The following is a 72089-nucleotide window of genomic DNA, read 5'->3' as shown; positions in this document are numbered from 1 at the left end:
AAAACCAATCAAGTAAAAAGAAAATTAGGTGAAAACAATATTAAAAAATTCTCTTTTTGCAGTTGACTTAAGTCTACTTGTTGACTTAAATCTCAGAGGCTTTTCTGAGACTCACTCCAATTGCTTTATTAGATTCAAGCAAAATTCACAAAATATTCAAAATCGTGTTAAAATAAAACAATTCTTGTAAAAAAAGATATTTTTTTTTTAACTCGTGTTAAATGAAATCGGCCGAATGAGTTGGTGCGTGGCTACCCTACGGAATTCACAGAGAGAACGTTGGTTCGAATCTCGGTGAAACACCAAAATTAAGAAAAACATTTTTGTAATAGCGGTCGTCCCTCGGCAGGCAATGACAAACCTCCGAGTGTATTTCTGATATGAAAAAGCTCCTCATAAAAATATCTGCCGTTCGGAGTCGGCTTGAAACTGTAGGTCCCTCCATTTGTGGAACACCATCAAGACGCACACCACAAATAGGAGGAGGAGCTCGGCCAAGCACCTAAAAAGGGTGTACGCGCCAATTACATATAGATATAAATCAAATTCGCGTAAAAAGAGAAATAGGTATATTTATATTATACAGTAACTACATTTGCTCATCAGGCTGATGAAGCAGCTGAAGACTTACCCGATTTTCCTGAAATAAAGTACATAGTTCGATTTTGGTAATGATATGCGCCGAAGGGAATATCTCAGTATCAAATACTCAACAATACACGCCGACTTATTATTCAATATTAGTAAAAACGCGTTAGTTCTGAGACAGAAAGAAACTAGTTTTTTTAATACTTTCCTAATTTTACTGCAGGGATGGTATATACATATGTACATATATTTACTTAAGTAAAGGCACATGTAGGTATTTGTACGTAGTGAAAATATGTGTGGTTTAATTGTGGCCTGGTTCTTGGGTACTAATGTCTTTGCAGGCGCTATTGTTTTATCGTAATTTTTTATATCTTATTCTCTCTGCGCTCCTACACACGTACATACTGTATACTGGTATATGTAGTTACACTTTCCTTTAACAAATCTTGCCATTTTAACTTAATGAGACAAAATAGTGAAAACGTAGGAAACAGACAAATGTCAAATGTCGGAATAAAGAAATACCAAAGTGACCAGCACAAGCAAACGTGCAAAATGGCAAATGCATAGAGGAGAGAAAAAATGTGTTAGAAAAGTATAAAAAAAGCTGTCAACCAATTTTATGAGTCCCATGTGGCTTTATATATAAGTATATATACATGTGTGTAGATATAAATATAAACATATACAGTGCTGTGCAGAAACTAATCATCATTTATCTTACAGTTATACTATAGATTGGCTTACATCTACGCGCGCTTCCATGTCAAATGATCTAAGAAGTTTGGACATTGTCGTAATTTTCTTCAAATTTGTTTTATTTGTAGGCTTGATTGTATAAGAAGTAAACTAAAAAAATTTGGATACAAATTTTATAATTTTGAAATTTTTTTTTTAATTTAAGGAATAAAGTATCTTTTAAAAATAATGCTTTTGGAGAAATAGTTGTTTTTAATTTTTGTGAATTTTTTTACCTCTGAAGTTTGATAGTGCAACTCTCATAACTTTCCGAGCTTTTTATTCAAGTACGTACAGTGAACCAAAGAAAAATCGGTGTAAAATACTGCTCTAGCGAAGCGGTAGCGCACTATACGTTCTCATATATACGTATATTATGTTCCTTCACAAATTGATTGATAATTAGTAAGATAATGCACAGTATCTGAAGGCGTAGATGCCTTTTTGTGCTTCTTGCACAACAACATTTAAATGAATTTTGACTATTTTTTATTCTTTTTTTTTGAATGTTCTTTATTTTTGTATTAAAGTACAACTCATTGTCGAACAGCAACCACATATATGAAATTTAAAGATTTTGATACTCAAATTAGGAAAATTCAACAAACTGTCATATCAGTTGCACGGTTTTTAATCCGAATTTCAAGAAAAAATTTTCGCATGCATTTTTATAGCTTATTAAGTTAAGTAATAGACTGCAAAATTTGAAGATGCTGAAAAATTCCATTGATTTTTTACAGTTTTTTCTTCCTCAAAAATTTCTCCATTTAAAAAACAAATCGTGTATTAAAAATTTTGGTTTAATTGCTCAACTGCAATAAAAAAATATGTCTTGTCCCTCATACTCTTTTAGTTGTTAGTGTTTGATATATTTTTTATTTCATTATTATAGGAACAGTTTAAAAAATAAAAGTTGAAACATTTTAGTAATTTAATCAAAAATATTAGGTGTGCAACTAATTTCTAAGTTTTTGATGAAAATACAACTTTATTCTGAAAAAATGGTTACAAGTGAATCATTGAAAGTATTGCCCATCGCTGGCCACTACTTTTCCATCTTTCTGGTAGATCTCGTATTCCGACGCGGTAAAACTGTTCATTTTTTGAGGCTATTCACGGAGCAAGCCATTTTTTGATGTCTTCATATGAATGGAACTGCTGGTCAGCTAGACCATGTGCCATCGATCGGAACAGGTGATAATCGGACGGCGCAATATCTGGAGAATATGGCGGGTGGGGTAGGATTTCCCATTTCAGTGTTTCCAGATAGATTTTAACAGGTTTGGCAACGTTAGGCCGAGCGTTGTCATGCTGTAGAATCAATTTTTTATGCCCCCCCCCAGTGATGGTTTCACTTGGTTTTAACAGTTCATAATAAATAACACCAACTTGGTCCCACCAAATACATAGCATAACCTTCACAGCGTGAATACTCGGCCGAAACGACGACAAAGTAGCATGACCGGGCAGTGCCCATAACTTTCTTTTATTTTGATTGCTGTAATGAATACATTTTTCATCACCCGTCACGATGCGATGAAGAAACCCCTTCCTTTTTTGCAGCTGGAGCAGTTTTTTACAAGCGAAAAACGACGTTCAACATCCCTTGGTTTTAACTCATAAGGAACCCAAGTCCTCTGTTTCTGAATCATTCCCAAAGCGTGCAATTGCTTGGAAATGGATCGGCGGGTAGCTCCTAATACTGAAGCAAGCTCTTCTTGCGTTTGACACGGATCCTCATTGTGCAAGGCCTGCAATTCAGCGTCTTCGAAGGTTTTTGGCCTTCCTTCACGCAGCGGGCGGTCGTCAACATTCAAATCACCGTCTTTGAAGCGACGGAACCAATCTCGGCACGTTGTTTCACTTAAAGCAGCATCTCCATAAACTTTTTGTAGCTCTCGATGCGTTTCAGCCGCCGTTTTTTCCGAATGAAAGAGGAAAATTAACACTTCCCGCAAATGACGATTATTCGGCACAAAATTAGACATTTTCACAAAACCAAAAGTATATGATGCCAAAATACCATATGTCTAAGCTTGGTTCATGACGTTTTGGTTATGTTAGAATCGACTAGCGCACGCTACTGGCGGCATCTGTTGACAAACAGCGGAAACTTAGTTGCGAACCTAGTAGATATTAAATAAAAGAGAATGGGCGAAACCTAATTAACTTATGTTAATTTATATATAAGTAATCATCCATTTTGGTCTTTTTTCTTAATTACAGTTTTTATTATTAAATATGCCTCAAGCCACTTCATTCAGCTACTCAAAGCAAATATTGTTAGTTTAAAATTTTTCTCATAAAGAAGATACGTTCCACATAACCTTTGCTGAGGTTAGGAGTGGACCACTCCGAAATTTGTTTAAGGGCTCTCTGCTTCAGATTTCTGACTGTTTGCGTAAATCAGCCTATTTATGCAATAGCGACGTCATGGGCAGGGGGCGCCATTTATAATTATTAGTTTTGTTTGGAAAAAACTTTAAGTTTTCCAATGAAAGATAACTGCTAAAGATTTTTCATAGTTCTAATCAGAGGTGCCTACTCCCGCTATACTTAGTTCTCCCTATAAAAGGTGTCATTTAATCGAGCTTTACTCAACTGGAAACACCGATAAACCAAATCTTAGGATTAAGGATCAAAAAAGCAAATTTTTATCGAAACTGTTTGAAACCCATTATGCAAGTGAAAAGCCAAATAGGCGACTTTTTTTTTAAATGCTGTAGCCCTTCTGCTGGCAATGACCACTGACTGTCAAGAAATATCTTTTTCTACGATAGGATTTGAACGTGAAACCACCCAGTAATAGTTACACAAGCTCAACTCGGCCACGGAGGTCGCCTAAGTATTACTATTGCCTACAAAAACACTTGAAAATTAGTCTGTCTAAAATAAAACCAAAATTATGAAGGTGCATCTTCTAGTTTAATGTTTTTATTTCAACCCAAAGGAAATACAAGGCGGCCACTGTAACCGAATGGATCGGAGCGTGACTACCATTAGGAAGTGCGCAGGTTCGAATCTCCGTGCATGAAACACGAAGATATGGAACACATTTTTTTAATAGCGGACACCCTCGGCAAACAATGGCAAGCCTCCGAGTACCCTATTTCTACCATGAAAAAACTCCTCATAAAAATATCTGCCGTTCGGAGTCGGTAGCTCCTTTAGTCTCGCCACAAACAGGCCAAATGCATAAAGAAATTGTAATTATGTAATTATGTATTGTAATTGAAAAAGGTGGTGCCAAAGATGGTAAGCCATAGAATAATTTTCTGTTATTTTATGAATAGTACTTAATCTATATATATAAAAATGAAATGATGTTCGTTTGTCCGCATTTTTTTGGGCCGATACGAGGCCAATTTTATTCGTTCTTTTTTCATATTATAGGGATCCACTATGGGAAGGTTTTTAGCAAAAAAAAATTTCTTTTAAATATTTTCTTCATATAAAAAAAAGAAAAAATCAAAATATTGTCCAAAACAAAACTTGCTCGATTGTTAGATTAAAGTAAGTTTCGAATCGACATTCATTTTATGTGTACAACTTTTTTTGAATTTTTTGTATTTGTATTGTGATACAGAAATGTATTGTATACAGAAATTTCAAATGATTCGAATGAAAATTTTTTTTTTTTTTTTTTATTTCTTCCATAAAATATTACACCTGTCGTTAGACAATAAGTAATTTGATTTACAAAAAGATGGAATGAGAGTGATATTGAAGGGCCAATACCCCCAAGCTCATTTAGAAGAAATATATACATATTATTTAAAAACAAGTGGTTAACAAACAATGATATATACGATTAGTTGACAATTGATTACAAGGATTTTGCAAGATCTGTTGGTGTTTGACGGTTAAGCCGACTTTGGGTAGATTTTTCTTTATTTGGTAGTCTTCTCATCATAGGATTTGTATGCGTTAATAGTCTATTTATGTGTCTTCTGCTAGCGCTTTGTATTGTTTCATCAATAGTATCGATGTCAAGGTCGCGATGAATATCTGCGTTAGGTATGTACCAAGGTGCATTAGTTAAGGTCCTAAGTATTTATGAAAATAATGTTTCAATTCAATTGAGCAATACTTTCTTTGACCAATTCTATATGGAAATGAATGCGTTTGCAAACGATGTTTTCGGCTATGAACAAATGTTGGAATCGAATGAAAAAGGAAAGAAACGCGAAATGATAAAAAAAATTCTTGGAAAATTTAAAATGAATGGTGCTTCATTGGAAAAATTCAAAGGTAATAAGAACATACACATTTATTTTGTTTATTTCTCATTTTTTCAGAAGTACACCACACAACAACTCATTCCAACTCTGATTTTGAAATCCTGTTGTTTGTCACTATAATGGTCAATGGAAATTTGCGTGTATCAGACCCTGCATATTATTTACCATATCAACTTTTTATGGAACATATGGACCAAATGAACACAAAAAAATAATTTAGTTTTGTTTTGATTTTTTGCAACATTTTGGTTTTCAGTTAATACAATAAAAACAATACTGTTTCGTGAACACAAAATTCTAAATTTATTACGTTGTTTGTTTAGAATTATTTAGAAAAAAAGTAAATTTTTTGGTTTTGAGGAAATTTGTTTATTGTTGCTATTTGTGAAAGCGTAGATATTTGTAAGTATTTGACTATAATCCTAAAAGTTAATGGAATACCACTATGACACATAGAAAACATTTTTTCAAAGGGGTGTTTTTCGAAAATTATAAAAAAAATTGTTTTAAAAAATTTTGAAGAAATAAAGTAAAATAAAAAAATTTCGAAAGCATGAAATTTTTTCAAAACCAAATTTTCCTCAAAAAGATAAAAGAAATTTCTTCGAAGAGGTGTTTTTCTAAAATTACAAAAAAAAAAATTTCAAAAATTTTAAACAAATAATATAAAATAAAATAAAACTTTTTCAAGGGTATGAAATTTTGTCAAAACAAAATTTTCTGAAAACCAAACAAAATTAAAAAAAAAAATGGTGTTTTCAAAGCATTTCATATTCCACTATTAATAGAGAATACATTTTTTCGAGGGGGTGTTTTTCAAAGCGGACAAAAATCTTTTTTAACAAATCAATTTAAACTTTTACAAAAGTATGAAATTTTTTCAAGAACAAAATTTTCTCAAAAACGTTAAATTAAAAAAAAAATTGTTTTTTCAAAATATTTAATTTTCAGCAATTAACTGAGAAGAAATTTGTTAGAGCGAAGTGTTTTTCAAAACTTCAAAAAACACTTTTTAACCAAAAAAAATAAACCTTTTTTCAAAAACAACAGGAATGATGACATTGCCTAACAATTTCTGCACTTTTGCACAGTCTAAAGAGGCATTGATACAGAGTGTATTTCCAAACATAGTTCAACACTACAAAAACAATGATTGGCTCAGCGAAAGAGCAATTTTAGCTGGAAAAAATAAGGACGTAAATGATATAAATGTAGCTATTTTGGATCAAATACCTGGTGACATAGTTGCATATAAGTAAGTCAATGGCCACTATTTACTGATCAAGATGATGTCGTAAATTATGCAACTGAATTCTTAAACTCACTCGATTTGCCAGGCCTACCACCTCATAATTTACGATTAAAAATTGGAGCACCGATTATTATGCTGCGCAACATTAATGTGCCACGACTTTGCAACGGTACCAGACTTTGAAAGGGAAGTACAAAGAAGGAGAAGACGTTTTGATACCCAGAATTCCACTGATTCCAACGGATTTACCATTCGATTTTAAACGTTTGCAGTTCCCTATTCACCTTGCCTTCGCTATGACAATTAATAGGCGCAAGGGCAGTCTCTACAAATGTGCGGCATTAATTTAGGTAACCCAATTTTTTCTCATGGACAATTGTATGCAGCTTGCTCACGAGTAGGCAAACCATCGTCATTATTCATTTACGCGAAAGATGGAAAAACCAAAAACGTTGTTTACCAAAAAGTGTTACAATAAAGTTCGAATGAAATTGTATCAAAGAATTTGCTTTGTTTCGTATTAATTTTATTCTCTTTCAGCAAATCATTGAATTTATCGCCTAGCGAAGTGGGCGAGGGTACGCTAGTTATTTATATTTTTAACTTGCCCACTTCCGCGAATTTATCACATATCTGTGTATTGGGAATTTATTTTAACAATCTCTGGAATTTCCGGTATGTTTCACAAAAGCTTTGATAACTTTTATCTTAAAAACTAAAAGTTTCCACAAAAAATATATTTTTCCTGTTCTCAGAGAACCTATGTTAATCCATATACTAATTTTGAATATTTCCTGTACCTGTGCCGAACGAATTTACCCAATCTTTTTTTTCAGTTTGCCTTTTGGTACATGAACAAATTTAACGCCCTCTGTTGGCTATGTTTTGTGGCACAACAAAAAGAGTATCGAATGCTAACTTTTTAGCAAAAGTTTTAATTTCTACACTTTTGAGTACTTTTCCTTTAGAATTTGCTCTGAAATAAAAAGTAGCTTTTTCAAGAGAACATCAGGGACTTATTAAGTAGCCCAAAATGGCTAATACAGGGTGAAAATTAGACATCTTACATCACCTTTAATTATTACTTCATCGAAAATACTTCCGCAATTGTCAAGTAGTGAAAGAATATGCAATCTGAAATTATCATCACCTTTTTTCTGCCCTTCTCCATCATCTGAAAGCAAAGTAGTTTAAAATATACATAAAAACTTATCGAACTACTTGGTTGCACGTCTAATGCTTGTCTGTAGCAAATAATTATGCTTATTTTTTACTTACTCGTGGCATTTTAGTTTTAAGGAGGTTATGAGGAATCATCAACTGAATAAATATTTAGTGCATTGCATGGAAATAGTTTATGGAAAATTTAACATGAAGTTTCCAATTTTCACATATGAGAGCAGAAGCAAACACGACAAATAGCACGCCACGCAGTGAATATTAGAAATATGTTTTCGAAAAGTTGTAGCGTTCATAATTCAGGAGAAAAAGTTGCTTCGGTTTTGAGCAATACTGTATGTAAATATGTGTTATGCGGGTAATATACCACGCACATACTTTAATGCGGCTTTGAGTATATACCCTGCAGGAATTTTTGTTTTATATTACCCTTCCACTAAACTTGTGGTCATTATTTGAATGCTTACTTTGTTTAATTTCCAATTAATTAGTAAATTGGGCCAAATAAATATTCGTACAGTACTTTTTCAAAAATTGTTTTGTAGTAAACACTGTCCCATCTACAAGGACCTTTTTATCAATTAAAAAAAAATATTTTTAATGATGCAAACCTTTATTTTGACCTTTAAGCGCTCCATTGCTTGTCTATTTGTATGATGCAAGTGTCAATTAACCCTCGAGGAACGTAAGGCTATAATAGAGATTAATAAAAATGGCTATTCCAATAAAAGAGTTCCTAACATTTTTAAAAAATCGCATACGGTTGTTGGAAAAATCATAAGGGCGTTCAAGAATAAAAAGTGGATAAACCCTGTAGCTACGAGTAGCGGCGAAACGAGTTGTGGAAAGAACTAAAATAATTTGACGTCATTTGCAAAAATTATAAATCTTCCGATACGGTGATTAATCTTGTATTTGTATTGGCCAAGATAACGGATTTTATTTAAAACATCACTTCCAAGTAGATTCACGTTAGCTAACATAAAACACATCGTGGTATGTATGTTGTTGCGAACCGGAAATGTTCGTCTCTTAGTTACGTTATCCCTATATGGTACGCATATCAATACAGCATATCACATAAATAAGTTTCCACAGTGTCAAAGTAAATTTATTAGATTATAATTCTTGAAATATTCCTTAGAGTGCCACGCATTTTTGCTGTAAGAACCACTATTTCGCGTTTGCCTGTCAACGGCTGCTGTGATGGAATTTATTTTCTGGCAAAGTATTTCGTGCGCATTGGTAACAAGTCGAGTTTCAGGCGCTACAGAAGTAAGTTTCCAAAGGGAAAATATACAATAATGTTATTGGTTTTCTTTTTCAATAGATTTGGTACAACTGTGGTACAAAATTTTCGTGTTAGCAGGACTTTGTTAGTAGGAAAAAAGTATTTCGAGGTTTATAAGTGGGTGGTAAGCAATTAACCCTCGAGGAACGTAATAGAGATTAATAAAAATGGCTATTCCAATAAAAGAGTTCCTAACATTTTTAAAAAATCGCATACGGTTGTTGGAAAAATCATAAGGGCGTTCAAGAATAAAAAGTGGATAAACCCTGTAGCTACGAGTAGCGGCGAAACGAGTTGTGGAAAGAACTAAAATAATTTCTGGCCCAAATAAATTAATATCAGCTCCGAAAATGTATACTCAATGGCAAAACGAAGGTACTAAAGCGCTTTTAACTCAACCCTTCACAGAAGATTGCCTGAAGTTGGAAAACATGAACGCGTTTCAAGAAAAATCCCACATTTTAGCAAATTGAATATGAAAAAAAGATGCAATCTTACCAAACTCATGCAATAAAACTACAAATACACCTTGGAATAATACACTTTGGACAAATGAATCTATGATTCGGTTAAAATACTCTCATTGGAGGGTATATGTGTGAAGACAGAATGGAGGATCGCTGTTTTATAAGTGCCCTAAACCAACATTTAAAGCTTCTAAAAAAGGGGTTATGGCTTGGGGTTGTATTTACGCAAACGGGTTAAGGAAAATAGCAATGTTGTAAGCAAAAGTAAATGCCAACATTTACTTAAATATCATTAAAAACGTTGCAATAGCTCAAGAAAGGAGACTGTCCGGTAACGAGTTTTTACTATAACAGTACAAGGATCGGATTCATACCGCCTAAAAAGTCAAAAAATACTTAGAGAAACAAATATAAACATTTTAAAATCGCCACTCTAAAGTCCTGATTATCCCTTATTGAAAACGCTTGGTCAATTTTTAAACTTCACATACCGCAACAAGCGCCTCAAAACTTCAACGAATTGAAGAAGCGCATTAAGAAGCTTGGGAATAAATTGGATGAATGTAAAAAAACTTATCAATACGTTAAATAATCGTATATCCAATATGTCTTTCCTAATTGCGGCTACTAATATACAAAAGTAAATGGTAACTTACTATGAAAAATTTTGCGCGTCTCTTTTTGTTGAAAGAATAATTTAATTTTAATGGGATTCGAGATACTAGTTTGTTTAGTAATTGAAGGAATTGATATGTATTTTCATTAATTGAAAGATCATTGTACTAAACTGCTAAAATGTTAAAAGTATATCGAACCTTTTAGCAGTTTAGTTAACAATGATCTTTCAATTAATGAAAATACGTATCAATTCCTTCAATTACTAAACAAACTATATACATTTTGGCTAAGTGTAAACTTATTTATGTGATATACTGTATGTATGTACATATGTAGACTGCTTCCATTTTGCAGCCTCATTTGTCACTAGTTTACGTGCGAACTACGTGCATGGCACCCCAAGACATTAAATTACTTTTAAAAACTTCATGGCTCAGCAGCTTCCGTTAGAGCAGATTAAGGAGTTTCTAAGAGGAACTCAGTAAACGTTAGCAAACGACCATTTACAGCAATTTAGTTAAGAAACTATACGAGTATATGTATATAGAGTGTAGTGAGTTCCACAATCAATGGTTACATACGTGGAAATGGACTGAATCGTTTACTATTTCCATTTGTATGCGGCACTGTTGTGTCGATATGTTAACAGTCAAATTTAATTATTTTTCTTTTATTTCGTTCAATTAAGTCTATGAGTTAACAACATTACAGGCTATGGCGCGTACCAAGTAAATTTGAGTTATTAAATATAATTTGGAAATATAAATTCAAAAAATGTAAGCAAACTGCTCTCGGCAAAGGGAAGCCAAGTGAAACTATGATTAAAAAATCATTCAATAAAAGGTGTACTTCAGTGTTGCCACAGCAGTAAGAATTTTTTAAGCAAAAGCAAACCAAAAACTATAAACTATAAAAACTAATTAAAACCAGTACATACTTACGCAATTAAATTCCCAGCCGAAAGCCTCCGATTCTAGCGCTGCACTACTTTCAGTTTGTAAGGTGTTTTTCAATAGGTGCGCTTCAACTTTTTTCCGATAGGGAGGGCGAACGACGCAATATTTTTTATTTTTCGCTTGTCATTTGTAAACTTCATTAGTATACATACATATCATCATGGAACGCTACACACTTGAGCAACGATTGCAAATCGTGGAAATTTTTTATGAAAATAATCGTTCTCCAGATCGAAATCGATACCGCGACATGATAAACGATTATTTTTGGCCGCAATTGAATGGTATGGACTTAGACGACATGTGGTTTCAACAGGACGGAGCCACAAGCCACACAGCACACGCTACAATTGATTTGTTGAAGAGTAAGTTCGATGAGCGCATTATTTCCAGAAATGGACCGGTCGAATAGCCGCCGCGCTCGTGTAATTTGACGCCTCTAGACTATTTTCTTTGGGGTTATGTGAAGTCATTGGTCTACAGTAACAAGCCGGCGACGATTTGAGAGCTCAGAGCCAATATTGAACGCGAAATTGCTGGAATTTCGGCCGATTTATGCAAAAGAGTGGTCGAAAATTGGGTTCAACGATTGGACTTCGTAAAACGTGCACGCGGTGGTCATGCAAAAGAAATCGAATTTCATACTTAAATGTATATGTTCAAACTCGATAATAAAAAAAAGTTAGTTAAAAAAGTCAAACCGTTTGTGTTTTATTCAAAAAAAAGTTGAAGCGCTCTTACTGAAAAACGCTTTACAATCTTGTGCCGCCATCGCTTTTTTGTAAAGGAGCAGAGTCTTGCTGAAAGGTGTATGGGCTGGCACTGTCACTGGAAATCTTTGAGTAAAGAAATGTCGTGGCATGGCATGTTCACCTAAACCCATAACAGTGGGTGGAAACTTTGTGTGCATAACAACAGGAACTTCTGTAGGATTAGAACATATCCATCTGTCACTTCTGCGGTTGATCTATTGGTCTTGGCGCATCTCAGGCGCTTTAGGTTGTTTAATTTCGTGTAGGATTTTTGATCGGATAACTCGCTGTCCTTGGGTTTTTCGCGACATAAAATGTTTTTTTCGCATAACGCAGGACTTGTATCGGAGATTTTCAGAGACAGCTCGACGGATAACCCTTTGACTCTTAAAAACACTAAACTCCCTCAGAAGGGCACTTATTGATTTTGAAGGGGCCACCATGTAGTAATCGATTGCCCTCGTTGAATAACTTCTACAAATCGGATCACCGCGTGACGCATCCAATTTACAACTAACCTTTTGAGCAAATAAACGGTCGTACTTAAGAAAATTTGAGATTTCTAAATCGGTGTGATTTGTGCACACAACGACGATAAGACTATAACTCTATGTATTTTCCTTTCCTGAGTTAAGTTGTAGTCCTCCCTGTATATGTATGTATATAAAATGAAGAAAAGTAGGAAAAGCACGTAATGAGTACACTAAGCGAAATAGATAAATAAAGAAAACAAATTTCTCAATTTTTCTTCTAAAATAACTCCATATTTAAAAAAAAATCGGTGTTTCCACAATCGGACCCATTACAACAGCGAAAAGTAATTATGCAGCATCTTTCGGAGATTGTTTATATTGGAAAAATTTAAATTTGAAAAGGTCGAGCGAAGGAGCACCAGGAGATTTGGTGGCTCCTAAAATCCTAAACAACTCAGGCTAAAAAGCCCATTGTATTTAAAACTCTGGAAAGGGGGTAGATAGTCAAGGAGAGAAGGATAAAAGTATCAGAGAAAGAGATAGGAAAGAATAGAGACAGAGATAGAGATAGTTATTCCTGTGAGAATTTTCCAGAGAGTTCAGTGCTATACGCCTTCTCCTAGCATGACAGGCACATTGGGTCCTCATTGATTTTCCAATGGTCGTCATATGCTGACCCCATGGGTTGTATCCTGTAATGATACCGCCCATCAACCGAACGTCTTTCCTTCTAAGTTTTAGTAGAAAGCTTCACAGTTTTCTGTTCGGACTTGTCACAAAACACTTTGCAGTTCTGCAGCGTTCTAGACCGGACCATCGCTCTTTATGTAGATTCCCTACATAATCACGGATCCAATTCATGATTCCTGCGGAACTGATTCCGATTATGGGGTCTGGCCCCTGGGGGGGGGCACCGCTGATCCTCGGTTGACCAATTCGTTGGCGATTTCGTTTCCTTGACCACCGGAGTGTCCCGGAACCCATATAAGTACAAGCCTGTTTTGTGTTGAGACAGAATTGAGCTTCCCCTCACATTCTTGAACAATCTTTGAGGTGTGCTTTGCTTTCGCGATGGCCTTCAGTGCAGCCTGACTGTCACTGAAAACTCCAATCTGTTTCCCGCTCCATCTCCTCTCGTTTATCTATTCGGCTACTTTCAGGATGGCAAAAACTTCAGTCATCGATTTTGTCCAGATTCCTCTGCACTTTCGTGCAAAGCCTCCTTAAGGATTTATCCGATGTTAGCGCACAGACGTCGTCCGCATATGCTTGGACATGAAAAACGAGTTGCTGCATCGCAGCTTGTAGAGAGTCTACGACCAAGCACCCCAGTAGCGGAGAAAGAACATCCCCTTGGGGCATCCTTGCTTGGCCCAGACGGTGATTAGTTCGTCACTGTTCTCACCAGCGGTTAACAGCCTCTCAGAAAGCATGGAATATATCCATTTTACAATGGTTTGAATAACTCCGTGTCGTTCGGCAAAAGAAGATATGGAGCCGAAAGTGGCATTATCGAAAGCCCCCTCAATGTCCACGAACACGCCCATTGTGTATTCTTCAGCTTCCAGTCCGGCTTCAATCTTCCTAACAAGATCGTGTAAGGCTGATTCACATGATTTTCCACTCTGGTAAGCGTGTTGATTTCTACTAAGTGGACTTCTCGGAAATCCTCGAATGAGTTTCTCCACCACTCGTTCTAGACTTTTCAACACGAATGATGTCAGACTGATTGGTCTAAAACTGTTTGCTAAGGAATAGTAGTCTTTTCCTGGTTTCGGAATAAATACTACTCTTACGCGTCGCCATTGGGATGGTCTATAACCAAGTGCAAGACAGACTGTGAAGATCCTTTTCAGGGACGCAATCAACCTGTCTCCTCCTCTTTTAAGCATTGCTGGATATATTCCGTCAGGTCCAAGGAACTTAAAGTTATCAAAGGACGACAAGGAAAACCTTATCGATTCTTTTGTCACTATCGGACTAGCAATATACCACCTGTACCTAGAGGTTCCACCCTTGCTACCGTTATTGTTCTTGCGACTCTCTACTTCAGAGAGTTCTACTACCCGGAAAATGGGTTCCGAGTAGAGCATTAAACGTTTCCGATTTGGAAATGGTGTATGAACCATGAAGTTTTCGAATGGAACTGTTTATATTACTTTATTATAATTACTAAAGCCCAAGATTTTTTCTGTCTCCAAATTAGTTTTAAGCAGAAAATGTTCGTGGATTTTTGTAATACAATATTTTAGTGCTAATTTAGCTTAATATATATCAGTTCAGTCTTACTGAACGATTTCGTAAGTTAAATTCTTAAAGGCCTTTTATCTTGCTTTTCAAATTCAGTTTGGTAATGGTTGTTGGGCTACTAAAATTACACTGCCATGGTGTGCCCACTGCCACTGGAAATCACACCATAGCGACAACAACAACAAATGAGACCGCAACTAAAGATAAGCTAATGACACTCAGCAGAAGCAATGGCCAGCAAAGAACACTTTATGCAAGTGAAATGCACGAAAATCTAAATGCAGCAACAACAACTAGAACAAGTCTGGGGGAGGTGGGCACAGAAGCAACTGCAACAACTGCCACCACATATGAGCAACATTCCTTTGCCACAAATAACAGCATCGACATTGCCGTGTCACCAATGATGAGGTAAATTTAAATGTTTTTCCATGGCAAATCAAAATTTAATGAGTATTTATAAAACCTGAAAGTTGTTGAAAGCCCAAGTGTACGCTTTACTTTCAATCTTTTCTAGTCAATTACCAGCTGATGTAGCTTTAAGTTTAAAAGGGTCCACCCAAACTGACAGCGCAACCCCCACCACCACCGCCGCCACTTCCAGCGGCAATGGGGCACCAGCCAAACGTTTTCATCACCAATTGAACTTCTCTCAGCATCAGCAACAACACCCACTTCCCACCATTACACCTGCAATGCAAGTGGCGCGTATTTACGAATCCTTTCGCGCGCTGCCTGAGATGGATCTACACTCTACTGGAGGTCTGCCACGTTTCAAACGGATGTCAGATTTAACAACGGACGACAGTCCAGCCACAACAACAAACACAAGCATAACCACTGCATGGCCGACAACGACAGCCACCACAGCGACAAGTGTGGACGCCAATGTGACAACAGCAACAAATATGCGTAAGCGCACGGCCTCGGCAGACATGTTGAGTCGCAACATATCCATTATTTTGGAAAATCTACTTAAAAGCTATGAGCAGTCACAACTGCCAACACACGGACAAGGTGAGTGGAGCTGGGCGCTTAAAATCATTTACCAAAACAATTTTTCAAATATATAAGTTAAGTGAAATAATTTTGAAAGGTGTGCCAACGGTGGTGCGGACCAACATTCTTATACGCAGCATGGGGCCAGTGTCGGAATTGGATATGGACTACTCCATGGATTGCTATTTTAGACAGTATTGGCACGATAAGCGGCTGAGCTTTCAGGGTCCCATACAAAGTCTTTCTCTGAGCATTAAGGTAGAGTATAAAATGTTTACTTGTATAATACAGGATAAAACTACTAACAAATCTACATATTTTAAGAGAAAATAAAAGAAAATAAAAAAAAATAATTCAGACATATTTAAGTAAATTACTTTTTAACGTCAGATGCTAGATAAGATTTGGCGGCCGGACACGTATTTTTTCAATGGGAAACACTCACATATACACACCATCACTGTGCCGAATAAATTACTGCGCTTGGATCAAAATGGTGGCATCTTATATTCCATGAGGTAGGTATTAATTCAACGTACCTGTTACATTTATATCCAAAGTCAGATACAAGAAAAAAGTCCAGGTGCCTTAAAGAAAGGGAAATTCCTCTTCTACAGCAAGTGGTAGTGCGAAAAGCTTTACAGCTAACTTGACTACTAAAAAAGGCCAGGCCATCGGGTTATTTCTTGCTAAATCAGGTGTTATTTGGGCATTGCCAGTTTTTTCGTATTGGAGAAAATGGCAGAAACTCCGGATTATTTCTGGATATTAAACTCTTATTTACATAGTGGACGAATGTGTTACCATAGTTATGGGGATTTTAAAACAAAATTTCAGTCGAGGCAATATTCCAAGTACATTTTGTAAAGTGTTTTTCAACTTCGATTTTCCTGTTAGTAGTAAATTGTTTTGGCAGCTAAAACAGTTTCACGCCATCCGTTTTGGCAAACGTTAAATAGAAAATCTGTTTGATGAGATGTGTTCGGCTTCTCTCGAGAACCTTATAAAAAAATAGACATTCACTAAGAACAAGAAAACAAAACCAGAATCCGGCCGGACCGAAATTTATAAGACCCCCGCACATTTTACTAAAATTTTATTTGAGCTGGCTATTGATTTTTGGAAAAAAAAACAATGCAAAAAAATTAGAGTTATGCCTTCTAACATTAAGTGAATGGGCGGAAATTTAGTCCTAACAAAAAAAAAAATGGGCATGACTATATCCGATCTCAATAACAGTTAAGTCATATTAAAATGTGGTGGAGAACAATACGCGTTTGGCCGAGATTTATTCAGGCAGACGTTGAACCGCCCATTTTTCAAAATTAAATTGCTTAAGTTCGTGGGTTCATCATTGCCCTAAATCCGAATAATTTTGCATTATTTATAACAGACGAGATATAAAGGGTGGTTAAGTTTCAAAGGCCGGTGTTGATTTTCAATAAAATAAAAATTTTTAAGAAATTATTATCATTCCTCTTTATTATGATAATACTCGTATGGCTCAATTGCGTATAGAACAAAATATCGGCCAAATGGCCGCCGCGGCCTCGGCGGCACACCTCCATCCGATGGTCCAAATTTTCGATGACGTTGAGGCATAATTGAGGTTCTATGCCGTTAATGTGCCGAATTATCTCATTCTTTAGCTCTTGAATTGTTGCTGGCTTATCGACGTGCACCTTTTTTCAAATAACCTCAAAGAAAGAAGTCCAACGGTGTCAAATCACATGATCTTGGCGGCCAATTGACATCGCCGCGATGTGAGATTATTCGGCCATCAAATTTTTCGCGCAAAAGAGCCATTGTTTCGTTAGCTGTGTGACAAGCGGCACCGTCCTGTTGAAATCACATATCGTTCACATCCATATCTTCCAATTCGGGCCATAAAAAGTTCGTTATCATCTAACGATAGCGGACACTATTCACAGTAACTGCCTGACCGGCCTCATTTTGGAAAAAAATACGGCCCAATGATGCCGCCGGTCCATAAACCGCACCAAACAGTCACTCTTTGTGGGTGCATTGGTTTTTCGGCAATCACTCTTGGATTATCATTCGCCCAAATGCGGCAATTCTCCTTATTTACGAGTCCACTGAAGTCAAAATGTTCCTCATCACTGAAGATGATTTCCTTCGAAAATTGGTCATTCACTGTTGCCATTTCCTGCCACCATTCTGACCATTGACGACGCTTGAAATGGTCAAGAGGCTTTAGTTCTTGAGTCAATTGCACCTTGTAAGCGTGTAAATGCAAGTCTTAATGCATAATACTCGTATTCATCAACCACGAGCGTGAGAGGTGCAATTGTTGGGCACGACGACGAATTGAGGGGGACTTCTCTTCAACCACACTATCGCGAACAGCAGCAATATTTTCTGCAGTACGAGCTGTACGAGCATGCACTGGTGTTTTCACATCTCCTACAGACCCGGTTTGCTCAAACTTTTGCACAATTTTTCCGATTGTACGCACATTTGGACGATTAAATTGACCGTAAAAATCACGAAGTGCGCGATATGTATTTTGATTTGAACGCCCGTTTTCATAATAAGACTCAATAACTTTAACGCGTTGCTCGATTATGTTTCTTTCCATGGTTCAAATTGAGTTAATCTGCAATTGAAAAATGTCAAGTAAAATGAAAAAAAAAAATTTTACGTTTAGGTGTGGTTCACATTCAACATCGGCCCTTGAAATTTAACCACCCCTTATAATAAGTTTTTTGATTTTTAGAAAATTGCCGTTATATGGAACGAAGGCGTAGTTATTGCTAGGTTCCGCCCATTTTCAAAAAGATTTATTGAAATACATTATATTTTGGGCGAGTTATGTACGTATGTGTCTTTACCTATGCGTATGTAAAATGGGAAAACTAGAGTAGAATGGGGTAAGATAGGTCATTTTTTTTTGGACAGCTCTTGCTACGGTGTTTTTGCATTGATTTTGAAAAATAAGCAAGATTTTGAAAGGTTATTTATCTGCTAACATTTTGGTTATACTGACTTATGTTTGGCTAAATATTTTGGAAGCTGCATTCAATAAGACAAAGGTACTTTTTTCGATATTTTCAAAATCGGGGGGCACGATAGGTCACTATATGTGAGGGGAAAAGAACAATGTACATGGCTTGGAAATTAACGTTTTAACTTTTATTTATAGAGTATGAACACTACACATGTTATAAAAGTTAGGAGTTTTTCTTTAATTCATCACGCGAGCACGTAATGTTTCGAATGGAATTTTAAATTGTTTAGAGGCTGATGGAACACTAGCGCCATCTCGGACTGCCGCGATTGCGTTTTTTACGTCCTCTTCACTTCGTTTCGGCGTTTTTCGCACATAATTACGCACCATTTTGCTGCAAAAACAATTCAAATTTATTTTATTCAGTTAAAAGTAGTGACCTATAATGCCCCAGACGGCTGACCTATAGTGCCCCCAAGCACATGTTTTATGTTAGTGTCGATATTTTTTTTAAAAACAAAACTATCAAAAAACTAACAATTATTCGTGTTCAGCATTATTTTCTACGTAAAATAAAACTCACCCGACAAATATTTAGAATAAAAAAAATGCTATCTCGGAGAAAAGCTCACAAAAAACTAAACGGCGCCAGAACTAGGATAACTAATCAATGGTGACGGCCGAAATGACAGTCGCGAACGTTGTTCCCCACCACGTATTCAATTCACATAAGACGAGTGACCTCTGCAAAAACAGTGCGACGAAAACCCCACGTACCTATTGTGCCCCCATACCTATCTTACCCCATTCTACTCTACAATTAGCAAAACCGTAGACAATTTCAGACATTAAAATTGTCCAACAGTACTCAGAATAAAAAAGCAAATCGAAATATTAAGTCCAATAGCAGAGTGAAAGTGCATGAAACACCAAATGATAGAAAAAGTTTCTTCTAAAAGCGGTTGCCCCTCGGTATGTGAGTTTGAACTCGGCTGGCCATTTGCCTACCGTGAAATTTAGTAACAACTCCTTGTATCCTTATATAGTATACCAACTGTCGTTTTCTATCTTTGGCCCGTACATGGCCTGTTACCAAAACAATCAAAACATTGTCGAGTCCCTTGCTGAAACAAAAATCTTCTGAGTTTACAAGTTACGTCCGGCAAAAGAGTATTTTGCGGACCCACATAAGCTGTGCCTTAAGTATATAAAAAATCAAAAATACCCAGAAAGGAGGACACTTTCTGTCAATAAAGACAAGTGTTTCTGAATTGGATTCTTCCATTGCATGACAAGAACATCGCACTCGTTTCATAATGTCCACGTTTTTTTTAAATTACGAGTATAGATACGACAATAAAACTAGTTCGAACCAACTCCAATACTTCTCCAGCCCTTTACAACTTTCTAATACAGTCTCTTACGTATTTTTACCAAAAAACATTTTTAATCTCATAGGGATACATCAGTTTGAATTAAAAATATCAATATATTGAGAGATTTTTTTTTTTCGAATTTTTTTCTTTTCACAGACTCACGATAAAAGCGACCTGCCCAATGGAACTAAAAAATTTCCCGATGGATTTACAGTCGTGTCCACTAATAATCGGCAGTTGTAAGTCAAATGAGAAAAATCCATAAGCGACATTTAAATCTATTTCACTTTTCCTAAAACAGATGGTTATACAAATCGCCAACTCGTCTACGAATGGAAGGGCGAAGCTGACGCGGTGTCATTTGTGCCCGGTATGACATTGAACCAATTCGATTTGATTAGTATGAAACACCGTAATTTCACCTATACAAGGCGCGAGGGAGATTTCTCAGTGCTGCATGTCGCCTTCAATTTGAAACGACACACTGGCTATTTTCTCATTCAGGTGAGTAAATAAATATAATAGGAGTGGAAAACTTTCAGTTAACCTCTCATACATTTTCAGGTTTATGTACCCTGTATATTGATTGTGGTCTTGTCGTGGGTGTCCTTCTGGATTCACCGTGAAGCCACTAGCGATCGTGTGGGTCTTTGCGTGACTGCTGTACTCACTCTATCCACCATTAGTTTGGACTCGCGCACCGATTTGCCGAAAGTAAAATACGCAACAGCCCTGGATTGGTTTCTGTTGATGAGTTTCCTTTATTGCATAGCAACATTGTTGGAGTTTGCGGGTGTGCATTATTTTACAAAGGTGTGTTAGTCAAAAAATTGTTCTGCGACGAATTGATATTATTTATGCCGCTATCTTTTAAGGTTGGCAGTGGTGAAATTCCCATAAGTGAGGACGAATGGGAAGACATTGACGATGGTGTGCCTGATGAAGAGGGAGAAGAGGATATACAAAGTTGCTCGATAAAACGCAGCAATGAATCTGTTTGCGAACTACAACATCCTTTGGCTGGCAACTTTTGCAAACGCAATACGATGATATGTCCCATTTATAATGTGAGTTTTAAATTTATTCGCATCTTAACACTTTTTTATGGCTCAGCAATTTTCTTCTAATGCTGCGTTTTCTTGCCTTATTTTCATCAGGACCCAGCACAAATATATCCGGCGCCATCTTCGCATGCCTCTACCATGGAGCGTACCACGCAAACCGAGCCACCAGTTATCTCCAAGGCACGACAGATGTGGCTTTGTTTTATTGGTGACGAGAAATTTAGAAAACAGCGCGAACGCGATGCAGCAGTGGCAAAAGGTATTGAAAAGTTGCGCGAATATATGGGCAAATAACCTGAATAGTAACAGGTTTACACCTGGGTACTTACCCACAAATACCCAATTTCATATCCGAGTATTTACCTAATTTCGGGTAGATACTCATTTGAATAAGGAGTCTATTTTTGAATATATTATTTGAATAATTCAATTTAAGAATTGTAACATACAACAGAAAGTCAAAACGCCGTACCCTCTGCGTTGTATTGGTGCATTTGTATTTTAGTTCTTCGAGGTTTGCCTTTAATACCATATTTTGCGCCCAATAGTGGAAACACATTAAAATAATAATGAAAATCGTTTTAAGCCAATACACTCGTCCATTAGCTTGAACCAATTTTCAAAGCACTCCTGCTACTCAGCTTCTGCAAGCGTTGAAAAACAGCGACCTCGCATTTAATTTTTGATGTTCGGAAACAAAAAGATCTCATAAGGTAGGGCGGATAAACCAATATACTTGATCTTTTGTGTGCTCAAAAATTCTCTTATGTAATTCGATGCGTGAGAGATCGCATTGTTGTGATGAATAACTTTTCGCCTTCTATGGTTAGTTTTCTTTACTTCTCTGAAAACTTCTGACAAAGAAATGGTACAGTTGCGACATGATCAGATTTTCCGAAAAAAAGCGACCATTTGCATTGAGTTGATTCTCCGCGATCAACTTTTTTTGGACTAAGCTCGTCACTGATGTTTTGTTTCCTGCTCATATGCACAGATTCAGGATTTGTCATCTGTTACGATGTCATATAAGTGCTTTGAACCACCGCGGCTGAATTTCCCCAACTTTTTTTAAGCCAATCAACACAAGTACTTTTTGGGTCATACCAAAAATCGTAATAAATCATCGCGCGAAAATTTTCATGAGTTAATTCCATCTTTTGGAACTCACTAGCAAAAGAAGAAATAAAGTTCCCAAATGGAAACGTTATATGCACGTTTATACAAAAAAAAGTACCAAACCTGTCGATAAATATAGCGATTTTCAGCACATCACGCGTAGTGTTGCAACGGCGTAGAGTTTAAAAGGCAACCGTCGTACTGAACATTTCTTCCAAGTAATTAATAAATTAAGTAAAGTGGGCATATTTTTAATTGGTCATTATATGTGGGGTATTTTTTTTTAAAGCTTGAGAACTTCAAATGATTATACAAATATTGATAAATGATTACAGAAATATTGGTGGAATGCTTTTTTTATTGTAAACTCGTCTTCAATCATACCCAAATGCACTGACCTCTACTCTAATGTCACCATTGCGTGTCTTTTTAAGGTTGGAAAGGAAATCACCGATCCAGAAAATCTAAAACCTGCTTATAAAATTTGAAATTTTTTTACCAGAAAAGATATTTCACAGGAAATATCCCATAAATATTGGATTGGGGAATAACTTCATAGCGTTTTTATATTTTCTTTTATTTTACAACGATTTCTTAAGAATGGAATACCAAGAAGGCAAAAATCATTTTCGACCCTGCTCTTCTTTGCTTTTCATTGAGGTCAAAAAGCTGCCGAAGCAGCCCGGGACATTTGCGACGTTCAAGGAGAAGGTGTCATAGGTATTCTACAGCATGGAAATGGTTCGCTAAGTTCAAAATTGGCGACTTTGACGCCTTCTGAACTCGATGGAGAACGTCTCAAATCCCTTGAGAAGGAGAATGGTCGCCAAACCAGTCGTGGATTAACGGAAAAAGTGAACTGCGATCATAAAACGATTCTCAATCACCTTCATTCAATGCGATTTACTCACAAATTGGGAGGTTGGGTGCCTCTCGAGCTCAACGAAAAATACAAAGAAAGTCACGTTTAAATTGCTTCTCAGCATCTCGCCCGCCATCGAGCAACACGCGGTCATAAACAGTGCTTTTTGTACCGAATCGTCATGGGAGAAGAGAAATGGTGCTTATACATCAATATGAAGCAAAGAAAGGAGTGGGTGGCTCAAGGAAATACGCCAAAGCCGATAGTCAAGCCGGATCTTCATTCAAAGAAGATAATGATATGTATTTTTTGGGACTGGGAGAGCATGGTGCCGAGGGGAATGCTCGAAAAGAATGTCACGATCAACAAGGAGCTGTACATTGCCCAGCTACACCGCGTAAATGAGGTTATTCAATTAAACAGACCTGATCGATATGGTCAAACCATACTCCTTCACGACAACGCCTGTGCCCATGTTGCACAAGTCGTCAAACTCACGCTCCAAGAGCTCGAATGGAAGGTCATTTAGCATCCGCCGTATTCTCCGGACCTTTCGCCGACCTACAACCATCTTTTTGGGTCCCTGTGAAACCATATGAAGGGTGTTACCTTCGATAACAAAGAGGCCCTTGAAAACTGGCTCAACAACTTCTTTGACACCAGACCAGTCGATTTTTGGCATAACGGCATGAAAAAATTGGTCGAGAGATGAGAAGAGATTACAACAACGGCGAATATATAATTTTCGGTAAAAACGCTACAAACTTATTTCCCAACCTAATACTTAAATGGATGTCACTTTTTAAATGAATTCAAATTTTGTAAAAGGTCTTCTACAAATTATAAGTACAGACAGAATTGAAAATGGTAGATAATTTCAGTGCATTTATATTTTGGATATGACATACGTCATAAGTCCGCCACGGCAACTAGCTACATTTTCCATTCGATCAGTCCGGTTTTGACTACTTTTTCCAATAAATCTGAATAATAAATCTAAACGAACCCAAACAGCAAAAATGTGACGCAAACGATGGTCATTTGGTTTGAATTCTTGCACGAGCTGCATTTTGTAGGCAGGTAAGCCAAGATCCTTATGTAAAATTTTCGACGTATTCGAAGGAAGTGGAGAGTTGAAGACGAATCGATATTTTGGCGTCTTCTTCAACACGCGCACAGATAGTTTTTTGTTTTTTTCCAAAATAAATTTCCACAATTTGGAAGCGTTGTTCTGGTGTTAAACGGTGTCAGTTTGTCGTTCTCAGCCGTCAAATCATAGTCATCGATATCGACAGATCCTATGAAGCTAAGCCAACACCCGATACATAAATATATATAATTATATACATAAATGAAAGATACGGTGAAAGTAGGAGTCAGCATAGAAAGTTTGACGGTTTGCAGAAGTTGGCAAAGCCCTTAAACATTTCATCTCAAAACATATATTAGGCATAAGAAAGACTTCCTTCTGCCGCTAAATACTGGTAGCATCTAGAGTAATGGACACAATGTAGGGGACATAATAAGCAACTCCATGCTACCTGAGCAAATTAGATAGTTCCACCTAAGAACAGTAAAGGCGACCTGTGCTGAGTTTTCGTCCACCGGATTTCATCAAATTCAAACTATTTGATATCGAGACACTTATAAGAGAATTCTTTATATCTTTAAGCACATTTCTTCAATGCATTTATTGCGTTTTGCTATACAATGGGGGGTAGCAGATGATGGAAGCTTTGACTGCGTTGAAAAACCTAAACATAAAAGAACATTCCAGATTCCAATTGCGAACACGAGAAAGAAAAAATTCTTGATGATATTTTAAACCTGCCTGAGTAATCTGAAGAAATAGCAAATTTGTTCTTAATTACATAGTTTTTCCAATTTTCCAGTGTTTTTCCACTTAATAAGAGTGAGTGTGGTATATATTGCCCGTCCCAATTCAATATGATCTGGCGACTACTATTTGTTGGCCAAAAGTCGTCAAATAAACAAGTTGATTTTAAATTTGGAGCTTGGAGCCACTGATTTAGAATCTGTTGTCAGATTTTAAGAATTCAAATTTTATATTTTTAACCCTTTTGCCCTAAATTTATATATATATACTAGCAACCCGCCCAGCTTCGCACGTGTATAAAATATATACCCTATGTCACTCACTGAAAAAATGATTAAAATCGATCCAGTAGTTTTGGCTTATTCATTACTGCCCGTTGCTCGCACGCGTTAAATTTGAAGTAAAACAATTCCCCTTTCTTTATAGCATGAAGATTTCCTGCTATCTTTGGGATATCTCAATTCATACCCTACATTTTTGCATATTAACTTTTTGCATTTTTACATATGTATTTATTTTATTTTTACAACAATTACTATATTACAGAATGTCTTTATATACAACGTTCATAGCCTTCTTGTCATTAGACAATACAAACATGTTTTCTCTAGAGGTTACTCTTGAAAGAGCGACATACAGTTGGCCATGTGAAAAACAGTCAACACTCAAATCTAAGCCTGCAACGTTGAAGGTTTGACCCTGAGATTTATTAATGGTCATTGCAAAAGATGTATTTACCGGAAATTGTAAGCGTTTAAATTGGAATGGTAGATCCGATGGTATCAGAGGGATTCGGGGAATCAATACATCTTATCCGGTACCACATCCTGTGAGTATTGTGCACTCTATTATGAAAGTGTTCAGTGATTATACCAGCAAACGCGTGCCATTGCAAAGTTTAGGTGGACTTAGGTTTCTTAATAAAATAACAGGACAACCTATTTTCAGCTCCATTTTGTGAGGAGGGAGTCCAGACGGTTTCAAAGAATTTAGAAATTCTGTAGGAAATTGAACAGCTTCTTCCAAATCGAGAACAGTATCGACCGAGTAGTATATTTTCGTCGGCGCATCAATCTTTGAAATAATCAAGTTATTTACTTTATCTACTTGTTCGTTAGTTGGTGACAGAATAGCTCTTTCTTTAAACCAAGATATTGTCTTATAACTTATGTTATCAATGTCTGGATAGACATTGTTGACTAACTCTTGGATGTTGTCTATCAAAACACAAAGGTTTTCTAGGTTAATCCTTCCCTCACTTTGTGTTAATTCTCCATTGCCAACTTTTAGCAGCATCTCTAGAAATAGCCTGTTCTCACGTGAAGATGACGAAACCCTCATATTAGTTTTAAGATCTAATTTATTGGCATGCGACCTAGCGAAGCATTTATTTCGTCAGCACGTGTTCCTCGAGTCACAACTGGTAGGATTTGACGGCAATCTCCTGAGAACAGAATTGTACATCCACCCATAGGTGCATTTTTGTTGCGCAAATCGCGCATTGTCCTATCCAGTGCTTCCACAGACGTCTTGTTTGACATGGTAGCTTCGTCCCAGACTATTAATGAGCAGTCACGCATCAATTTTCCTGTATTGCGATGTCTAGAAACACTACAGACGCTGTTATCATCATCGGTGGCGATTTTCAGCGGGTGCTTCATTGTAGAGTGTGTGGTTCGGCCTCTTTCCAAAAGACTCTTTCCAAAAGAGTAGCGGCAATGCCGGATGACGCAACAGCTAACGCAATTTTTCCGGTAGATCTCAATTACTAATTACTGTTGTAATATCTTGAAGAATATTGTTTTTAATTATATGCTGTAAAGAGCCATATACATACATAGATCTATATGAAAACAACAATGTATTTAAGGTATTTAATTGGATAAGGATTAATGTTGTACCTATTTGTTGAAATCGTTTCGAAAATAAGCTATTAGTTGTCGTAAAATGTAAATGACAAAAAATGTTATTGTATGGAATCGATAGCAAACTAAACGCGCTCCGAATCAATAAAAACTATTCAAAAACTGTATTTTAATTATGTGCGATTTACTAATATAGAACGTGAAAATAGCGTTTTATTTCGCTGTAAAATTGTATGTACATATAATTACATGGAATTCAGTACATACATAGATACATATGTACATACGTCCGAAATGAAATAATGCGAGCGATTCGTAAATACATACATACATACGTCACCATACGATGTAATTCAACATTAATGAGGTGTGGTGAGATTATCGCTTAACGCCTGTTGCTTCATTCGGTTGACAGCGAACAAACACACAAACAGCTTTTTTTGGAAAAAGAGCTGCGTTTGTTTAAACAATTTTGGTTAAATAACAAATAAATCAATTTTTTTTTTTGATGCAGAACGAAAGTAAATATTTCAAAGTTAAACTTCAAGAAAGTTTCATTTTAATTGGTTGATTCGTTTATGATTTATGGCCGTGAAAACAAAAAATTTATGTATTTTTGCCACATTTTGACCGATTGCCACGCCCCCTTTATATATTTCTTCACATTATATAGATATAAACCTTCCTCTTCAATCAATCTATCTTTAAAAAAAAACCGCATCAAAATCCGTTGCGTAGTTTTAAAGATTTAAGCGTATAAGGGGACATAGGGACAGAAAAAGCGACTTTGTTTTATAATATGTAGTGATGTAGCAGGGCTTGTCAACGTCGCTGATTTTTGAATGTAAGTATGAGGTTGCGACCCATTTTCGATGTTGTAAAGAAAACAAATAGGTTTCCTAATTATTGATATTGATTCTGTATTTAGCATTTAGTCTTAAAAAATATTCGCTCTGTCGTGATATTTCCCTAATTTTCATCTATGTATTTGCTATTTGCTTCATATAGGCGCTATATCTTTATATGTAATATCATCAATAATATTTTGCAAGAAGAAGTTTAAAAAGCGGCTTCTTTTGCATCTTGTTGGCGGCTTCTTGCCAAACATAGAAAACACACTTGGGAGTTTTCTAAAAAAAAACCCATTACTCAAAAAGTTCAAGGAAAAGCTACATGATCCTCAACCCACAAACTTTAAATTGAACATTTTAGTGCCATAAGGCTTGAAGACACAAAATGAAAGCAAATTTGTATAGCTCTAACTCAAATTAGAGTCCATTTCCATTTTTATTTAACATAGCTGATGATATATATATTTTTTTTTTTGTTATTCACAAGGCATTGCCTCCGTTATCAATTTCCATTCTCTATTTGAAGGGCGCAGAATTACTCGAAGAATTATTCAAATTCGAAGTACGATGATGCTGCATGTAAAATTTGTTTTTAGGAATGTTAATTTAAAAGCTTTAAAAAAACAATGAGTATACACTTTTTTACTCAGGAAAATTAATTTAGTGATGGGAGACAAAAAATGTATCGATATTTTAAATAATGACTTTTGGCCTGTAAGCAGTAGTTTTTAGATTTGAGTTCACTATTTTGATTTTTTGTTAATGAACGTATCATTAACAGTTTCCAATTGGAACATGTTTTTATTTAGTTTATTTACGCTCTTTTTGAATAAAACAATCAATTACAAGTTTTTCTACACTGACCTCGAAAAATGTTTGCAGTTTTGTCGCGTAGAGAGTTTGACTATCGCCTCTGGATAACTTATTTCGATAGCCGTTAAAATGAGGCAGCACTCAACACAGACTTTTAGTAACGGGAATATAATCACTCACATATTCCGAAATGTGAATGTAGAATTTTTGTATGGAAAGTTTCGCAACAACGATACTTTCTTTTTGTTATATTGAGTTTTTCGTCTTATCATATTTGTACACTACACTAAAAAAATTTTCCCAGCCACATATTACTAGTTTCATCTGGAATTTTAATAAAAGTGATTTCAAAAATGATAATAAATATTCAATAATTTTTGTTACAATTTTTTGCTTAGCATGGTTTTTACTATTTTTATTATATTCGACTACAAAAACAGTGTAACGAATAAATACTTAACATGTATACTTTCCCTATCATTTTCAGGTACCCGTTATGTCAACAGCGTCTCACTTATAGATCGAGTTGCTCGCGTTGCATTCCCCATGTCTTTTGTGTTCTTCAATCTGCTCTATTGGTTAGTATATGGAATGTACAAAAAGGAGTTCACTTGGTCAACAATAAAGGGCTAAGAATCCAAAGATCATAAAAAAAAACCGTAGGGAAGCATATCAGACATACATATACACGTATGTATGTACTCACAAAGAGTGTTAAATCAATTCGAGGGAAGCCAAATTTATCAAAATCAAATATTTATAGGAAAGCAAATAAAAACAAACGTCAACGCTTAGTTAACATAATCAGAGCAATAAAAACAACAAACACATCAACATCGAGCTTCTTTTATATTTAATTAGCCAACATAGTGAATATTTAATTATAGTTATAATCGCTTATATTATTAGTAAGCAAACATACATACACTTACTTATGTATACAAAGCAAACCAATACAAATTTAAATAAATTATTAATATTATACAAATACTAAACAGTAAGTAGTTATTTAAGCGAAATGTGTGTAAATGTGTTAGTTATTAATAAATTGTTGCATTGGCGTTGTTAGTTGATTTTAGAAGAAAATAAATAAAAAAATAAAAAGTAAAAACAGCAAAAAGATTTATTTAATTATATAAAGCTTTTATTATAGTGACACAAGAAGCTAAGGACTTCAAAGGTCATCCAAACAGGGCGAAGGTTAATATTTGGAAAATTCTATGAAGAAGTACATTTTAAGGGGTCCCGGTGGTCTAGAGCTCGAAAATGTAGGGTATTTTCGGGAATTTTTTTTTTTACAATAAAAAAAAATGAAAAACGATATTTAATTTTTTAGGCTTTTTATTTAACATAAAAAATGTCTTTTTTTTTTAATTCTAATAATTTTAAAAACGGCGCAGCCCTCCCGAAAAATTGGACCTTGACGGTGTTGTTCATTTTGGCTCTTCTATTTATCTGAAACACAAAACGCAAAAAATTACTAATCATTATGACTGTAGCTATATCCCGTTCTAGAATAATAAAAAAATTACAAAATGGCGCGGTTTTGAATTTGACACTGCTAAATCGGGATTTTGTTCTTAAGGTTTCTAATCAAAAAAAATACGAAATAATTAAAATAATAATAATATATGATTCTAGTACGGGCGATAGCCATTGATGTTGTGAACCACATATTAAAATTCCCCACGATTCGGTTTAATAGTTTTTGTTTTTCTGACAACACCAGGCCAAAAAAAGTAACTTCGAGTGCGCGGAGCACGCTCTCCATCTAGTTAATGAGCTATAGAAGCTATAATATTGGGAATTTCCACATGCAAATTTTACAGTATACTTTTAAAATACTATACTTTCGAAATATTGAAAAAACAAAAAAATCGATTTTTTGAAATTTCTAGAGCGCCGGGTCTCCTCAAAAATGTAGGGGAAAATGGGGAGTTGTGAGACACAGGGAGTTGTGAGACATCGTTACCTTTCAGCATTGTTCACTTGTTTACATTCGATTTTAAGTGTCAACAAGTGTTCTCGATGCGATCTCACTTTTCAGCTAGCATTGGTCATATTTACATGCATTCGACGCGTCTCTCCAGTTACTGTGTTTTGGAATTTCTTGGTAAGTTTTTTTCATCATTTGTTTTCCGATACATTCGATCAGTTGTTGAAGCAAATTGCAAATGTTAATATATACAAATTATTAATTGTCCTATTAGCTTTGAATTTACACATTCACTTGGGCATGAACGTTCGATGTGTTTATGACTACGCAGCCATTTATAAAAAAAACGATTTGGTGAGTTGTAAGACAACAAATGTGGGGAGTTGTGAGACACCGTTTTTTTCGACGTTTTAACGCATCTTTCATAAGTACCTCGCAATATTTATGCATTGTTTGTATATATATCATGAAATTTTTCTGCAAATGCCGAAAAAGTTAAGCAGAAACAACTCCATTCATTGCAATGTATGCGATCGAGCTGCGCACCTAAAGTGTGCCAATTTACGAACTGGTTATTATACATGTTCCCACTGCGAATCATCAGATTGATGGCATTGCATTTTTTATACACTTTTTTATAACAATTGTCTTATCTTTTTTATTTTTCATCTTAATAAAGAACTAACAACTAAAATAAGTCATTTCTATTGATTTAAACCATGGTGTCTCACAACTCCCCACATTTTTGTATTTTGTATTATATTTTATTTTATTTTATACAATTTTCATTTTAAGGAAAATTGTAATTTTGTTAAATAGGCCATACCAATAGCTTCCCGTATTCATTGACTAAAGATTCCATCGTTGACATATGCAGAATATTAAGATTTTGAGTAATACGGGTCCAAAAACAAAACCCGTCTCACAACTCCCCCTTCTCCCCTACTAACTTATTATATTAAAATTTTCATGAAAGCAAAATTATGGCGCTGTAGGCAATGAACTTAAGTAACTCATTTAAAAATATTCTTTAAGGCTTTGTTAATCACTTTGAAATGTATAGCCAAAAAATTATATTGCTCGGGGGTGTTTCGCAAATTTCATATTTCATTTCCTATTACACTCGAGAACAACTTCAAGAAAAATAATATTACTGTCATTATTTTTTGAACAACTACGTAAAAATGGATTTCTTGACACATAACAAGTGAAATACTTGAAAAATGCAGTAGAAAGGGTTCGAGGAAAAAAAAACACGAAGGAACAGTGGAATCAAAATTACTTAAGCAGATTGGACCTTTCATACATTTTTTGTCATAAATATGAAATCATCTTTACTAAAAGTGGACAACGCTATTTTAACCAGATACAAAGAGCCCCTCTATCCGCTTTAAATTAAATTCACTCATTACTATTTATTTATTTTTGAAACACAATTTCAACAGCGCAGCCGAAGTAATCACCTTATAGACTAGCGTCAAATTGGAAGCGCATAATCATTATGGCCCGTAACGGGCTTTATGTTTCCGGTGGCTGTTGATAAACTCGAGGAAATAACTCATACCTAATGGCGTCCGATGGTGCTTAAAGAATAAAACTAAATTTCCTGTCAAATATAGCTAAGCATTGTGAGAATGCTTCGAAGCTTGAAAGATGGTTCTGCGGGTTGTTCTATACAAATGTCGCAAGTCTTATACTTGTTGTGTGCAATTGACTTGGGGAAGCACAAAACTTTAGCATGAAAAAAGTGGATAAAATGTGGATCGCCATTCCCCATTTGACAGAGATGTGACAACTCAGTCTTAACATTCAAAGACGTTTTTCATACCAAAAATGTTGAACTTACTTCCGAGCATGGAGGAAATAGTTAGTCAGAAAAGAATCTACCTCACCTTGGCCACCAGATCAAAAGTATTTCGAGGAAAAAGGTATAACCAGCTGATTTTTTTTTAAAGGAATGCATTGACATGCCCCATGCCACATGAATATTTACTGCTCAAAGAAAATATACCATATAAAGTCAAGCTATGGACGCCTGACGAGCAGAGGCAAAATGGAAGAGGAAGCGATCGCCAAACGCCGCTGAGAAAAGAACGTACGAGGGGTGGATGCTAATTTTCCGAGATTGATACTTAGCGCTGGCACATAACAGTAAGGGAAACAAGCAACCAAACCAAGTCAACAGTAACTGGAAATAATGGAAATTTAAAGCACCATGTTTTGATTAAAGTCCTTAAATTAGTTATCAGACGTTCCTTATATGACGATATTACTTGAAGTTCGATTATTGTGACTAGTCTGCAAATAACAAGCTACTCGTTGTTTTATTGATCAATCGCTAAGCTTAAGTATATCTTATCACTAATAGGTGATCCCGATTCACCAACTAACTAGGGAGTAAGCAATAAAAAAAATGCCCCTTGGTTTTGAACTTTGCATATAATTTGGCAGCTCTGTATGTTTTTCTTTTTGATAAACTGTTATTCAACGGCATTGCTTTTCAAAACGTATCACCTGAAAGTATGCATAATGGTTTCATCCCGCCGTAGGACGGTCAAAAGTCGTGTCAAACTGTTATTTATTTTCATTGCTTTTCGAAGTATTGAACCTGGAAGTATGCAAAGTAAAGGGTGGTTAAGTTTCAAGAGCCGGTGTTGATTTTGAATAAAATAAATTTTTTTAGGAAATTATTGTCATTTCTCTTAATTATGATAATATTGGTATGGCTCAATTACGTATGGAACAAAATATCGGCCAAATGGCTGCCGCGGCCTCGGCGGCCTCGGCGGCACACCTCCATCCGATGGTCCAAATTTTCGATGACGCTGAGGCATAATTGAGGTTCTATGCCTTTAATGTGCCGAATTATCTCATTCTTTAGCTCTTGAATTGTTGCTGGCTTATCGACGTACACTTTTTCTTTCAAATAATCCCAAAGAAAGAAGTCCAACGTTGTCGAATCTCATGATCTTGGCGGCCAATTGACATCGCCGCGACGTGAGATTATTCGGCCATCAAATTCTTCGTGCAAAAGGGCCATTGTTTCGTTAGCTGTGGGACAAGTGGCGCCGTCCTGTTGAAACCACATATCGTCCACATCCATATCTTCCAATTCGGGCCATAAAAAGTTCGTTATCATCTCACGATAGCGAACACTATTTACAGTAACTGCCTGACCGGCCTCATTTTGGCAAAAATACGGCCCAATGATGCCGCCGGCCCATAAACCGCACCAAACAGTCACTCTTTGTGGGTGCATTGGCTTTTCGGCAATCACTCTTGGATTATAATTCGCCCAAATGCGGCAATTTTGCTTATTGACGAATCCGCTGAGGTGAAAATGTGCCTCATCAGTGCAATCACGAAGTGCGCGATATGCGTTTTGATTTGAACGCCCGTTTTCATAATAAGCCCGAATAACTTTAACGCGTTGCTCGATTGTGTATCTTTCCATGGTTCAAATTTAATTTGTCAGAAATTGAAAAATGTCAAATGACGTTTTGGTGTGATTCACATTCAACATCGGCCCTTGAAATTTAACCACCCTTTATAATAAAAAAGTTATTCTTATTTATATGTACTTGGAATCACTGGCATATCACTTGTGGGCTACAAACAAAGTTGCTTGATTACCACTCAATTTTTATTGCTTTCACATAAAATTTTTTCTTTCGCTTGAAGAGCAGCAAGATTTTCTAGTGAGCAGAGAAGTGGTGAATCAAAAGAGGCAAATATTTCACGCATCCTGAAATTGATAAATTTAGCCTACAGCCATTTTTGAAGAGTGAAAAGAAATGGCAAGTTGATTACGAACAAATACAATGGCATTTGAAAATTGATATTTAAATATTTTCTTATTAAGATATATTTAAATTATTCTTATTTTCTTATATAGGTATAAATATATGCATACCTTCATACCTGCTTATGTAAACAAATGTGTAAACAAGTAAAACTGAGTTCGTGCAATCAAAGAAAAAAATATGTTTGATTGTTTCACTGAGTCAATGTTTACATTTAAGGGGCATAATTTTTAGATATCCTGATTTCCTCTAAAACTGCTCTTTATTTGCATGCATCGCTTTCTTTTAAGCGTTTGCTGATTAGTAAATAAATATTAGCCTACATTTCAATAAATAAATACAAGGGAAAAATATCCACATATGAATGTATGTGTGCACTTACAAAATATAAAGTTTGCATCGACCAATATACTTACCTAGAAAGAATTACATAAATACATACATACGTATGCACGAGCCACACAAATGTAGACAATAGTAAATGTGTGCCTTTTCACACCCCAAAAATGACATAGCAGTGGTTTAAGTCAACTTTGCATTAACATGCATTCACATCTATAAAATCTAGGCAAATATTGAGCAAATTGTAAGTAAGTAAATACGAATGCTCATATGGACTACACAACTTACACCTTTTCTCACCTGCGCCTCGTTTACAACAGCGCTATTAAGAACCCAGACAGGGGGTAGTTATTTCCTCGAGTTTATCAACAGCCACCGGAAACATTAAAGCCCGTTATGGGCCATAATGATTATGCGCTTCCAATTTGATGCTACTCTATAAGGTGATTACTTCGGCTGCGCTGTTGAAATTGAGTTTCAAAAATAAATAAATAGTAATGAGTGAATTTATTTTAAAGCGGGTAAAGGGTCTCTTTGTATCTGGTTAAAATAGCGTTGGCCACTTTTAGTAAAGATGATGTCATATTTATGACAAAAAATTTATGAAAGATCCAATCTGCTTAAGTAATTTTGATTCCACTGTTCCTTCGAGTTATTTTTTTCCTCGAACCCTTTCTACTGCATTTTTCAAGTATTTCACCTGTTATGTGTCTATAAATCCATTATTACGTAGTTGTTCAAAAAATAATGACAGTTATATTATTTTTCTTGAAGTTATTCTCGAGTATAATAGGGAATGAAATATGAAATTTGCCAAACACCCCCGAGCAATATAGTTTTTGTCTATACATTTCAAAGTGATTAACAAAGCCTTAAACAATATTTTTAAATGAGTTACTTAAGTTCATTGCCTACAGCGCCATAATTTTGCTTTCATGAAAATTTTAATATAATAAGTTAGTGCATTTTTGAGGAGACCCGAAATTTCAAAAAATCGATTTTTTTTGTTTTTTCAATATTTCGAAAGTATAGTATTTTAAGAATATACTGTAAAAGTTTCGTACGGAAATTCCCAATATTATAGCTTCTACAGCTCGTTAACTAGGTAGAGAGCGGTACGCGCGCTTCTGCACCTCAAACTTTATCTCTTTTTCCGGCCTGGTTGGTAAAAAAACACAACTATTCAACCGAATATAGCTAGAATCATATTATTTCAACTATTTCGTACTTTTTTATTAAAAAACTAAAAAAAGCCGATTTTTAGAATGTCAAATTCAAACCCGTGCCATTTTGTCAAATTCTTTTTTTTCTGGTACGGGACATAGCTACAGTCATACTGATTCATCTTTTTTTTGGTTTTTGCATAAAATAGAAGAGCGAAAATGGGCAACACCGTCCAGGTCCAGGGAGGGTCGGTCAACTTCAGCTCCGTTCTTAAAATTATAAAAATTTGAAAAAAAAAATTTCTTTCATTTTTGTATGTAAAAGAAGTCAAATAAAAAGTCTAAAAAATTTAAGTATCATTGCTCATTTTTCTTATTGTAAAAAAAATCTTAAAAAAACCCTACATTTTCCAGCTCTAGACCATCGGGACTCCTTGAGCGATTTTAAAAAGCAAATATTTATTTTGCTCGAACAAAAATATATTTGGAAATGCACACAGATGCGCGAAGTTTCCTTAATTCAAATATTTGTATATCCTTGGAAAGCTTAAAATTTCCGCTTTAAATTCGGTAACAACGGATGAACGGTATGTCCAACGGATGAAAACATCGACAAAGTCAAGGGAATGGTGCTGAAAAACCATCATTTAAGTTTGAGGGAGGTAGCTCGTGACCTTAGCGTGTCTTACGAATCAATTCTCAACGTTTTACACCATCAATTGGGCATGAGGCGCGTGGCTGCTCGTTCCAAGATAGTTGAATTTCTTTCAAAAAATCCATCGGAAGAAGGTAGCTGAAGACATGCTTGAGCAAGTGAATTCGGACCCATCGTTTATCCAGCGCATCATAACAGGTGATGAGACATGGGTATATGAGTTTGATGTGCAAACCAGTCAACAGGCGGTTGAATGGCGCTATCCACATGAGCCGAAACCAAAAAAAAACCACGTCAAAGTCGGTGAAAATTGAAAGTTATGCTACTCGTTTTCTCTGATTATCCTGGTGTTGAGCATGCGGAATGGTTTTACGGCAAATAAAGAATATTAATATAATATAATATATTTGGAAGTTATGCGACGCTTGAGAGAGAATATGCGTAGGAAATGGCCCAATTTGTGGAAAGAAAACTCATGGATCTTGCACCATGATAACACACCGTCTCACAGGGCTCATATTGTGAACATTTTTTTTACCAAAAACTCGACAAATATCATCGAACAACCACCGTATTCACCGGATTTAGCCCCCTGTGACCTTTTTCCAAAACTTAAATTGCCACTCCGCGGACGCCGCTTTGAGCCGATAAACACCCCTAAAGAGAAATCACTGAAGGAGCTGAAGAAGCTGAAGAAGATCTCTTCAAACGTGTTTAAAAGGTGCTTTGGTGACTAGACTAATCGTTGGCATATGTGTATTGCTTCGAATGGAGCCTATTTTGAAGGCGACAAAATAATTTTTTGATGATTTAACAATTATTTTGCGTTTTATTGAACGATTCCCGGTACTTCTTTGACAGAATGTGTATATACATTAGGTTACGAGTCATTAAGGTCGGGTTAAAGTCATCCTAGATAATTAGGGGCGTTATTATTTATAAAATTTTTTATTAGTTTGGTTACATCAGATGATTTTCAAAACTTAGCCATTTTCGATATATTCTATTTTAAAGATTATTTATATTAAAAAAATATTTTTTGTTTGCTTGCATAGAGTGGTTTTTATGAGCTTGAGAACTTCAAATGATAATAGAAAACAGAATCATTATTGGAATGAGTTTTTTATTATAATCTGGTAGATAATTCCATGGCATCTATTTTTTTTAATATGATATTTGGCATATGTGCCCCGGCACAAGTCTATTCGATCAGTCCAATTTTTAACTACTTTTTTTAATAAATCAGAAAAATCATGCAACGCAAACGATGGTCATTTGACTTCAATTCTTCTATAGGCACGTAAGCCAAGATCCTTACGTAAAATTTTCCACAAAGGCGAGGGACAAAGGCTAACAAGTCGAAGCCGACAAGGAATCGTCATTTCAGCGTCTTCTTCAACACTTCGCTCTATGAACTTCGCAAATTTATTTTTTTCAAAGCAAATTTCCACAATTTGAAAGCGTTGTTCTGGTATTTAACGATTCATGAAGAGTTGCCAAACTTTGCTGAACAGAAATGTCAACCAAGATTGCCATTCTCAGCTATCAAGCCATAGTTATCGATATCGGTAGTATTCATGCAGCTAAAAAAACACCCCATACATCTACTTTTTTAAATGTTAGTTTAGTGGCCCGATTTATTTTTATTCCTTGTTAAAGGGTATGTCAATTAATAAAAATCATCACGAAAATTGCAACCAAACCAAGTTTGAGAGTTAAAACTGACTGGTTGAAAAGGCGGATGTGTTTTAAATGTCACAGGAAAGTTCCAAAATTTGTTAGTTAGCTCCTTAGCTCAACAACAACATTTTATCATTGATAATGGAAAAAAAAAATGAAAGGATATTTTGAGTAAAGGATAATTGGATAAATTTAAAATGTAACCAAAATGACCAGTCTTAAGGTTACAAAAAACCCCGTTGTCTGCATCTCGTATAACAGGAGCCACGTCTATGTAAAGGTGGGTTAAGTTTCAAAGGCTGGTGTTGATTTTGAATAAAATAAAGTCTATTTAAGAAATTATTGTCCTTTTTCTTTATTGTGATAATATTGGTATAGCTCAATTGTGTGTGGAACAAAATATCTTCCAAATGGCTGCCGCGACCTCGGCGGCACACCTCCATCCGATGGTCCAAATTTTCGATGATGCTGAGGCATAATTGCCGTTAATGTGCCGAATTATCTCATTCTTTAGCTCTTGAATTGTTGCTGGCTTATCGACGCACACCTTTGCTTTCAAATAACCTCAAAGAAAGAAATCCAACGGTGTCAAATCACATGATTTTGGCGGCTAATTGACATCGCCGCGACGTGAGATTATTCGGCCATCAAATTTTTCACGCAAAAGAGCCATTGTTTCGTTAGCTGTGTGACAAATGGCCACAGTCATAACGTCCACATCCATATCTTCCAATTCGAGGAAGTAAGTAAGGAGGACTACCCTAAAAGCAACCAAAGCTACCATTGTTTCAATCATTCAACAAAAACGCAATTTTGATATTCTTGCTGAACTAACCGCTGAGATCTTATAGGGATATGATGCTACCGTATCAAAATATCCTTTCATGGCACTTAGGAATAACGAAGAACTAAATGGCGGATAAATTAGCCAGGAAAGAGTTGAGCTCCTCATTTAGAAGCCCAGAGCTATTTTATGTTCTGAGAAAGGGTAACTGCTCTCTTATTTAGAAAGTAGAGGAAAGACAAAGATCATACTGGGGCAATCTACTAGGTTCAGCGCAATAAAAAATCAAGGATAAGAAGCTTTAACCTAAGCTGATTGAAAGATTGTATAGAATTAAATAATAATAATATTCGAAGCATTATTTATATAATAAGAAGGCATTATACAATGAATCATCATCTTACTAACCTGAGAAGGCACTAGGAGGTCCTGTACAGGGGAAGATGAAACCGCCAAACACAGGTAAGCAGGTGAGCAGAGCAAACTCTTTGGGATACATTTTTTACCAGAGCAGGAAATAAAATGTAATACCACAAAGACTAAAATTTATTGCAGAAGTTGAGCTCAGAGCAATGCTATGAATCCATGAAGGAGGCATAATAGATCTTTTAGTTCGCAGTGCTAAATGTCCTAATAATAATAATAATAAAACTATGAAATAAAAAAGTAATAAAATGAAGCTCTAGGGGAAACCTTAGGGGTTTGAGGTGGCGTTTAAGAACAACTTTCATGCATGGGGTCCGTTAATTGGCTTCGATAACTAAATTATTTCGTTTACATTGATTTGAGTTCTGTCAACGACCCAATGTCTAGATCATGGCTTCACATTAGACCTCACTATCACTCGCCCTAGCTCAGTTAGAGAGGATACATTTTTTCAGTTCTTAAAACTAAGCTTACACGTCTCACGGTTTCCTGACTTTTTTCCTGTTGACTTAATTCAACTAAATAATGATTACTGGTATAAAGTCTTTATTCCTTTCAAATTAGTTTCGCAGATAGGTGTCGCTTCTGCCTCATACACACATTTATTAACTGCGTTTCCTACCACACTCGTCATTGCGCAGCATCCAACAAATGAACCAACTCTCAGCGAGCACAGCATCCGCTCAATCAGTCAGCGGTATTACGCTCCTTGTTTACCTCCTTACATTCTTGTGGCTTTTAGCTGCATTTTGTAATATGCTATTCTTGCTGCCTCTCTCATTAAATGCTCTAATCAGATTTACGAGGATTCCAGGCAAACAGCCCAAAGCCTTATGCTAAGCGCTCTTCTGAGTTCATCGGCATTCGTTTGTTGGCTGTGTACGAGAGCTCGTGTGCTTGAACGGATTAACGCGTAGTCTGTGAATTGGTCCAAGGTGCCAATACATACGCGCGCACACTTACACACAAAGGCGCAAGAAGAAGAAGGAGCAGCAGGCGGACCGTGAAAGTGAATGGGGCTCTTGGGAATACAAGGGGTGATGCAAACGAATGCGAAAAGTGAAATTAAATTTCATCTGCAACTTTGAAGTTGAAATTCGTAATCGGATCGTAGCGGTTAGTAGAGGTGGTGCTAATGGTGTCGAATGGTCGGTCGTTAAAGATAGTCAAAAACAAAAACAAAAACAACAAATGGAATAGCATGAAGCGTACAAGTCTGTTAATGAGGTGATTGAGTGTGACAAAAAAAATTAAGAAAAATCATGACTTAACAAATATTTCCTAAGTCATTTTAACGTGAAAATGGAACTCAATGCAGGTGAATTTTGAAGTACTCACGAATAGATTTTTAAATTAACAAAAACAAAATTAATGTAATTAATTATTCAACTGCACTGTAAAATTAGTTCAACGGAAATCAGCAAACGTTACCAAACAAAAAACTGCAGCATCGTTTGTGGCGAGTCCTTAATTATATGCGCGAGGGGGGTTGCAAAAAGCAACAAAAATGTACACACGCGAGCACATACTGTGAAAATTACTTGCTGGTGTGTAAGTTTATGTGCTGATGTTTGAGTCTGTGTGTGTGTGTGTGTGTGCGAGGATGCCACACATTAACTATTCATTATGCACAACTATACTTTATGCATGTCATATGCATATGCAAGTGCTTACATTCATACAAACCGATGTATGTGCATGTGTGCATATGTACAACTTATGTGTGTGGCTGTGTGAGATACACATGCTGTAGTATAGGAGCACATGCAGTGATGACTTGAATAATATTGAACATCGTTTCGTCCTTCAAGCACTATTCGAGGAGCAAAAGTGCATAATGTGCGGTCATAAAAAACACAGAAAACAAAAATCAACCAAAAAATATGTTAATCAAAAGCGAGTAAGAAAAGAATTCCAATCCCGAAATAGGTCAAATTTGCAAACGCTTCGCTTAGCGTCGCATCGCATCGTCGACTTCAGCAACAGCGACAGCGACGTCAACATCAACGGAGATGATGCCAATGAGGGCAGCGCAGCTTGACTTTCGCATTGCCATCGGCAGTGCTGCCATTTACAGTTGTTTCTGCTTTTATTTTATTTTTTAGTCTCTTTCACTCTTTGAGTATCCTCTTGTTGCTTGTCATTTACAAAATGAATTTCGCTGTCTCGGCTGATAGGTGCAGTTTTTTCAGCTGCTGCTGCTCTTGTTGCTGCCTTCGCTGTCTTGTTGGAGACTGCAGTTTCATTGTATTATCGTAAGCCTCTCTTCCCTTCATTTGACACTATCCTTCACGTTTGTTCGTTACGCGTGCTTGCTTTCTCATTTATGTGCGGTGCATATTTTTAGGCGTAATCACTTTAAAGTAACTAAATTTTATAATGATGCGCTGACAACGCCACAAAGTAACGTGACGCGACGCAGCTCAAGTAGCAGCAGAGTAAAGGATGCATGTAAACGAGAAGGGGTGAATACAAGTTAAAAAAAAAAAATGCAAATACCTGACGCTTAAAGGTGCTATAGCAGAGTGTTGGCATTTTTTGAATATGAATGTTGTTGCCATAAATAGAATGGTGCTGAAAGCGATTCGATTCATTTTCGAAACTGAATTTACACTAACGAAGACTGTTAGTATAACTGATTGCCTAAATGATTAACATCAAATAATTACTTTGCAGAGATGGTAGAAAATGAAAAGGAATTGAAAATCATAAATAACATAAAATATTTATCTTATGAGACTGAAAAATTTGACAAATCACAATTTATGACGGAAGTGTAAAAACAAGGTAAAAATAAATGGTGGCCTACATTTAACCTTTAATTAGTTCTTATATCGAAAACAAAACATATGGGACATAGGTTAGTTTAGGTTAACCCAGCTGGCTGATTTCTATGAAGATGTAAAGTAGGCATGTCAATGCTTTTAACAAATCTAAGCCGCACTGGAAGATCCAGTTTTGAAATATTCTCCAGACCCTCAAACTGTGGGACTCTCATGCCGGAATATTAAAGAAAATCGTCTCAAGAAGCACCGGACAGTGAACAGAACCGCGGATCAAATCAAAACTGAAGGACAAAGATAAGACTATTCTCCTGTTCTGCATCGAATTTCAGTTAATCAATAAGCATCGCGAAATGTAAGAACACTTTCTGGATTCGTTCAATTCTAGCACCATGGCACGTATAACACGAAGGCAAGTTTGGAACGTACAAAAGCCATATACCAGAAGTTTCAGCATTTAAGAGTGGGACAAATTGAAGCTATGACGCCTAACAAAAGCAAGCATGGCGTAAGATTTGGTAATATAAAAATTTATAGAACGAGCTAAAGTGATCTAAGGATTAAATATGACACCCAAGCCTTAAATTTCACTTACCCGTGACAGAGGTGTGCTAGGTACATGATAAGAGATGGCACTGACAGTGGCACGCTTAGAAAAGGTAATTTGGAAACCCTTATTCATGTTCAGCGACAGACGATTATTAATGCACCAGTTACTGAAATAAACTAAATCAATTTGCGTCAATTCAGAAACGAGTGATCGTCTGAATCGCAGAAATCTTGCTGACGAAAAGCTTGAACAAATATCATTGATAAACAGAACAAAAAAGTTGCTACCCCGAGGAGCCCCAGAGTAAGCAACGAAAGGAAGATACCCAACGCTGTTGACGGTAACCAAGCAATGGTGCTTGAACAAGTTAGATGTGATCCAACTCAAGAAGGCTGAGTGAAAGCCAATGCAGGATAATCTTTTAACTAATATTACATGGGAAATCCGATAGAAAATCTTACAGCAGTTGGTATTAACGGTGTCAATATGATACCCTAATTGGAAGTCAGCGCTGTAATAATTCGAAAAGACATCAATCATCGGGAAGGATGTTGCATTCAAAGAACATCTAACTTCCGTGGTAGAAAGCTTTGAAATGGGCCTACAGTTGCTAATATCATTTGTATGACCGCTCTTGAAACTAAGTGAAATAAACTACCCGAAGTTAGTGATTTATTTATTAAGATTAACATCAGAGGGTATACGAAAGAATCACACTGCTAGAACAAAACCGCAGGCGAATCATCAACATCAGTGTGTGAGAAGGGTTTAAGTCAAATAATGCCGCTGTAGACATCTTTAGTGGGCATTACTAGCTTGCTAAAAGGAATAGATATAGGTCGTACAGAGTTTGATTGAAAAGTAATGAGCCTTATTTTTTTAAGCAGTTTTATTAAATCTTTTGGCTTATACTAATACTCTTCAAAATAGGACCCTTGAGCGTCAAAACACCGCTGGTAGCGGTCCTTCCACAAGGAGGAAACATTTTTTAAGCTCATCCGCCGGAATCGCGTTCAATTCGGCTGTCACAGTTTTTTGGATCACCTCGATGGAGTCGAAACGCCTCCCCTTCAGGTTTCTTTTCAGTCGCGGGAACAAGAAGAAGTCCGGAGGGGACAGGTCTGGGCTGTAGAGAGGGTGGGGAAGTACCGGAACCCCCATCTTGGCCAATGCAGAGGTGCAGAGGAAGGCGGTGTGCGCCGGCGCATTGTCGTGATGAAGGGTCCAATTGTTGACGAGGTCGGTCGAACTCGGGCGACGCGGTTTTTCAGCCGAAGGAGCGCTTCTTTGTAAAATGCCGCATTTACAGTGCTTCCTGGAGGTGCAAACTCCTTGGGGACGATGCCTCGAGAGTCTAGCTTTACGCAAAATTTGATGGAGTAACGTTGCTCCTGCAAAATTCTAGCACACTTGTAAAACAGCTTTCCCGCGCGGAGCGATGTTGACTGCACCGCTGTTGCCAGCGAACTGGGACCGGTTTCTAGTGGAAGGGGAAGGTCCAACGATCATTTTGCCCCACCAGCCGATTCGGTTGATCGCTTGACAGACGCTCCGCCCGGGAAGGCTCATTACTTTTCAATCAAACTCTGTACATCGAAAGAAACATTTTCAGCACTGTCGGTGCCAGATGCAAAATTGATCGTGAAGAACTCAGAAAAGAGATTAGCGGTATCAGCATGAAAATTAACAGCAAAACGCTTTTGGTTTTCTTAGAAGCTTAGAATGTAGTTTCTGTGGAAAAATTAATCAATCAATTCGAAGTTTAATCAATGCAGCATTGTGGCAACGTACTTTATATTGCTTTTCTGTTATCGGAGAAATAACACTTTTACAAACGTAGTTGTAAAAATCTCGAAACACTTAGAAGTGCCAAGATAATGAAGCAAGCAATCCCAGCTAATGTTCAGCAAAAGATTATTCAGCTTAAAAAAATCACGTAGCTTAAAATTGAACAACAAATTTGAATTAAGATGTCTAATTTTAGCTTACTCATAAAATTCAAGTTGAAGAATTAGAGTTTCTTGATGTAATACTGTGGGCAAAAAGTAAGGTCAATTTATTTGTCAAACTTCGCGGGATTAAAATTTCGCTCTAGTTATTTTTTTCATGAATTGGCAGCACTGTTAATAACATCTGGGCCAACTTTCATGTGAATGTCATTACCAGTAACATATTTACGCTTGTGTTTACCAAACGACCAAGAGTGCATTTTTCGATTTTTACAATGTCTGATTTGATTGAGCAGAGAAGTGGCATCAAATTTTGTTCGATGAATGAAATTTCGACTGCGGAAACGTTTAGCATGTTGCAGAAGGCATTTGGTGATTCGACCATGTCGCAGAAAAATGTTTATAAGTGGTACAAAGACTTCAAAGAGGGTCGAGGACGTGTTGATGACTTGGAGCGCTCCGGACGACCATCGACATCAACAGATGACCAACACGTCAATAAAGTGAAGGAGTTAGTGCTCAAAAATCGTGGATTGACTGTTAAAGACCTTACTGATATGATCGGAATATCAGAAGGATCTGTGAAAACTATTTTGAAAGACCATTTGGGCCTACGAAAAGTCAAATCTCGTTTGGTAACGAAAACTATCAATTTCTTTGGAAAAAAGTCGTCGCGTTGATGTGTGTGAAACAATGATTTCAGACTATCAGGATAAGCTCAAATGCATCATTACGGGAGATGAGACTTGGATTTATGCTTACGACCCTGAAACAACCGACCAATCAAGCGAATATCGTGCTAAAGGCGAGGCCAGGCCGAAAAGAGCACGTCCAAGTCGTTCAAAAATAAAGGTGATGATGACAGTTTTTTTCGATTTTCGTGGTGTGGTGCTCTGTGAATTCCTTCCACCTGGCCAAACTGTTAATAAGGAATATTATTTGAGCGTTATGCTTCGTTTACGTGAAGCAATTCGTCTAAAAAGACCAGAATTATCGGCCAACAACTCTTGGTTTTTGCATCACGATAATGCACCGTCTCACACTGCACTCGTTCTTCGTGACCATTCCGCCAAAAATTCCACGTATATCGTTCCGCAATTCCCAAAACTCAAGAAACCACTCCGGGGAACGCGTTTCGAGTCGATTGAGAAGATAAAAGCTGAATCGAAGAAGGGGCTGATGGCTATACCGGAAATGGACTATTTGACATGTTTCGGGGATTGGAAAAATTGTTGGCATAAGCGTATTTCATCGAGAGGGGATTATTTTGAAGGGGATGAAATTTATTTACAAGAATAAATAAACATTCTTCATTTTACAACCAAATTCACCTTACTTTTTGCCCGATTTTATAATAGGTAGAGCACACTAAGTACGGAAAACTTTACGTTTCTACTTACAAATATAAAATGTAAAGTGCGACCAAATTATTTGGGAAAACAGTGAACTTGCAAGATGTCAATATTTAAAAAACTATCCACTAATTACATTTCACTAGGACTATTGACATTGCAGGCGATAAGAGCTGATTTGGATTAAGTGCTTGACCAGTTGGCAAGCCTCCCAGAACACAAAGATTTTCATCGCCAACTGTATTCAAAGCCCAAGAAAGAATGGGCTTTGTAGACGTCGTAGTTACTGTTGGGCGAAATGTACGAAGCACAAACAAAAATAGTTTGAGAGATACCACGAATGTATTGGTCGAGCAACACCAGCTTTATTTTCAAGTGCAGCCCCAGAAGCGTGATGCTTACATTTTACAGCGATTAGAAGCCATCCACCTGTAGCATATCCAGTTCAATTGTCCTTTTTATCCTTACGAAAAACGTTGCAGATGTTGAAGTCACTGAAGAAGTTTTATTTCCACCACATCTCGATGACGATAATAATGCCATATTCTTAAAGAGAACTAAGGAATCTTGCAAGCTGGGACTTGACGCTTATGGTGTTCGCTTAAGGCCGATGTCTCTAATAGCAAAGTAAATCAGAAACAAATACTATGAAGCCAATTAGTGCATATCGTTAAATGTTTGAATTACGCAGTCAAATTCAATTACTGCCAAAGTCTTAAGCCAAACATTTAGAAACTGGCATAAATATGTTTCTATAAACAATATTCAACATACATAAACGCGATGGCGCATAGCAAAAGTATTTCCATTTTTTTAATAATATCTGCTAATAAAACTTTTTTATACCATGTAGTAGATTTAAACGCGGCTCCAATGAATTTTAGGTTCGAAGGCGAGACATTAGAACGAATTTAAGTGAAATTGAGATTTTCGAATACAATTAGTTCTTTATAGGTTCCTTTATAACGACACTGTACGATAGTACGATCTTTTTCGAGAAATGGGTCATGTTAAACATTCCACAGGTGAAAATCGAAAATGTATTCAAAATTGCTGTCTGAGAGGTTAATTTTCAAGACGCCACTAAGCGAATTGGTGCATGTCAATGAATGCCTTAAATATCAAAGAGCTCTAGAAGAGTGTGAGAAAGGCGTGGAAGTTCACTTCAGTAGGCGTTGGATACACAGCGGTGCACGCCAACACGGGCGTGAACGAAGGCAAGGTAAAGCGGAGTCCTCCACTCAATTGACTATTCTACGATAACTCGGCGACTATTACTGTGTTCGATGCATGAACAGTTTGCGCCTGTTCCTGTCTGAGTTCTGGTTGCAGTACCGAATAAAGTATATTGTTGCGCGAATATTTTGTTGCTGTCTTGACTCTCTGATGCGGTATTCGGCAGCGGCTTTTCCAGCTTCTTTGGTCAAGTTTTCTATCCGCTTCCATTCTCGCTTCTGGTACTACGTGTTACTTCTCGATGAACCTGACTATAGGACTTGAGGCATTCCGCCTTAGCAATCCGCGTTTCAGGCACACCATACGGCACTCGCAGGTGTGCTATTATCTGCTGAAAGAAGAAGTTATTGCAAAAATCTATTGCTAGATAACAAGAGATATGTATGAGAGCTCCAAAGAGTGAGAAGATCTTTCCGAGTACCATATTTTATAAATGATTTCGAGACAGAACTATTTTCATTATAGAATTGAATTGGCTTCGTGTTAAATATTTTCTCAAACTGCTGGACAATCAAATGCAGATTAACAAAGCGATGCAAAGCTCAAAATGCTAGCATCAGCAATCAGTAGATTAAACTTGAGCCCTAATTCAGCCCAAATATCCTCCGAAATTAGGCAGCCAATGAGTTAACACCTGCGGGCAATTTTATAATCCTAAGTGGGGGAACGCTCCCAACACCAATTGAAAGAATAAGCAAGGCGATTTACTTCCATCATAGTAAGCAATAGGTTCTAAAAGGTGACATGTAGCCAAAGGTGTGTAATTACTCACGTCAGAAGTATCACTATCACCTAAAAGGTTTAGCGCAGAAGCTGAAATTAGCTACAGACAGCTGCTTATATGTGAGATTGAACTGTAATAAAGAAGAACCGCTCTGCGAGACCTATATGCAAATCTGTGCTGAATATGTTCGGTCAAAGTTTTTAAAATACACTTTATTTTATGAACTATACATTTTAACTTAGCCTGAGTGTAGCCTAAAACGGCACTTCGTTGTTACTTAGTCGCACACCTCTTCCTGTTCATCAATGAAAAATTTACTTAAAATTCCTTTTAATAGCGTTCGCCCATCGGAAGGCAATAGCAAACTTCGGAATGCATTCTTGCCATAAAAAATCTTCTCATAAAAACTAGCCGCTGCTTGGAGGTGGCGTACAACTATAGGCCAATGCATTTTTGAGATAAATGTAAGGCACGTGCCAGAAATCGTAGGAGAAGCTCGGCTAAATACCTAACCACTATAAAAGTTGGAGCAGAAGTATTATCATAATGTGAATGCGCGCTAATTTTTGTAAATGAAACCTACTAACATTGTGCTTAGACTTCTATAATACAAACAGTTAGAGAAGTAAATAGTTGAATGAAGTCATCGAATTTTCGCTCTTCTAACTGCGTGAGTTTCGATGGATTGTCATCTGAGCAAGCAATGAAGCATTTTGCTGAGCGAACTGTGCAATCTAGACTTTCAGAGATGTAGAAAGAAGTGGCCGACGACTTACAATGATGATGTGGCCACAGATGTTCAATAGTGTCCACAAACATCGTCTATGCAAACGATGCCCCAATTTCGCATCAGCAGGAGTTTTTTGCATAATGTTTTGGTGAAAGAACTAATGCTGCTCCCTCACAACGCGCAGAGCGTTTATCAAATTCTGCTTTCTGAATATTAAGTGAGGTTAAATATGGTGCACGAAATTGCACTACATAAAAAAAATGCATAAACTTAGATTAGCTGCTAAGATCAGAAATTGTGCACCGGCTAAGATAAAAACTAGTGGAAAAACTTCTTTCTAATCTTTCAATTTGGCAATTTGGCATTTTGCCACAAAATAAAGTACATGGATAGCATTAGAAAAATCTATAGGCACATTTCAGCAAACACACATGACTGAGGCTGCAAAAAAAACTGAAACAACTACATTTGTTTTACTTTCAAAAACACTTTCCGCTTCACACAATTGTGCGATGCACGAAGGTGGGACAAAATGAAATAGGCAACAGCTAGCGGCAATAAGCATCGACGCCGCTGCCACTGATAATAACACGCACACCGGAAGTGCCTTTTGTTTTCACCCAACAGCGGCAAGCGACAAGCTCGAAAGCTGGCAAGCTGGCAAACTGGCAAGCCCCAACCAGCAGCTTGTGTGTAGCCACTTGTAATTGCGTAAGCGTTCACTTGTGCACTTGACAGCTGGCAACAACAAAACATGCTAACAATTGGAAGGACTAAATCCATATATACATACATACTTACTATACAAACCATACTCGCAAACTTGAAGAAGACAAAATTGTTACACAAATGTAGCAGAAACCGCCACGACAGCGTTGGCTGAAACCAGTGAGAGAAGGGTGTGAAGCGACTAGCAAGTCTGTTGCCAGCTGTGGAATGTAGGGTGTTAGTATTTAACGCAATTATGCACTTTTCTGAAGGTTCTTCCTAATTGAAATTGTGGAAAGCCAGCTACAACAACAATAGCAAAACAAGCACAAGTGCATTTGTTAGTGGCACAATGCGTTGCCTTCACTCGTCCCTCTCTCTGCCACCCTCTCTTTTACACCCACTATTATTATTACGTGTCCTACTTGTTATTCTTGCATTTTGTTACCATTTTCTATAGTGTCTTTTATAGCATAAGAGCGCATTAAGTGAACAAGTTGAATAAACTTTTGTTCAACAGTGAAAACTATGTAAATATAACGATGAAAGGTACTCGTACAATATCAAATGCACAACGAAAGAGTAGAAAAAGTATGCTAAATGCAATTTCAAACCGTAGAAAGATGACAGCAAAAGTAGACTGGAATCCTATTCATTTGTCATTGTTTTGGTGGGGAGGCACCATGGCGTATGAGCATTGGCATTGTGTTTAGCATTGGCCGACAAGGTGTATGAGTAGACAATTTCAATGAAAGATGGCAATTAATTGTTTTTTGTTTTTTTTTTTTTTTGGAATTTCAAAACTATTGATAACTGTAAAAATACATAAATTATTCACTTTTCCAATTTAACTGTAATCATCGCAAGTCCCAAATATTTGTGTATCTTCAGGACATAGACGTATGCATCCATGGAATTATTAACATGGCTCTAAACTATGATTTTGAATGCACACATGCGACTCTAAATAGCTCAGAACAAGTGTTTGATATGAAAAATGTTCACATCAAACTTTAAATTTTGTGCAACAAGGAATTCCTCATCCATACCTGCACGTTATCGACCACTCGACCATTTCGGGCTTGAAGTGTCTAATGACATAAGCCAATTAAATTAACGGTGGTTTCCCCAGATGAAACCTATGAGTGTAATTTGCCATGAAAAACCTTCTCATACGTAACAGATGCCAGTGGGATGTGGCGCTCCAAGTCACTCATTTGTAGAATAGCATCAAGAAACCCGTCAAAAACTGCAGAAGAAGCCCAGTTAAACACCTAATAAATGGAATTGTAAATATGCAGTAGAGTTAGAATTGAGGCTCGCACTTTGACATCATGGTCTTTTGTGCCCTCTACTAATCGAAGTACCTCATTCAAAGTTACCTTAATAAACTTAAAATAGAGCTTGGTTGGGCTAAGCGTATATGCCTTTCTTCTGGCTACAATTGGCCGAAATGTATCAACCTTTTTCACGCTAAAGCGACGCATTCAAGAAGACACGACAAGAGTCATTAGACCGTATCCCAATCCTATGCAGATGACTGTGCAATCTACAATGGTTTCCGGGAATAGCCGTGAGCATTCTGAGTTGTTTATCCTGAGGGAGGGTTATGAGTTTCCTAAACCTCTTTTCATTGATATTTTCGAAGCTATACTAAAATTCGGTTTTTTCCCAAAGTATCATAAGCAAAATATGTAACTCTGCTGTCATTTTATATACCAATCAGGTTACTGTTTTGATTCTGGAAACTTTTGTGGGCATTTATTTATAACGACCGAACGATCACTGAGCTACGGTGGTACTAACCGCTTCATGTTGCTGGTGCATCTCATCAGGTGCAGAATATCAAGGCCTGCTGAAATGATTCCACCTCCACCCCATACGGATGACGCAAAAAGGACTCGAAGTAATGCCGAGTCTCGTGGTATGCATCCCTCGCGGACAGTGTCCTGTGAGCGCGCCCACGAAATTCCAGAGCTGAAATTTGTCAACCTCAGTCAACGTCTACGATCTACACGTGGTCAGAAAGATCTCGTGACTTTACAAGTTTGTGTACTTGCCCAGAGCTCGCTGATTTGGCGCGAAGTCCACGCTTCCAGGAACAGACCGCGGGTATTCAAGGGGATCCTAATACTCTCCTTGCCTGTGAAAACCCCCTCACAAGTCCTTTGTCTAACCATCTCATCCGTTTCGCAGTTTCCTACAATGTCACTATTACCAGGTACGCAGATGAGCCTTATATCAAAGAATTCAGATGTGACTAAAAGTGAAGTCAGGCTTTCCCTGACGAATTTCGGATGCACCATCATCGATCTCAGGGCCCTAATTGCCATTTGGCTAACGGAGTAGATATTTACTTCCGTAACTGTTTTTACACAAACGCCAATAGCGCGCTTGCATCCATACAAGGCGACTATTGAGGAGAATTGAGCTATTTTATTGTATAATGGCTTGTAAATAAGACGAGCTTCGTCTTGAGAGGATTTACCGATAGGCCGCTATCTGCCGCCCAAATAACAACTGCGTTTAGATTGGCCTGCATCAAGTCGTACAGAGTATTCACAAACTTCCCTCTAACAATCCGCGTAAATAATCATCCTGCAGCCCCTTCTCACTAGCACCTTCTGCAAGTCATTGACAACGACAACCCAGAGAAGGGGCGAGAAAACACCGCCTTGCGTACTGTCCTTAACTATCTGTCTGGTAAGAGAAATGCCGCCTGCAGTTGACCATTGACAGTAAGAGTTAATGGTTTATTGCAGAAGAATTTCCGATATCGGCTGGTGTGACTCAAAGAACTGTTCTTGGTCCATGGCTATTCCTTTTGTTTGAATCTGATATCCTTCTTCTTCTTTGTTGGCGATTTGGCCGAGCTCAACAAAGTTCGCTATAAGCAGAAATGTGTTAACTTCTACATTTCCAGATGATCGCAAACAATACTTCAGAGAGACATCAAACGTTTTACAAAGTCGCTTAAAGCTTGAAGAGGAGTGGCTGAGAAACTGACAAATTAAAGTACATAAGCAACTATGTAAACATGTAACATTTTCGCTCTAGCCAATCACATGTCCAGTTGAGTAACATAGCCATGCTTCGCATCTTTGTAAGCCTTGATATTCACCTAGACAGGCCCCTTACTTGGAAAAGCACATTCTTGCTAAAAAGGTACAAATAAATTATAAAACTACACTTACATTGGCTAAAGAACCACAAATCCGCATTAAAATTAGGCCACAAAGCCCAATTGTTTAATTCCATTATAAAGCCAAGGGACACCATCCAACCCACCAACAAAAAAAATACAAGGTACACGGAACACTGTAACATTCACAAATATGGTCAGTCACGAAATAAAAAATAGCCGCGAAAAATATCTTAAAAAATTGCAGACCTACACAAGCCCACTTGCTACTGCTGCCCCGTATACCTATATTGGTTTGGAGAATAAGTTCGTAGCTTTTTTATCGAATACTTTTTTTTAAACCAAAAACCCATAATTATGTCAAGAAGACAATCTATTTAATATTCGCCGATGCTGTTTACAACCCCTTCCCACCTCTCGACCAATTTGTTGATGTCGTTACGCCAAAAATCGCCTAGTCTGGTGTCAAAGAAGTTGTTGAGCCAGTTTTTAAGGACCTCTTTGTTATCGAAGGTAACGCCCTTCATATGGTTTGACAGGACGGAAAAGATGGTTGTGGGTCGGTGAAAGGTCCTGAGAATACGGCAGATGCTAAATGACTTCCCATTCGAGCTCTTCAAGTGCGGCTCTGACGATTAGTGCAACATGCGGACTGGCGTTGTTGTGAAGGAGTACGGTTTGACCATATCGATCAGGTCTTTCCAGTCGTCCCCGTCCCACCAAATACATGTCATGAACTTTGAATGATCATCATGATCTCCGGCTCGTCAATCGTCTTTGGCGTATCTCCTATGACCGCATGTTGCTCAATGGCGGGCGAGATGCTGATAAGCAATTTGAAGGCGACTTTCTTTGTTTTTTTCGTTGAGCTCGTGTGACACCCCAGGCTCCCAATTCTTCGGTAAATCTCCATTAAATGAAGGTGACTGAGAATCGTTTTATGATCGTAACTAATTTTTTCCGCCAGTTCCCGACTGTATGGCGACCATTCACCTTCAAAAGTGATTTGAGACGTTCTTTATCGAATTCAGAAGGCCTCCCGATTGTCATCGACGTCAAAGTCGCCAAAAACCATTGCGACTTTACAAACCATTTCCGTGCTATAGACTCATCTAAAACTCACTCTCTATACACGTCGCAAATGTCGCGGTCTGCTTTGGCTGCTTTTTGGCCTCGATGAAAAGCAAAAAAGAGCAGGGTCGAAAATGATTTTTGCCTTCTTGGTATTCCATTCTTAAGCCTCAAAATTAATAAAAAATTAAATAACTCAAAAATACAATTAACATAGATTTATAGAGCAGAAAACGTTCTATCGAATGGATGCTTACCCTTTGCCAAACAGCAAACAAATACGAGGGGTGCCTTTTATATTTCGGGATTTGGCAACCCTCGTGTTGCAGTCTGGCAACTGACAGCTGTATCGTAAAGTTTGACATTTTTTGGCTTTTACGTACTCAGAACGTTTTGAAATACCAGCGCTATTTGTGGTGTTTACAGTAACTTAAAAGATTTTTGGCTAATGGGTATTCCATTTCTTACCCTCAAAACTAATAAAAAATTAAATAACTCAAAAATACAATTAACATAGATTTATAGAGCAGAAAGAGTTCTATCGAATGGATGCTTACCCTTTGCCAAACAGCAAACAAATACGAGGGGTGCCTTTTATATTTCGGGATTTGGTAACATTTCTTGGTTTGACATTTTTTGGCTTTTACGTACTCAGAACGTTTTGAAATACCAGCGCTATTTGTGTTATTTACAGTAGCTTAAAAGATTCATCTCGGTCCAAAAATGGAATTAAATCGTGAACACTTTCGTGCGATTATTTTTTACAACTTTCGACGTGGATTAACTCAGCAACATTGGATCCCACACAATTTGTCAATCGCTCAAAACAAGGCTCGTGTCGATTGGTCGAAGGAAATGCTAAAAAACTACGATCGCGGGGCTTCGAAACACTTCTATGACATCGTGACAGGTGATGAATCATGGATTTACGCGTATGAGCCCGAAAGTAAACAGCAGTCGAATGTATGGCTGTTTCAAGATGAGCCAAATCCAACAAAAGTTGTTCGCGCACGAAGCACTTCCAAGCAAATGGTCGCCTGTTTTTTCGGAAAAACTGGGCATGTCGCAACAGTACCACTAGAACAACGCAGAACAGGAAAACCAATCGCCAAAGACGGATCACTCTTCACCAGGACAATGCGAGCTCTCACACATCGGCTCAAACAACTGCATTTTTTAACCCAAAACATCGAATTAATGGGTCATCCGCCGTATAGTCCTGACTTGGCACCGAATGACTTCTTTTTATTCCCGTACGTAAAAAACAAACTGAGAGGTCAACGTTTTTCGACACCTGAAGAAACGGTTGCGGCATTCAGAATGCTTGTTTTGGAGGTACCTCATTCAGAGTGGCAAAAGTGCTTCGACAATTGGTTCAAACGCATGCAAAAGTGTATAGATCTTCATGGAGAATATTTTGAAAAAGAATAAAGTGATTTTCGATGATTAAAATTTGTTTTTGTTCTCTAATCCCGACATATAAAAGGCACCCCTCGTAATTGAAAAATAAAAGAAAATATAAAAACGCTATGAACTTATTCCCCAACCCAATATATGTAACAAAGAGATCGGCCGCATTAGATTGACAGTTCACGGAACAAGCTAATGAGTAGTTAAATATCATTAAGTAGTTTAATATCATTAAGATTTAAGCCCTACAAATTTTAGAATCAAATGGGCTGAGAAACAATTACAGACTATGTTGCCAATAGTCTACTATTCTTTACCTATTCATCAACTCACTTAACCAAATTCGTATGAAAATATATACTTTTTCTTATTTCTACAAGCAATAAATTTCAAAAGTGTTAGCGTTCACGGGCCTTGCAGAAATATGTATTATTAAGCGCAAATTATTTTTACAAAACTTGCATTATTTCGTTTAAATTAACGCAATAAATTTTGCTTAGAAAATTTACTAACTCTCCATCTATTTCGTATACCTATGTAGGCATATTTTACCAGAGGAGGAAACAAAACTCATTTAAATAGGACGAGTACTAAAATTGATTGAGGCAGTTGGGTTCAGAGAAATACTCTGAATCCATGAAGGGGCACAATAGATCTCTCAAGCTGCAGCGCTAAACCCCCTCATAATAATATTAATAATCTATTCCGCAGAGTCAACTTGCATTGAAGCAACAACAAAATAATTAACTAAAGTATCAACAGCAGCAGCACGAAGTACACCGTTTCGAAAGCACAAAATGCCACAACACAACTTCAATGCGCTCCTCCCATGACATATGTACAATAAACGAAAAAAAAAACGAAAACACAGGAACAACAACTAAATCACTCATCACGCTCACCATTGGGACTTCACGTATGACCACCAACTCAGCAATCACACAACGAAGCACAACAACAAAAACACGATAATGTGTAAAACAAAAGGCAGCAACAGTAGCAGAGGTAGAAGAAAATCGAATGAGTGCAGCATCAGTGAGAGTGGCGTGATAAGCACGCGGCGGATGGGTTGTTGCACGCTATTACTTTTAGTCATACTCACATTAGTACACATTCCCAGCGCGAGGTAAGTGAAAAAGCCACAGTCACAGACCCACACACACACACATGCTGCAAGAAACTTTTCAGCGCCCAACTTTACTGTCATTTTACACATTAACAAACTCATGACCGTTTGAGCTGGCAAAGTTGTTCGATATCACTTGTAACCTTGACTTATGTAACGCTATTTGTCACACTGAATAGATTTATCATCAGAGTGGCGCTACAAAGTTCCAAGAATTGTTTTTAATTTCATAATACCCACATTTGTTTAATTCCACAGCATCGCTTTACACTAATCCTGCCGAAAGGCAGCATCTAAACGTCTCGTATTTATTGCAGTAAGAAGTTTAATAATCTCCCATTGCAGATGTAAGCGAAAAGAAATGGCAGCTGGTCGGCTAGAGAATGTTACACAAACTATATCAAAAATTCTACAAGGTTACGATATACGATTGCGTCCGAATTTCGGAGGTAAGCTTCTTAGAAAATGGTAAATAAAATTATTTCAATTCTAACACTTTTGAAATTACAGGTGAACCATTGCATGTGGGCATGGACCTCACCATTGCCAGCTTTGATGCTATCTCTGAAGTAAATATGGTAAGTGTGCAAGACTCCAAAAAATATAAGCAAATCCACTACCGCTCAAATAATCAAACTAATTCTCTCTCTAAAAGGGCTGCATGACCTAGCTGTGTGCCGCCCTCCAAAGGCAGAAAGACCCTTAAACGTTTTCCTTTACTATGGTTAAAGGAAATAAAGATCTTCGGAATGGTATTCGTTGATTCATGCCCCCTGCTTAAGCACGCCCGCAAAAAGCGAACAGTCTGCTCTTTCCTAGCCTCATTTAATTCACACAAAAATTTCTCGCTATGCCCTGCAATTCATACATAACTGGAGGGTTCCTTGAATTCGGTCAGCAGTTTCTTCTCAAATGCTCCCATCTGTTGATAAAGTTCATCCGTTTCTCACCTAATCGTAATATAAAAAAAACGATGTTAAATACTTATACGAAGTTAAGTTAAATGGGATGTTCTTACAGAGATCACCCAGAAGCAAGCGATGTTCATTTCGATCTTTCTCTTTTGGACAAATCAAACTATCGTAAATCAGGCAGCTCTACAAACGAGATTCTGTCGAAATCTATTCGAGATTCCAGGCTTTCACACAAGAAATGCTGAATTTCCTTTTTCACCGATTTACACTACTTGAGGAAGTTTTTCAGGCCTTCCATTGCATATTAGTTTTTGAGAACCTCAATAAGTAACATCAAAGTTCTTTACTCGTCGAGTTTTGATCAAAATGAAGTCAATATTGAGCAGATGTCTGGATTAAACCACCTACTTCCTTGTTAGTAGCTCTTCCAGACTTTCCCTGAACTTGAGAATAAAAGTGGCCTAAAGAAACTTGATCCTTAGCTTCGATTATTGACTTCCTGCACAGGCCATTTCCTTGCGTAGTAATCTTTTTTCTCATCTTGCGCTCTGTACAAATTGACGCTGTACTCACGAAGAGTTTTTAGGAATCGTTGACATTCTTAAACTCCCATTGAATTAGTCATTACCTACTTAATAGTCTTAATTGCAGCCTGCTTGTCTACAATGAAGGCGAATTATGAAGAATAGAGGTCCATCGAATATGTTTTTCGTTTTGTTATGCAGAATTGCACAGAAAAATACAACTCTTGAAAAATCCAACAGTGGTTTGAGTAGTTGAGTCTCAGTGAGTAGATCTTTCTGTGCCTAGGATAACCACGTAATCTGCGTATGCCTTTCGAGGTGGCAACACTTCATAGCAAAACTACATTTGATTTTTCTTACTTCAGCAGTGATACGTTTCCTGCTTAGCACAAGGCAATTACCGGATTTTTCTCTAAATAGACCAAACGCCTCCAGCATACAGAGTTGGTCGCATGGCTATTTCTGAGTCTAAGACTCACGAAAAGTTATCTTAACTGATCGACCTTTAATGTAGCTTCAGCAATATTGAAACTATCAGGACTAAGACGGGACATGACTATGTGTAGTAGGCACACAAGCGTTCAAGATAACCTTAAGAACACCAACTGAATACATTTTGCGACTACTGTGGGCCCATTATAATATAGCTACCAAATATTTTTGTATGCAGGCGATTCAATAGCTCTAAATGCAAGAATCGCACTATAGGTATTTGGCAAAAATATGAATCGTTCTTGGGACTCATGCTACAAATCAGCGAAATATTTGTAGCAGTAGACGATGTAATAGCAGAACCGGTGAAGAGTATACGAACCTTCGAAGGGTTATGGCGTAGGAGCGGTGACTGGGTTGCTTTTCCTCCCACGATGTAAAGCTTGACTGCAGTCCGCAGGGTGTGAAGATCGACGAAATAACAGGAACTTCCTGATGTAAAGGGTAATTTGAGGGTAAAACAAAACCTTTAACAACCTACAGGGTTTGATGAAAATTGTTTGAAAAGTAATGAGCCTTCCCGCGCGGAGCGTCTGCCAAGCGATTAACTGGTGGGGGAAAATGATCGTTGGACCTTCCCCTTCCACTAGAAACCGGTCCCAGTTCGCTGGCAACAGCGGTGCAGTCAACATCGCTCCGCGCGTGAAATCTGTTTTAAAGGTGTGTTAGGATTTTACAGTGGCGAAAATGCAGCAATCGTTGTAGCAACGTTACTCGATCAAATTTTGCGTAAAGCTAAACAAAACGAGTACCGAAACCATTGGTTTACTCAAGGAGGCTTACGGGGACCAAGCTCTGTCCAGTGCCCAGGTAAAACGGTGGTACAACTCGTTCAAGGAAGGCCGGGAGCATGTCGAAATCCAAGGTCAAAACCATGCTGATCAGCTTTTCGACTCTCGAGGCATCGTCCACAAGGAGTTCGTACCTCCAGGAAACACTGTAAACGCGGCATTTTACAAAAAAGTGCTCCTTCGGCTGAAAAACCGCGTCGCCCGGGTTCGGCCCGACAATGCGCCGGCGCACACGGCCTTCCTCTGCACCTCTGCTTCCCCCCCTCCCTACAGCCCAGACTTGTCCCCTCTAGACTTCTTCTTGTTCCCGCGCCTGAAAAGAAAGTTGAAGGGGAGGCGTTTCGACTCCATCGAGGCGATCCAAAAAACTTTGACAGCCGAATTGAACGCGATTCCGGCGGATGAGTTTAAAAAATGTTTCCTGCAGTGGAAGGACCGCTACCAGCGGTGTATTGACGCTCAAGGGTCCTATTTTGCGGAATATTAGTTGTATAAGCCAAAAGGTTTAATAAAACTGCTTAAAAAAATAAGGCTCATTACTTTTCAATCAAACCCTGTGCATATATATGTTTTCCTTTAACTCCCAGTGCTGCATAGGGCGCTTGAGATACGAATCAGTTTCATATTGACATGAATACCGCCTTATTTTTGATTGTTCTGATGACTCGGATGTATCACTTAAATAAAATTGTGTTCAGTTTTATATATTCTACCTTGTGTGCCTTGTGTACCACCTTGGGCCAATTTAATATCAAGATTTATGTAACGAAGTTCTACAAGTGGAGATCCTGCCATTTTTATACTGCTTCAGAGGAGCAAAGAAGGACACTCTCTTACCAGTTCTTGTCGACCGTTGAAATATCGGACCCAAATTCTACTGCTCACAAAACTGATACACATACACATCCACAAGTTAACATTTTTGTTTATAATTTGAACTACATAAATGCACTCTGCCTCTTTCCAATACAGGACTACACCATCACCATGTATCTAAATCAGTATTGGCGCGACGAGCGACTAGCATTCAATGCATACGGCCCATACTATGATGACGATGCCGACGATGATGGCGTCAATGATGTCTTGACGCTCTCCGGGGACTTCGCAGAGAAAATATGGGTGCCCGACACATTTTTTGCGAACGATAAAAATAGGTACATGTCATGAATTTAATTACTCATCGAAACGTCTACTAATTACCAAAGCTCACAAATTACTTCTCTCTCTCTCTCTCTCATTTGAACAGTTTCTTACATGACGTCACCGAGCGTAACAAATTAGTGCGTTTAGGTGGCGACGGCGCTGTCACTTACGGCATGCGCTTTACAACAACACTCGCCTGCATGATGGATTTGCATTATTATCCGTTGGATTCGCAGAATTGTACAGTAGAAATTGAGAGTTGTAAGTAAATGAAGCGCAACACAGACGATTTTAGTAGATTTTTAGAAAGAAAATTTTGTTTGTTGTTTTCGTTGTTTTTTGTTTGTCTTGCGCTTGTTTGTGTCTGTTACAGATGGCTATACCGTCAGCGATGTGGTAATGTATTGGAAACCCACGCCGGTGCGTGGTGTCATGGACGCCGAATTGCCACAATTCACGATAATCGGCTATGGAACGAACGATCGCAAAGAGCGTTTGGCCACTGGCATCTATCAGCGTCTATCGCTCTCCTTTAAATTGCAACGGAATATTGGTTATTTTGTATTTCAAACATATCTGCCAAGCATATTGATTGTGATGCTTTCGTGGGTGTCCTTCTGGATCAACCACGAAGCAACGAGTGCGCGCGTCGCATTAGGTGAGTAGAGCGTGACGAAGGACTAGCTTTTTATTTCACCTTTTAACGCATTTAACTCCTTAATTCCTCCAGGCATAACCACCGTGCTCACTATGACCACAATTAGCACCGGAGTGCGTAGTTCCTTGCCAAGGATATCTTATGTCAAAGCCATTGACATCTACTTAGTGATGTGTTTCGTGTTCGTCTTTGCTGCTCTACTCGAATATGCAGCTGTCAATTACACATATTGGGGCAAACGGGCAAAGAAGAAAGTGAAAAAGTCCAAAGATGGTGAAGGGAGAAAAACAGGTTAATAATAAAGTTGAATAAATATTATTCTTTTGTGTTTGTGTAGATATGTATTCTTGCATGTAAACGAAATACTATTCCACCAGGCAAAGGCGACAAATCCGAAACGTGTTCAACAGCCGAGGACATCATCGAGTTGCAGGATGTGCGCATGAGTCCTATACCCTCACTGCGCAAAGGCAACTACAATAGCACGCTCGGCTCCATAGGAACCGAGACTGTGGACCTGGCAAAGTTTCCACCGAGCTTTAGAATTACACGCAACTATGGCACGAATCGTACACATTTGCGCTATAGAGGTCAAAAAGGTGGGTCAGAAAGTGGGCGTGTGTTAAAGCTTTTCTTTATTTGCTGCTGAGTTTTTAAAACTTTACTTTAATTTGGGGGAGTTTTAGCCCTTTCTCTAATATTTTATCGCAACTTTTGAAACCTGTGCAATTTTGAGGTGCAATCAATAACTAAAAGTGTTCCACGGACTGGGAACAAGAGCTGAAGTCTTAAAACAGCGCTTATTTTTGAATATTTATAAAATTAGGATATTGTTGAAAATAATCAGACTTGAATAAGTGCTTCCTTTTATTAGATATACCCGGTGAAAGAAAACTTATGCACGCCTTGGGATTATACATTTTGAGATTTAGTTTTCTTAATGTGAATTTAATAAATTTTTAAATTCGCTAATGCTTTTTTATTCATTGTGATTGTAATTCATTACTTTTCCAATTTTCAAATAAAAAAAAAAAAATAAAAAAATTTAAATTTTTGAAAAAACTGCTCTGGTGATTTTGTATCAAAAGCCTTGTACACCAAAAATTCCAAATTTTGTATAAAATTCAGAAAAATTTATTAAAATTTCCAACTGCTAATCAAAATCGTTAGAAAACATTTCAATACTCACTTTTAGAGTCCAATTAATTTTCGGTAAATAAAGAGAAAATGTAAAGTTCCTCAAAAATCGCATTGGTTTTACAAAATATATTTCATTAATTCTACAGGGTGGGCCAAATAAGACTTACTAATGTTAAATACAAATAACTTTTGCAGTCATCATTTATTTTGGTTAATTGTTTTTATACATTGAATATATTTTATGGAAATTAAGTAGGAAATATGGTATTACATCAGACAAATGTCCACCATTTTTCTCGAAACAAAGATTGGCTCTTTTCAACCCGTTTTCCATTACACCACATAATGTTTCTGGTTGAAGGCTCAGTATTTCGTCTTTCGTCGCTTCAGCTGTCTAATAGTCTCTGGTTTATTAAAATACACTTTGTCTTTTAAATAGCCCCATAAAAAGAAGTCAGGTGCAGTCAAATCTGGCGAACGAGGTGGCCAAGGGAAATCTGAATTTTTGGAAATCAGACGTTCGCTAATTGAGTAAAACGAATAGCGTATTGTAGTCGTTGTTGGTGGTCTTGCGGTAGCAGTGCTTGCACAATTTGAATTTTGTATAGATACATCTTAAGATCCAACTTTCAAATTCTACGCGATGTCGTTCTTCAAATGCCCAATTGGCTAGAACAACGGCGAGTTGAGACAGATGGATCATCGGCAACACTCTGCCGCACAGTCTCCAGGTGTCTTCAGTGCGAATATTTCGATGGCCACCTCGTCCAGGACGGTCGGCCACTGAACGCAGTTCCTCAAAACGGCCGACCAAACTCCTAATCATGAAAGCTGTGGGAGCTGATCTGGAATTAAAATGTTGCCGATATTTACGCTACGTTAAAACAATTAATCGTTGACAAGAATAGAAAAACTCGATCATTTTAACGCGTTGTGCTGTACTGTAGGGTTCCATAATAAATTTCCAATAATTCAATTATAACCTACAAAAAGAGAAAAATAAATATGTTAAAAAATAAAAAAGTTATTTGTGCTTAACATTGATAGGTCTTATTTGGCCCTATACAATGTACTTCCTTCCACAACGTACCCAAAAAAATGTTAAAATATCAACGCGATTTTTGAAGACCTTTAATATTCTCTTTACTAAACGAAAATTTTATGAGCTGCAAATGTGTATAGTCAGAATGTTTCTAAAAATTCTTATTAAAAAATTGGAACTTGTCGAAAACTTGATGAAATTTTTTGAATTTTGTACAAAATTTCGTGGTCTTAGTTCTATGGTTCTTGTGAAAGAATGGACGACACTCGTACTAAAATTAGCTAAAATTAAATTTAATATCGGTTGGCTATGTGGGTTCAACCTATGGATCCAAGATCAAGTTTAAAAAATGATTAAAAGCAAGTTAAACAAATTCCTGTGCATAAAAGGCCAAACGTTGACCTAGAAAATTGAGTCAAAACGACATCTTATCTTTCAAGGTTAATTCCAAATACAGGGATATCCAGTATGGTCAACAGAAAGTCGGTTAACTGAGGGCCATTAACGGTAGCAGTGTGTCCTTCCTCATTTCGACAGAAATAAGATCAAATTATTCACAATCAATATTTGTGGATGCAAAGATGTTTGGCCGAACACTTGTGGGTAGTGTCGCTGCAAATTTTTCTTATGAGGCAGCCGTTGCCCTAAAACTGCGTTTTGCTTGGGAAAGTTTTTTTTTTTTGGCAAAACAGCGGGGTCTCTAAACCATGTTTCCCAATTAGCGAACTCAATGCATTATTTGTGGATGTCCAACTGTAATTATTTCGTCAACACAATATGAGCAGCATCGAATCAAGATTTCTAGATTTCCTTAGATACTGGTTGCTATGGCGGCTATGTTTTCTTCACTTCACACGAATCTCTGCTTGTTTGGTGACTGAAAGTTGAAGGTGGTATACTTACAGTCAAACTTTTCCAAGGTGCGTTAAACTGGTTGCAAGCTAAAGCCATGACGACTACCGACCTCACAAGAAATTCACGCCGCTATTTACAATTGAGCTAGAATTACGATACTATTTTTTAATACTTTTTTACACCAGAGCTGGGCTTTCCAGTGCATCTCAGTGACTTTCAACAATCACAAAAAGTTTGAAAATGCCATAAAAAATTGCAAAAGTCCCCTATATATTCCAAAAGCACTGACAAAAATTTTAAAAATTCACAACTTCGAAATAAAGTTCTTAAATTTAGTACATACATTAGTTGTATTACAAAACATGATTTCATTAAATACAATGGCAGCGTGGCCATAATAATACACAATTTTTTTTAATTTTAAAAAGAACCGAGGGTACTTGGATCTCAAAATTATTAACTTTTTTTAACGAGAGGAACCCACATTTACATGCTTTCGGATAGTCAAGCGACATTGAAAGCGCGTCTAACAACTGTAATCACCTCAACATGGCAAAAATCACCATGGTAAATGGCTGTCTGAACCTCCTCAATATGCTAGGGAACTTCAACAAAACATTACTAGGTTGAGTGCCTGGATATGAGGGATTTGAGGGAAATGAAATGGCTGATCATCTAGCTAAAACATGCCTCTAATTGGTCCTGAGCATTTCTGTAGACTTACAAGAGGCCACATTAAGGAATTTCTCAGAAAGGGGGTGGAAAAGAAATTCGTTGAATACTGCCGACATTTTATCGATCAGCGACCAGTAAACAATTCCTAACGCCGGACAGAGGAATTTGAATAAGCTAACATTTGCTCAGCAGAGTAGACCTCAGACTTTTAACTGGTTGCTTTACAGTTACTTTACACGATAGCCTGAGATATCACTCAAACAAAATTAGTCTCTCTGAGACCAACAGCTGTCGATTCTGTGAAATGGATACTAAAAATTCAGAATACATTCTTGTGAGTCTCATGCACTAGGCAGAAAAAGGCTACACCACCTTGGTGGTTTTGTCGTGCATTCATATAAATTATGGAGCAATAAACTACAGAATGTTTTGAAAAGCCTTAAATATGGGGTACCCCAGCAGGCTTTGCACAACACATTTCTTTTGGACACAGTGCGCAGTAGCCTATTAATACTAATAATAATAATAATACATTTTTTCAAACATTTTCCAGTTTACTATTATACACAAACCTACAAATAAACCAGTTGTTTTAGAACAATTTTGGAACTTATCCAAAATACTTGTCAAGCGCATAAATTGCATAAGCTATATAGACTTACTTTGTCACTAAATTATTACATCTTTTCTTTTTAACATTTGAAAATTTTCCAAATTTTATTTATTCACAACACTTTACATACTTTCAGGCAAGCCACGCATGCTGCACGCGCTCAAACGTGGCGCATCCGCCCTCAAAGCCACCATACCAAAAATCAAAGATGTCAACATTATCGACAAATATTCACGCATGGTGTTCCCAGTCAGCTTTTTAGCCTTCAACCTGGGATATTGGCTGTTCTACATTCTGGAATGATAGCACCTGATGACACTTCACGCCAAATAGGACGAACCCTAGTTAGTGTGTAGTGTGCGAGTAACCAGAACCTGAAATTCCGAAATTTCCAAAAGTCAAAGCACAACAACTCAAATCAAAATCCAATACAAAATTTTTAAGGAGAGAAAATCGAATCAAAAAGAATTTAGTAACAAAATTCTACTCCAAACAACACACCAACCAAATGTGTCCCAAGAATTAGCGCACGAACAATGGATGTGAAAAATGTGAAATCTAAACAATTTCTTAGCAAAGGAGCTAGTAAAATTTGCAAAATGACCAAACGAGAACCAACCCAAATTGTGACTATTAAGATCCTAATAAAAGACAAAAAAAACAAAAAAAAAAATAAACAAAAAATTAATATCAAAGCACGAGTTCAATGCCAGCTCAGTGGATGTGGTTGAAAACTTAAAGAAAAGTTCAAAGTGTACCAAAATTTAATAAAAATTACGAAATCATAAAACTGTTGAAAAATCCAATATCCTTAGCTAATACTATGAAAAACATAAATACCTAAGGTACGAATTCTTACCAACGTTTAGTTTAAGTTAGCAACAAATTAAGCTCAATTGAATGAATGTCTTAGGCACTCCCAATAGAAAAGAATTAGAAAACCAAATTTTATGTACGAACATTTTGTGGCATAAATTTTAGAGTAACTCCCAGCAAATTGAAATTAAAAAACAAGCATACAAAACCAATTCGTTTTGTACTTCGCTCGTACATATACAGGGTGCTTGCGCCTGTACGAATGCCCTGATTAGGTAGCTGTTAAGTCCTAAGTGCACACCATTGCACTATATCACACATATACACATATATCCTAGTGGTATCCCCAAATACAAAATTGCTGTTAGGTTAAATTTAGTGTAAGCGACAGCTGGTTGAGAAATTCCAGAAAAAAAGAGCAGATACGATTAGAAAAGTAGTTTTGAAAACGAAAGGAGAGAAACCTAATTTTGACACCTAAGGAAAACTGTTAAACTTCTAAAACTAAATACGTATTTGAGATTTGAAATGAATAAACGTGCATATGATATTTTATTTAATGATATTTTATTTACATAAATTCATTTAGGGCGATAAAAATTGCCTTTTTAATATAGAGGGTGGTAAAAATAAAATACTTATTGCGTTTATTGGAACGGAGTTTTGGCCAAAACGAATCATTCGCCAAAACATTTCATGAGATTTGCCTGCTAGTAGGTATGTGTGTGATATAGCGGAGTCCAAAATGTTGTACAAAGTCCTTCACAAACTCCAATGGAAAGCCATTGAAAACAAACGATTGCATTACACTTACTGAATTTTGGACTTAGTGGGCACATTTTGCTCTTGGTGGCTATCGGATTGGGAATACCCTTGACGGTCGCGAAGTCGATGAAATCGCAGAGAGTCGCCTTTAGGGAACTTATTCTCACCTACCCATGATTTATTGAGATCCAGCTGTGTCAGGCCACGCCTTGCTGTTGCCTTGCTTCTTTTTCTCTTCTTCTTTATGTGGCGCCAAAATAACGTGCCAGCTGTTCCTGTCCTGCGCTCGCTGGACACCCCGAGCGCTGACAGGTTCTGAAGCACTTGGTGATTCGAACAAAGATGTGGGCTTCTCCTTCGGCGCCTTTTTTTTGTGCTAACGGGTCGTAAACTCGCTTTGCTGAAGCGTCTACGTTCATACGGGTGACATGGCCAAACCATTTTATGTCCATATACTAACTCATACAGCTCGCTGTTCCACCGTTCATCATGCTCCTTACCAACGTAGAGCAGACCAAATATATTACGTATAATTTTTCTCTCGAAAGCTACCAAAACTTTCCTATCTGCTGGTAACATCGTCCATGCCTCTACACCATATAGCAGGACGGGAATGATGCGCGTTTTGTAGAGAGTCAGTTCGGTCCTTCGAGAGAGAGCTATTTTTCTTAATAGCCTACTGAACCCCAAGTAACACCTTTTGACAAGAGTTATTCTCCGTTTGATATTCAGGCTGACGTCAGTTTTGGTGTTGAAGCTGATCCCAAAGTAGACAAAGTCCTTCACAACGTCGAATTGCTGGTTGTCAGCACTGGCACATTGTGTAAAACGCGAAGACTCCTTTTGTGTTGACAGCAGGTACTTTGTTTTCCCTTCATTTTCCGCAAGACCCTCCCTCTTCAAGTTCGAATTTGCCAAACAATCAGGTTGGTTTCACCGATAATGTCGATGTCAACGGCATATACTTGCAGTATCCATCTTGTGTCTTGTGTCTTTAGGTTGGCGGCGCGAAAGATTGGTTGGAAAACTTCGTTTGGTATCGAACGTCTCAGACAAGTTTCTTCCAATTCTTATGGAGCTTTCGGTAGCGCGCAACGTTATCTTACACAGCCGTATTAGTCTGCGGCCAAAAGAGATGACAAAGCGGCATAGATATGATTTCTATCTATGCTATCAAAGGCGGCTTTGAAATCAATGAAAAGATGGTGTGTGTCGAGTTGTATTTCGTAGACCTTCTCAGTATTGTGAAGATCTGGTCTATGGTGAACTTACCGGGTCTCAAGCCGTACTAATAAGGCTCAATCAGTTTGTTGAAGATGGGCTTCATTCTCCCACACAATACGCTCAACAAAATCTAATATACGATGTTAAGCAAGCTTATCCGCAGTAGCTTGCGCAGATTTCAGGATCACGCTTCATTGGACAAAGCACACTAAGGTCACTTATTATGATCTCATTCGACCATATTATGCAAAGGAGCTGATGCATGCGATTTATCAGTTCATCGTCTTCAGCTTTGAATAGCTCGGCAGGAAGTCCAACGGCTCCAGCGGCTTTGTTGTTCTGAAGTCTCTTAATGGTTATTCAGACTTCCTCTAGGTCGGGTGGTGGTACGACGATGTCGTGGTCTTGCTTAGTCTGGTTAGGGACCAAGGAAAAAATAACGCTCATTGTCGGTGGGAATAGTGTAGAGATTGTTGTTTCGTCAACTCTACGTAATTATTACTCGCTCGAATTGCATTGATTTCCCCACTGTTCAAAAATTTTTAATTTCGTCCCCTTAGTATTAAAATAGCCTATGAATTTTTTGATGTTTTGAGAAAATGAATTTCAAACTTTTTGTCGAAAGTAGCTCTCACTCAAATTTCGTTATGTCTGTAAATATTTATTATTTTTTGACTGACGTTTTGACCCACTTTGTGGAACTAGAATTTGACAAAATTTTGACCACATATAAAATCGACGATGGAGAATCCAAAAATTCAATAAAAAAATAATAGCCTATGAGCACATAGGCTATTGTTATACTAAGGGGACGATTTGTGTTTTTGGCAGTATTTCTTAGCTTGCTAACGATATTAGCTACACTGTACGTAAACAATTTATAAGACTTAAAGAAAAAATTACAAACAATGTCAAAGTAATCAACTTAATCAACATATCAATACAAGCATCGCTCAAATTGCTCGCAAAGTCTCGATATGCTCAAAATCACACCCAAAATTTTTCACATAATGAGCTTCGAACAGGTGCGCAGGTTCCTGTTGCTCATATGTCCGACTTGTTCGAAAATATGCAAATAAAATGGGGAGCTCTAATAAGTGTCCATTTGCCGATTTCAACGAAATAAATAAAATACTGACACCGTACTTTGTTGTTGGTGATACCAAACGACAATTGAATGGAACTCGTTTTGCCTTAAATTGAAATCGCACACCTGTTTGAATAACAATTATGGGAGGAATGAGAAAAATGTCTCCTTTGGAGGGCCTTCTCAAGATTGTACTCTATTAATATTTTTAAATATTTCATTAAAGTTATTTCTACTTTACTACTTTACTTTCTACTCAATTTATTTATGAAATAACGTACCAATATTTAGTGCTCTTATGGCCGAATGCCTTCAGTAGTTGGCAGCGCATTGTAATGTATGGCTGCCTGCCACAAAGCTGCGCTCCGACTTTTTAGATATTTAAGACAATTTTCGCTCCAACTGCCGATTAATTTTCAATCAGACAGTAGTTGGCGAACCTCATAGCTTCATTATATTATTACATGGCATACGATAAAAATCCTTGAAGAATAATCTTCCAAGATTATTTATATTCTATGCATAATAAACTGCCATAACAAAAATTCAAAAATTTCCGTTTAGGACTACTCAGCCCCTGACCAGCAGCAATCCATAAAAAGTTAGTCAAAACACAAGTGAATATACATACCTATGTATATGCACACATGTTTATACAAATGTAGTTAAATCTAAATAAACGCCATGCCGAATCTTTGAGTAAATATATAGGAACAATAGATATATATATATGTATATACACACATAATACAAACAAGCATCCGTGGCTTATACGTGTGAAAATAACAGCACCCAATGAAGTGAATGAAAGTTCCCATTTTGTTATAACGAAAATCGTCGAAATAGAAGTATAAAAATGCGTAGGAGAAATTGAATTAATTTTATACATTCCTCTACTTACGTACATGTATACATATGCATGTTTGCATGAGGAAAAAAGAATATTAAAGCCAGAGCAAAGAGAAACAGTTATGCTTGAACTCACAAGCTTTCACCAAAAACAAAGAGCCTCAGAAGTTATATCCAACTGTTCATCTCTCTCTCTCTCTCTCTCTCTCTCTTTCTCTCTGCGCCCTAACATGCAGGCTCTAATTTGCAACAAAATTAATATGGAAGTCACTAAGGCATTCACTTGTAATACTCTCCACAAACTTAACTGCGAATTGTTTGGTTGGGGTCTCAACAAACACAGGGTGAAATGCGTATCTGGTAGTAATTAATATTAACCGAATGAAAATAATTCCAAATTAATAAATAAAATCCGACTGCATTGAGAGATAAGCCTGCATTTAGAATTTTACAAAAAAAAAAACAACGGCTATCCTTAATTTGCTTCCAAAAACTCTTTTTTATATAGGGTTATTCAATAGGTGCGCTTCAACTTTTTTCCGATAGGGAGGGCGAACGACGCAATATTTTTTATTTTTCGCTTGTCATTTGTAAACTTCATTAGTACACATTTCATCATGGAACGCTACACACTTGAGCAACGATTGCAAATCGTGAAAATTTTTTATGAAAATAATCATTCTGTTGCTGCTACTTTAAGAGCATTACGGCCATTTTACGGTCCATTTAACTAGCCGTCCCGTTTTGGGGTTATGTGAAGTCATTGGTAACAGTAACAAGCCGGCGACGATTTGTGAGCTCAGAGCCAATATTGAACGCGAAATTGCTGGAATTTCGACCGATTTATGCAAAAGAGTGGTCGAAAATTGGGTTGAACGATTGGACTTCGTAAAACGTGCACGCGGTGGTCATGCAAAAGAAATCGAATTTCATACTTAAATGTATATGTTCAAACTCGATAATAAAAAAAAAAATTAGTTAAAAAAGTCAAACCGTTTGTGTTTTATTCAAAAAAGTTCAAAAGTTGAAGCGCTCTTACTGAAAAACCCTTTAATATGAGTACAAAGACTTGTTATACCCGCGCACTTGTGTCCATGGGTATTATAATTCTGTTCACACAACAATTGTATGTAACAGGTTAAAGAAATCGGGAAAGATATAGACATAAATGCGTATACCAAAATGCTCAGATTGATAAGAGGATTCTATTAAGTCATTTCCGTCCGTCCGCGCACGCGGTGACTCGAGCAAGATTAATAAATTAATCTACATATGTACATTTTCAATGGAGCTTGATACTTATATTGCTCTTTATCTGAGGTAGGTTGGTGTTTGCAATTTTCAAAAAACAAAACACCTGTTACCTATTTTATAAAACCTTAATAAAACTAGCCCAAGTAGCCACGCCTACTTTTAAGTTAAGTCTACCTTCCATCCACCCGTCTGATGCCACAAGCTATAATTCCAAAAAAAAATTTTATGTTTTTGACAAACTAGCCGAATTTAGACTTTCATACTTGCTGAAAATTCCGGTAAAAACACCTCGAAAACATGATTTTTGAACATTATTTGGAAATTGTTGATATTTCAGAAAATAAAGTTACTGACTAATGATACCTTACTGAGTAAGAATCATTCTAAGATCTTTCTAAGCAAAAAACGAAAAACGGAGGTACGTACCCAAGCAGGAAAAACGGTCACTGCAAAATGCTTGGAACCTATCAATCTCTCATCGTTTATACTTAAAGTCATGGAGTGGCTCTCTCATAAGTAGGTCTAAACATCACACGCTGTCTTACTTTTGAGAATTTTAGCAATGCCTGCGGCAAAGGCAGATAGTTGTAACAACATATCACGAAGGCGTTGGGAGAGTTAACTCGTGCTAAGCCTTATGCAATTCGACATAGCGGCGTTTCTGGGTATGGAAGGTAGTTTTAACAATGTGAAGATGCTATCATTTCACTCTTCTGTGGTTGCAGTAACACTAGATCAATAACACGTGTACAAAACTGCAAGAGCAGAGACAGTTACCATCCGATCTACTCGGTTTGCAAAGAGTGCAACGACTAGATACATCAGTTGGAAGCTGTGTGTTGGATTCCTCAGGCGACGTGGGAGGTACTAGTTGCATTCCACCTATCACTTTCGCAACAGAAATTACTGGTAACTAGCATCGCTCTAAATGGAGGCAAGAGTTTTATATTCATGCATACTGTAGACGCTTTCAAACTTCTTTTTCGCTTTCAAAATGGACTTCAGAATGGCATATACTCCCAAAAAATCTTAGTGATGAATGCTACCAGGCTTGCAGGCTACTGGGTGCTTCTCAGGTGAAAATCTATAGGGTTCATATGGCGAAACAGTTGGTA

The 72089-nt window shown here is 37.2% G+C and overlaps 2 protein-coding genes across 4 annotated transcripts; both read left to right on the top strand.

Moving 5' to 3' along the window:
* The first annotated feature begins 10364 nt into the window (after positions 1 to 10364).
* LOC128857590 (gamma-aminobutyric acid receptor subunit alpha-2) lies at positions 10365 to 29523 on the top strand. The gene is made up of 11 exons (XM_054093342.1): positions 10365 to 10399; positions 14878 to 15219; positions 15326 to 15825; positions 15905 to 16065; positions 16198 to 16325; positions 20308 to 20390; positions 20453 to 20655; positions 20716 to 20964; positions 21027 to 21218; positions 21309 to 21474; positions 29047 to 29523. Exons 1-11 carry the CDS (start codon positions 10365 to 10367, stop codon positions 29190 to 29192), a joined length of 2205 nt encoding a protein of 734 aa, XP_053949317.1. The 3' UTR covers positions 29193 to 29523.
* A 10709-nt stretch (positions 29524 to 40232) lies between these two features.
* LOC128858412 (gamma-aminobutyric acid receptor subunit beta-like) lies at positions 40233 to 65688 on the top strand. 3 transcript variants are annotated; one of them, XM_054094674.1, is made up of 10 exons: positions 40233 to 40464; positions 55715 to 56129; positions 56475 to 56578; positions 56640 to 56707; positions 59823 to 60007; positions 60100 to 60257; positions 60370 to 60654; positions 60727 to 60945; positions 61032 to 61253; positions 65116 to 65688. In XM_054094674.1, exons 2-10 carry the CDS (start codon positions 55975 to 55977, stop codon positions 65280 to 65282), a joined length of 1563 nt encoding a protein of 520 aa, XP_053950649.1. In that variant the 5' UTR covers positions 40233 to 40464; positions 55715 to 55974; the 3' UTR covers positions 65283 to 65688. The 3 variants fall into 3 exon arrangements, with proteins under 3 accessions (XP_053950649.1, XP_053950647.1, XP_053950648.1); XM_054094672.1 differs by having other exon boundaries at positions 40233 to 40575; XM_054094673.1 differs by having other exon boundaries at positions 40233 to 40666.
* Positions 65689 to 72089: the final 6401 nt, after the last annotated feature.

This window comes from Anastrepha ludens, chromosome 3 (assembly GCF_028408465.1).
Source record: "Anastrepha ludens isolate Willacy chromosome 3, idAnaLude1.1, whole genome shotgun sequence".
Classification (NCBI taxonomy): domain Eukaryota; kingdom Metazoa; phylum Arthropoda; class Insecta; order Diptera; family Tephritidae; genus Anastrepha; species Anastrepha ludens.
Note: the sequence above shows the minus strand (reverse complement) of the source record. Positions and strands in the feature narration are given on the sequence as shown.

Coding starts and splice junctions, on each gene's coding strand:
- LOC128857590 (XM_054093342.1), top strand. CDS start 10,365: ATGTCTTTCCTAATTGCGGCTACTAATATACAAAA. Junction 10,400..14,877: donor GCGGCTACTAATATACAAAA/GTAAATGGTAAC, acceptor AAATTCTTAAAG/GCCTTTTATCTTGCTTTTCA. Junction 20,965..21,026: donor GTGTGCATTATTTTACAAAG/GTGTGTTAGTCA, acceptor CTATCTTTTAAG/GTTGGCAGTGGTGAAATTCC.
- LOC128858412 (XM_054094674.1), top strand. CDS start 55,975: ATGTGTAAAACAAAAGGCAGCAACAGTAGCAGAGGTAGAAGAAAATCG. Junction 60,258..60,369: donor TACAGTAGAAATTGAGAGTT/GTAAGTAAATGA, acceptor TGTCTGTTACAG/ATGGCTATACCGTCAGCGAT. Junction 60,946..61,031: donor TGGTGAAGGGAGAAAAACAG/GTTAATAATAAA, acceptor CTATTCCACCAG/GCAAAGGCGACAAATCCGAA.